This window comes from Canis lupus, chromosome 15 (assembly GCF_011100685.1).
Source record: "Canis lupus familiaris isolate Mischka breed German Shepherd chromosome 15, alternate assembly UU_Cfam_GSD_1.0, whole genome shotgun sequence".
NCBI lineage: Eukaryota > Metazoa > Chordata > Mammalia > Carnivora > Canidae > Canis > Canis lupus.
In genome coordinates this window covers 10,081,930-10,146,228 of record NC_049236.1, presented here as the reverse complement: position 1 = coordinate 10,146,228, position 64,299 = coordinate 10,081,930, and the positions used below count along the sequence as shown (strand labels likewise).

The window sequence follows — 64,299 nt, the reverse complement described above, 5'->3', positions numbered from 1 at the left end:
GGCTCCCTGCGTGGAGCCTGTTTCTCCCTCTGCCTGTGTCTCTGCCTCTCTCTCTCTCTCTCTGTCTCTCATGAATAAATACATAAAATCTTAAAAAAAAAAACTACAATAGATGATTTGGGGGAGATGGCAGAGTAGGAAGCACCATGAATCTGTCTCCCTACTTAGACAACAGCTGCACTGTCAGAATCTGCCTGATATAACTAATTTTGAAACTCTGGAGTCTGTTGAAGGCTTGCAACTTCCAGGATAAGGCCTGGACAGGTAAATTGTGGTTAATTTTAGCCAATTTCGGCTCTTAGCACAGTAGCAGCTACCTTCCCCTCAACCCCCAGACACATGGCAGCCAGCTGTACATGTGTTCCTAAAGCATCTTGCACACAGCTTGTGGGAGCTAGGATGTGTACCTGTCCTCCAAATATTGGTGATTTGTGCTCTGATGACTGATTGCTGCAACTGGTCACAAAAGTACAGAAAAAGAGGCTGGCAGTCATTGTTGTACATCTCCAAGAGTTGTAAGCCCCTCCCCCTCTAGCTGAAGTGACTTTCAGGACGTTTAAAGGGTTTGTGCCCTTTTTTTTTTCTACCCTTCATTTTTTGCTTTTCTCCTTTCAGTAGCCAGACATTAAAGACTAGTATATTCAAAAACAACTGAATATATGGAGAAAACCACAAAGTGACTGTGCATTCCCAGAAAAGAGTTAAGAAAACATTAAATTTATTTGTTAGGCTGATCCTTGAGACAGAAATAGCACAGAAAAAAAAAACAATTAAAAAAGCAGGAAGAAAAGGGACCTGTGGGACACTAATACTCATTGTGGAAGTCCCAGAAGGATAAGAGAAAGAGAAAGGGGCAGAGAGAATATTTGAATAGAAAATGGCTGAAAAGTTCCCAATTTGAGGAAAGACATGAATATTGACATTCAAGAAGCTCAACAAACTCCAAAATAAGATGAACTCAGAGAAACCCATGACACATTATAATCCAACTTGCAAAAGCCAAAGAGTAACCTTGAAATCAGCCAGAGATAAGCATATTAACACACACAAGGGATTGCCAATAAGATTATTAGCAAATTCTCATTAGGAACTTAGGAAACCAGCAGGCAATGGGCCAATATATTCAAAGTGCTAAAAGGAAAAAGTGTCAACCAATAATCCTATATCTGACAAAACTGTTCTTCAAAAGTGAGGGAGAAATCAAGACATTCTCAGATAAACACAAGCTGAGAGATTTCATAACCACTAGACCTGCCTTGCAAAAAATACTCAATGAAATCCTACAAGGTAAAATGAAAGGACACTAGATGGTAACTTGAAGCTATATGGAGAAATAAAGATCTCAATAAAGGTAAACACACAGGTAACTACAAAACCTATTATTACTGTAACAATGATATATAACTTTTTGTTTTCTATGTAATTTAAGAGACTAATGTTTAAAGATTAAAATATTCATGTAACTTGGGTTTGTATCTCTAATCTTGTTTTCTATATAATTTAGAATATTAACACATTTAAAAAATTATTAGTTTATGTTTTGGGGCACACAATGTATAAAGATGAAATTTTGTGACACATCAACCAAAAGGAGTGGAGTTGGAAATGTAAAGGAGCAGAGTTTTTGTATGTGATTAAGCTAGGCTGCTATAAATTCATTTAGAATGTTATAACTTTAGAATGTTAAATGTAATACCCATAGTAACCACAAATAGCTATTGATTATACACAAAAATAAATTAAGAATTTTAATACTTCATTACAAAAAATCAACAACCTAATAAGACAGGAATGCAGGAAATGAGAGCCAAAAACCTATAGGGGCATGCAGAAAACAACACAATGATAGAAGCAAATCCCTTTTTATCAGTAATTACTTTAAATGTAAATGGATTAAATTTCCAATCAAAAGACAGAGAATGGCAGAATGGATTACAAATGCATGACTTCTTTATAAGAGACTCACTTAGGATCCAAAGACACAAACAGGTTGAAAGTGAAAGTATGGAAAAAGATATTCCATGAAAATACTAACCAAAAGAGCAGAAAGAGTTATACTAATATCAGACTAAAAAGACTTTAAATCAAAAATGTTTATGAGACAAAGAACATTATTTATTAATAAAAGTTTCCATTCAGAAAGAAATATAACCATTATAAACATTTATGCACCTAATGATAGACCATCAAATTATATGAAGTAAAAACAGATAGAACTGAAGGGAGAAATATACATGTGCACAATAATAGCTGGAGACTTCAATACCTCTAACAATAATCTGGTTGATAGAGCAGCCAGATAAAAGATAGTAAGGAAATAGAACACATAACCAATGCAATAAACCAACTACATCTAATAGACATATACAGAATACTCCATACATCAATAACAGCATACCCATTCTTCTTCAGCGCACATGGAACATTTTCCAGCATAGACCATATATTAGGCTACATATTAAGTATCAATAGATTTTAAAAGATAGATATCCCACAAAGTACCTTCTCTGACCAATAGCATAAAAAATCAATAACATAAAGAAAACTAAAAATGCACAAAATTGTGGAAATTAAACAACACACTTTTAAACAACCAATAGATCAATGAGAAATCACAGGGAAATTAGAAAATACTTAGAAATGAATGATTATGAAAATATAATATACAGAAACTTATGAGACCCAGAAAAAGCAACGATAAGCAGGAAATTTATAACTATGAATACCTACTTTAAAAGCAAGAAAGAGCCGAAATCAACAACCTAATATTAAAACTTAAGAAACTAGAATAAGAACTAACTAAACCCAAAGCTAGCAGAAGGAAGGAAATATTAAGATGAGAACAGAGAGAAACAAAATAGAGGGTAGAAAAACAATAGAAAAATCAATGAAACCAAAAGCTGGTTCTTCAAAAAAGATGAAAAAAATGGACAAACCTTTAGGTAGACAGACTAAGAAAAAAGAGAGAAAACTCAAATTACTAAAATCTGAAATGATAGTGAGGGCATTAATGCTGATTTTCTACAGAAATGAAAAGGATTATAACAGAGTACAATGCATAATCGCCAAAAATTTATTTATTTATTTATTTATTTATTTATTTATTTATTTATAATAATTGTTTATGGTTTATTTTTTTAATTTTTTAATTTATTTTATTTTTTTATAATAAATTTATTTTTTATTGGTGTTCAATTTACCAACATACAGAATAACACCCAGTGCTCATCCCGTCAAGTGCCCCCCTCAGTGCCTGTCACCCATTCACCCCCACCTCCCGCCCTCCTCCCCTTCCACCACCCCTATTTCGTTTCCCAGAGTTAGGAGTCTTTATGTTCTGTCTCCCTTTCTGATACTTCCCACACATTTCTTCTCCCTTCCCTTATATTCCCTTTCCCTATTATTTATATTCCCCAAATGAATGAGAACATACACTGTTTGTCCTTCTCCGATTGACTTACTTCACTCAGCATAATACCCTCCAGTTCCATCCACATTGAAGCAAATGGTGGGTATTTGTCATTTCTAATGGCTGAGTAATATTCCATTGTATACATAGACCACATCTTCTTTATCCATTCATCTTTTGATGGACACCGAGGCTCCTTCCACAGTTTGGCTATTGTGGCCATTGCTGCTAGAAACATCTGGGTGCAGGTGTCCCAGCATTTCATTGCATCTGAATCTTTGGGGTAAATCCCCATCAGTGCAATTGCTGGGTCATAGGGCAGGTCTATTTTTAACTCTTTGAGGAACCTCCACACAGTTTTCCAGAGTGGCTGCACCAGTTCACATTCCCACCAACAGTGTAAGAGGGTTCCCTTTTCTCCACATCCTCTCCAACATTGGTGGTTTCCTGCCTTGTTAATTTTCCCCATTCTCACTAGTGTGAGGTGGTATCTCATTGTGGTTTTGATTTGTATTTCCCTGATGTAATTGCCAAAAATTTAGATAGCCTAGATGAAATGAAATCAGGGTCTCAAAGAGATAACTGTACACCCTTGTTCATGGCAGCATTAGTCAAAAGAGCCAAGTTATAGAAACAGTCTAAATGCCAATCAACAGATGAATAAAGAAAATGTGGTATATACATAAAATGGAGTATTATTCAGCCTTAATAAAGGAAGGAAATTCTACAATATGTTGCAACATGGATGAACCTTGGAGACATTATGCTAAGTGAAATAAGCCAGTCACAAAAAGAAAAATATTGTATGATTCTACTTACCAGAGGTACTTGAATCTATCATGAAGATAGAAGAATAATGGTGGTTGCCAGGGGCTAGGTGGACGGGAGAAAGACAAGTCAGTGTTTAAGTCAGTGTTCAATTTTACAAGATGAAAAAGAGTTATGGAGATGGATGGTGGTAATAGCTGCATAACAGGGTAAATATACTTAACACTACTGAACTTTACACTTTAAAATGGTTAAGATGATACGTTTTATATCATGCATGTTTTACCACAACTTTTAAAAAATGGCAGATCAGGTTATTTGTCAGTTCAATATCCTTCAATTTTTATCTCATTCAGAATTAAAGTCAAAGTCTATTAAAACCCACAAGGCCTTTCATGATCTGAACCCCCTCTTACCATCTTACCATCTACCTCCCGCATATTCTGTTCCTACCACATAGACCTCAGCACCTCTGGATCCATCTATTGGAATGCAAGCTCCACAGATATCAACTTGTCTCTTCTTTCCTATTTCCTTCAAGTCCTCCTTGGCCATCTGACCTAAAATTGCAATAATCACTACCATATACTTCCTATGCCCAAGCTCCGCTTTACTTTTCTGTTTAGCATTTGTCATCTAAATATGCAACACACTTTGTTGACATTTATTTATCTTGTTTACTGCCTTAATCTCCAACCAGAATGTAACTCCTTGAAGACAAGGACTTGTGTCTGATTAATCATATGTCTCACACATATAAGAGATCAACAAATATCTGTTGGATTAACGAATGAAAAAATATGGTTCAAAAAGTAATAAAGTTAACCTACATTTTATGTACATTAAAAAAACGATTAATGTATTTTCACCAGTCTGTATAATGTTTTCCTGAACTATTCACAGTTACTAAATGCTAGCTTTGGCTTGCTTAATGATAACTTAGAACTCTGCCTATTTCACTAGATGCTCTCTTCTTTTCCTCCACTCTATAGATGGGGCTAAATGAACTTGGAGACAAAGGCCAAAAATAGGTAGAAGTACACAGGCATAGGCCTTGGAATCAGATAAACCTGGATTTACATCCCAGACACTCCACCTGATAATGTAGGGTTTTCAAACCTCTATGTGCTTTCATTGTCACCAAGACAGTATGAAATAGGGAAAAGTATATTGGCTTAAGAATCTGAGAGTCTTGGATTCCAATGCAGTTGCATCTTTGGGCAGCTATTTAATATATAACTGAATTTCCTCATCTATAAAGCGAAGATAATATCTCTTTCATAGGGTTCTTGTAAAAATATACCATAAAGCACCTGACACAGAAGGTAACCAGTAAATGTTCATTTCTGTTGCTAATATAGGGTAGTCATTAATTTTCAAAGATAATTTTGTTCATTAGTGAGAGGCATGTACCCTGGAGGGTTTTTTTTTTAAATGATTGCTACCCTCCAAACGAGTCTAGGATGGATGTGTTTCAATATTGCTAATAATCCACTTAGAAATTAAAGCCAGAGGTATATTCCTCTTAGCAAGATTTTACCCACAAATACCATTTTGAAAGGCATGGAAGGCAGAAAGCGAGCACTGCCAGCTTACAACATTCCTCTTGCATCCACTTTCTGTTTTCTATTACAGGTGGAATCTCATTTTAATGAATACCATTTCAAACATCTGTTTCTACATACTGAGGCTATTTTTGTGTTCTAGCAGATGGGCCACAGGAACTGTGCTCTGTTGACTTGGCTAAAACAAATTCTTAAAAAATGAAAATTCTTTCTTTACAAGAGCTGTTTATGCAGAAGTATCTTCATAAGAGGCAATTATCATTTGTAAGTGATATACCCTGGCCAAAGCTACTTCCAAGAAAATAGACCTGGGTTGTGGGTGTGTGGAAGGCAAAGTGGGCTGGAAAGCAAGAGAAAATTAAGGAAAAATGGAGCAAAAACCTCAAGTTAGCTCTGTTGGAAAGTACAAACCTTAAGCCAGAACTCCACTTGTAAACAGCCTCTCTTTTCCAGGGCTTACTACACATGCTGCTCCTCCACCAAGACTTTCCTCGTCCCTCCAGATGTGTCACTCACTTCTCGGCCTCCTGTACCCGTCCTCAACCTGTTGTAGTAGCATTTACCAGGGGTTTCTCTTACACTATACAAAATAATTATTTTGCATGTCTCTTCCTTCTAGGAGCTCGGATCTCTAGGACAAAGGTTGATTCGACTTGCTATGACCAATTCCTAGGACAGCTTAATTTAGAAGAGATGTTGAATAAATTCTCATTGAATTTAGTATATATATTAAGTATTGATATGCTCCAATCGAGTATTTTTTACTTATATTGGATGCTTCTTGAGAGCAAAAAATGTTTCCACAGGATCTGACACCCAAATGCTCAGTGCTGTGTTGGTTGGAAAAATTACTGATATCAATATATCAAACTTGGTAAAAACCACAATCAGACTTTTAACGTTTTTCTCAGCTCTTTGGTGCCCAAATAAATCTGCTACATGACACTGAATTAACGCCGAGGGCAAGTGACGCAAACACAGCGTGCGCCCTGGGGAGGCGGCCAGGCTTGGTGCGCGGCGGGAGAGGCAGACAGTGAGGACCAGAGAAGTGGCCTGCAAGGGGCCCCCGGGAGCGCCGGGGGGGGGGGGGGGGGGCTCGGTCCTCCTCCCTCTGATTACACCACCCGGGGCTCAGGGACAACGTGAGCCGGCCATTCGGAGAGAGGCTCCAACTCCCGAAGCCGCCGCGCCTCGTCTGCCGTCCCCGGGGTGTCGCTTCACGTGGCCCAGCTTCCCGCCCGTGAGGCTCTCACTTCCGGCGGCGAGGCCCCAACTTCCGGGGAAGGCACCGCCCAGTCCCGGAAACGCTGGGCGGGCGCCGCAGGTCCCGGCTGCGGGCGGACCAGGGCGGAGGCCGTTGGCCTTGCTTGTGCGGCGCCGACTTGCTCCGGGCCGTCCAAGAGCGTCTTCCTCCGTTCGTGCTGCCTCAGAAGCTTCAGAACCTCGGAGGACGTGCCCTGCTCCTCCTGCTTCCGCGGATGGGCTCAGCGGAGTCTCCCACTGCCCGTCCGAGCGGTGGCTCCTCCTTTGGCCCTCGGTGTCTCTGCTCCGTTTCCGACACCCGCTGGGCTTTGGGACTCCGTAGTCGAGGACCGTTTCCGGCCCAGAGCCCTGGACGCTCTGGACTTCAGCTAACTCTTGGGGATTGCAATGAGGAGCCTCTTGCCCTGCGTGTAAGGGAAAGGCCAAAATCTTTGTAACAGGGTGATGAGAGTGCGAAAATCTAAAAATGTTGCCCGATTCTGGCCCTTCCGGAACAGCCTTTGGGATAATAAGATAATCCTGTTTACTCTTCCTTACATCTGAACACTTTCCTCAAAGAGACCAGCTTCCAACCGCGCAAATTAAGGTAAACTCCGGGAACCTCCCCTCGCATAGGACTTACTTCTGCAGGGGCTTTATGGTAACAAGGTGAAGCGCTGTCCATGTACCCCTCAGTGTCTCGCTAACTCACTCCAAGATTAAGGTGTACTGAATCCTATGAACAAAGAAGGCATAGAACATGACAAAAGTAACCATTTCTACCTGAATATATTTTCCATTATTATAATCCATCAAATATGTTTTAACTAATGCAATTCATTTTATCCACTGTCAAGAATATATATTCAAAGTTTCTTTTTTTTCTTTTTAAACTTTTTTTTTTTAATTTTTATTTATTTATGATAGAGAGAGAGAGAGAGAGGCAGAGGGAGAAGCAGGCTCCATGCACCGGGAGCCCAGTGTGGGATTCGATCCGGGGTCTCCAGGATCTTGCCCTGGGCCAAAGGCAGGCACCAAACCGCTGCGCCACCCAGGGACCCCTCAAAGTTTCTATTTCTACTCTTGAACCTCTGTATTCCCACTCAGTTTATGCTACCTGTGAATTTAATTGTGAGCCTCCTTAATGCCTAGTGAATAGGAAAAAGAAAATTCAAAACAAGTTAGAAGTTGGTATAAATATAATAGACTCACTATTTATTAGTTATATGACTTTAACCAACTTCTTTATCTTAAATTGGGTTTCCCCACAACTAAGACTCTGAGGCGAGGATAGGGATACAAAGAAATTTGGGAAGCCTAGTGAGGAAGTGAGACAATGAATGAAAGAAAGCCAATGAAGTGTGTTAATGAGCAGGTTACTACTGAGAGCAGTTGGAATTCAATCCACTGGTGATCCCCTAAGAGGCTGTATAGGGGGATACCCGGGTGGCTCAGCGGTCTAGCGCCGCCTTCCGCCCAGGCCGTGACCCCGGGGTCCCGGGATCGAGTCCCGGGTTGGGCTCCCTGTGTGGAGCCTGCTTCTGTCTCTGCCTCTCTCTCTCATGAATAAATAAATAAAATCTTTTTTTTTTAAATTTAAAAAAAAATAAGAGGCTGTATAGAATAAAACTCAGAACTGGTTCACTGAGGGACAAGAAAACTGGGATATTTACCTCCCTTCTCACTTAAAGGTTATTCTTCGGAGTATTAACTGGCTGGTACTTCCCTCAAGTAGCATGCTCCTGTTGGTAGAGAAAACCTTCAGGCAGAAAGATGGTTGAGATAGGAAACTCTTGGTATGACACTGTGAATTGCCACTGAAGCTGCAGGTATCCTCCATGGTGGGCAAGGCAGATATGGGCAGGCCACTGATGGTGCCTCATATATTCATTAAGCCTTAATTTGTTTCTCTGCAAATGAGATAATAATTAAAGATTATGGCTAGAGTGATACTAAGTTCCTAGCCCATAAAAGAACTTTAAAAAATCTTTGTATATGTTAATATAATAATGTGTAATAATAGTTCAGCACCTTTTTTTATATTTATTTTTTTTATTGTAGTTGACACACTATGTTACCTTAGTTTCAGGTGTTCAACTTAGTGATTCTACAACTATACATTATGCTATGTTCGCAAGTGTAGCTACCATCTGTCACCATACAACGCTATTACAATATCATTGACTGTGTTCCCTGTTGCTGTGCCTTTCATCCCTGTGACTTATTCATTCCATAACTGGAAACCTGTACCTCTCACTCCACTTCATCCATTTTACTGGTCCCACACTGCCTCCTACTTTCCCAACCACCAGTTTGTTCTCTTTTTAGAATTTTTAGCATACATTGACATTTACTTGTGGTGCCACTCTGTGGGGTACAGTTCTGTGTCCTCTAGTCTACGTATATTCACACTTATTTGGATGCTTAGTTGTCATGTTACCTAGAAGTCCTTTAGGTAACTCTTTGATTCTTTAATACCCTGTTTCTTCCCCTGAATTATTTATGTCTCTCCACTAGGCCATAATGAGAACAAAGACAGTGTAATTTTTCCTTCAACAAAAATGTGTGAAGCAGTGTGACAAATGAGGGATCTTAAATATTAAAAAGAAGGCCTCACTTTCAGGATTTTACAGTTCAAGTTAAATAATGAAAATATATTATGATATTCTGATAAAGGTAAACCCAAAGTTTTATAGAAGCAAATAGAAGGAATTAATTCCAGAATTTAGTCTGGAAGGATACAATGACTGTTAATAGTAGTTATCTGGGGAGAGGAAAGTGTATGTGTGCGTATGTGTGATATTTGGAGGAGAGAGGTCAAGATAAGGAATAGTTGACTTCTATATTTTGCTGTGTTGTGTGAATCCTTTAAAAGAATATGTATTTATCACTTGCTTATGCAATTAAAGAAAAAAAAAAGTTCACATAATGAAGGAGTTGAAGGGGTACCAGAGAGAGGAAACAGCAAAGGCACGGAGACTTTAGGTCCAGAGAATGCATTATATTCGGGGAGGTAACAAGACACATTGTATAGGTGTCTCATAATGAGCCTAAAGAGAAGGGTCATGAAATCAAATTAGTTAGATCTGGTCCAACCCAATTTTGTAGGCTTTTATAGTACGAAACAAGAAAAGCCTGAGACCATTACCCAGCAAAAGTGAGAGAGGAAGGAATGGAGGATACCAGATATAAGAGGTAACTTAATGCATAGATATGGAAGGTAAATGAGGGCCTGTCTCAACTGAGTTCTGCAAGAGAACTAAACCCGGGTTTTGTTTATTATAAACAAGGGTTTATATGTAATATAAACCTTGAGGCATCTATTATATGTAATAGATTAATTTCCTATGCATCTGGAATAGTATTAATTATGTACTGATCCTTGGAAAAATTGAGAAATAATTATTTTTTGTGTTCAAATAAAGGTCCTAGATTGAGAAAGGCCTAGATGATTGTATGGAAGATAGTTGTTTATTATTGGCTAAAATATGTCCAATCTGTGTAGAAGCAAATTTGAATTTAGTTTTCAGTATATTGAATTTGAGGTATTTATGGCACATTTAGGAGAAGAGATGGGATAGCTAGTTGAGTTATGGTGCTTATGGTGGAGATCTAGACTGGAAATAAAATTTAATGAGTCATCAGCATATAGGTGTTGTAATTAAAGTCATAGGTTCAGGTGGATCACCCAATTAGTATAAAGGAAAAAAACCTAAAGATTTAAAATAGAGTCTAAGGGAACTATGACATTTGGGAGATGGGCATTAGAAGATGAACCTGCTAAGACTCTAAAGCAAGAAATGGAAACCTGGAGAAACTTATGGCATAGAAGGCAATGAAAAAAAGAATTATAAGAATGAAGGAGGGATCAACTGTGTCATTATTATAGAAAAGTGTCCATTGGCCATAATAATATGAAGATCAATGTGGACCTTAGTAAGACCAGCTTTGGAAGAATGTATGGGCATAAGTAATATTAGAATGAGCTGAAAGTGAATAGGAGGTGAGAAAGCAGAGATAGAGTGAACAGCATTTCCAAGAGGCCTGGCCATGAGGAATAATAAAGGGTTTATTTGTCTTAAAGAAGGAAGAGGCTTTGAATGTTTATATGTGAATAGAAAAGATTAATAGGGAGAAAGGAGGAAGAAATAGTTCTGAAGGAAGAGAGAAGTGATGATTAATGGTTTCTGAGCTCAGGTGGAAAATTAAACTATAGATAGAAGGGAGATTCTTCAACCAAAACTGGAAAGAAATACTTATGCAGATTAAATTACAAGTAGTGTGGAGTAAATTAAAGGAGTCTTGGCCTAATGGCTCCAGATTCCTCTATGAAATAGGAAATCAGGGATCCCTGGGTGGCGCAGCGGTTTGGCGCCTGCCTTGGGCCCAGGGCGCGATCCTGGAGACCCAGGATCGAATCCCACGTTGGGCTCCCGGTGCATGGAGCCTGCTTCTCCCTCTGCCTATGTCTCTGCCTCTCTCTCTGTGTGTGTGACTATCATAAATAAATAAAAATTTTAAAAAAAGGAAATCAGGTCATCTGCTGAGCTAGTGGGAGAAAGAGATTAAATGAGAGTTTGAATAAAAAGATGAAATCTTGAAATAGTTAATGAAGGGAATGAGAGGAACAGAAAGAACTAAGAGTTATTGAAGGTCTAATAAATGGTAGCCTATATGGTGAAAGCTGTATATACATTACTGCGTTTAATTCTAACAGTTGTCGTTTTATATGTATCCAAAAAAGGATAAATATCTGCTCATTTTTCACAGCTAGTAAGTAACAGAGCCCAAATTTGAACCCAGAGTTTTTCTGGCCTCAGATCCTATGACTGATATACCTCTAGGGTTTAACAAAACCCAAGAGAGTATAATTAAATTTGTGGACTACAAGATTTTGTGCTGGATAGGGAAAAAAAACAGGGCTGGAAGTAAAGCTAGAGAGTAATAATAAATTAGGAGGAAGTGAGAGGGTCAAGGGCTTAGGAATATCAAGGTGTGCATTATCTGTTTAACCCTCACAATCCTTAATAAAGTAGATACTACCACTATTTGCATTTGCCAGATGAGGTGGTTTTGACTTACTTTCTTAAACTAAACTAATGGGATCAGATTTTCATCAGACACCTTTTATGGTTAATTTTATGATTAATTTTCTTACTAAAAATTTTATGATTTTTTTAAATGGTTAATTTTCTTAATACATTTTCACCCTCCACCATTTCCTCCATTCCCCTATACTCCCTCTGGGAACTATAAGTTTATTCTCTATAGTTAAGAGTCTGTTTCTTGGTTGGTTTCTTTTTTCCCTTTACTCATTTGTTTGTTTATTAAATATTACATATGAGTGAGATCATACGGTATTTGTCATTCTCTGATTGACTTTTGCTTTGCATTATACTCTCTAGCTCTATCTATGTTGTTGCAAATGGCAAGATTTCATTCTTTTTTATGACTGAATGGTATTCTGTTATTTATTTATTATTTATTAGTTATTTATTTATTTATTTATTTATTTATTTATTTATTTATTATTCATTCAATGATCGATAGACACTTGGGCTGCTTCCATAGTTTGGCTACTGTAAATAATACTGTAAATAATTTACTACTATTTTGTAATATAACTTGAATCTGGAATTGTGACACCTCCATTTTTTATTACATTCTTTTTTAAAATTTTTTTATAAATTTATTTTTTATTGGTGTTCAATTTGACAACATATAGAATAACACCCAGTGCTCATTCCATCAAGTGCCCCCCTCAGTGCCCCCCGCCCACCTCCCCTTCCACCACCCCTAGTTCGTTTCCCAGAGTTAGGAGTCTCTCATGTTCTGTCTCCCTTTCTGATATTTCCCACTCATTTTTTCTCCTTTCCCCTTTATTCCCTGTCACTATTTTTTATATTCCCCAAATGAATGAGACCATAAAATGTTTGTCCTCTTATTGACTTACTTCACTCAGCATAATACCCTCCAGTTCCATCCACGTTGAAGCAAATGGTGGGTATTTGTCATTTCTAATGGCTGAGTAATATTCCATTGTATACTCTTATTACATTCTTTAGCATGTACCAAGAGATGCATTTTTTTCCAATGGCATTTCTAATTCTAAAATTTTATGAAATAATTTTAATTGTAATAATTAATGATTTTTTAAAAGATTTTATTTATTTATTCATGAGAGACAGAGAAAGAGAGGCAGAGACACAGGCAGAGGGAGAAGCAGGCTCCACGCGGGGAGGGACTCGATCCCGGGACTCCAGGATCACACCCTGAGCCCAAGGCAGGTGCTAAACAGCTGAGCCACCCAGGGTTGAGGACCCAACTCCCCTGCCATCTGGCCCCACCCCTAGCACAATAACCTTTAGGTCCATCCATGTTGTCTCAGGTGGCATAATCTCATCCCCTTTATGGCTGTGTAACATTCCATTGTGTGCATGTACACCACATTTTACTTATCCATTCATTTACTCACGGGTACTTAGATTGCTTCCATGTAAATCATGCTGAAATAAACCTAGGGGTACACACATATTCTGGAATTAGTGTTTTCATTTTCTCTGGGTAAACAGCCAATAGTGGAAGTATGGGAATGTATGGTCATTCTATTTGTAATTTTTTGAGGATCCACCATTCTGTTTTCTACAGTGGTTTTACCAATTTACTTTCCCACCAGCGGTTCACCAGCGTTCCTTTCTCTCCATATCTTTGCCAACATTTGTTGTTTCTTTTTAATGTTAGTGATTATAACAGGTATGAGGTGATGTCTCATTGTGGCTTTGATACACATTTCCCTGATGATGATTGATATTGAGCATGTTTTCATGTTTCTGTTGGTATACCACATCTTGTTCATTCACGCAGCTATCGATGAACATTTGACTGCTTCCATAGTTTGTCTACTGAAACTACTGCTGCAATAAACATGGGGATGCATCTTTCTGTTTTAATTAGTGTTTTTGTGTTTTGGGAGTAAATAATAACCAGTAGTACAACACTGGATCAAAGGGTAGTTCTATTTTTAACTTTTTGAGGAAACTGCATACAGTTTTCCACAGTGGCTGCACCAGTTTGCATTACTATCAACAGTACAAGAGGGTTCCTTTTTCTCCACATCCTTGCCAATATTTATTTCTTGTGTTTTATGTTTAGCCATTCTGACAAGTGTGAGGTGATATCTCATTGTGGTTTTGATTTGCATTTCCCTGAGGATCAGTAGTGTGGAGCATCTTTTCATGTGTCTGATGGCCATCTGGATGTCTTCTTTGGAGAAATGTCTGTTCATGTCTTCTACACATTTTTAATTGGATTATTTGGTTTTAGGGTATTGAGTTGTTATAGTTCTTTATATATTTTAGACACTAACCCTTTATCAGATATATCATTTGCAAGTGATCTTTTCCCATTCCCTAGGTTGCCTTTTAGTTTTGTTGATTGTTTCCTTCACTGTGCAGAAACTTTTTATTTTGATATAATCACAATAGTTTGTTTTTTCTTTTATTTCCCTTGCCTCAGGAGACATATCTAGAAAAATACTGCTTAGATCCAATGTCAGAGAGCCTGTGCTCTCTTCTAGAATTTTTATGGTTTCAGGTCTCACATATAGGTCTTTAATCCATTTTGAATCTATTTTTGTATCTGTCAAAGGAAGTGATCCAGCTTCATTCTTTTGCATGTGGCTGTCCAGTTTTTCCAGCACCATTTGTTGTGAGATTGTCCCTTTTGTTTGTTGTATATTCATTCCTTCTTTGTTAAAGATTAATTGATCATATAATTGTGAGTTTATTTCTGGGTTTTCTACTCTGGGTTTTCTAGTCTCTTTCTATTGACCAGTGTGTCTGTTTTTATGCTAGTACCATACTGTTCAAATCACTATGGCTTTATAATATAATTGTGATGCCTCTAGTCTTGCTTTTTTTTCTCGAAATTGCTTTTGTTATTTGAGGTCTTCTGTGACTCCATACAAATTTTAGGATAGTTTGTTCTGGGTCTGTGAAAAATGTTGTTGGTATTTTGATAGGGATTGCATTAAATGTGTTCACAGGGATGCACCGTGATATTTATAGCAGCTATCTACAACAGCCAAATTATGGAAACAGCTCAAGTGTCCATTGACTGATTAATGGATAAAGAAAAACTAGTATGTATGTGTATATATATGTATATATGTATGTATGTATACATATGCACATATAATGAAATATTATTCAGCCATAAAAAAGAATGAACTCTTGTCATTTGTAATGACATAAATGGAGCTAGAGAGCATTATAATAAGTGAAATAGGTCAAATAAAGATAAAAACCAAATGATTTCACAAATGTGTGGAATTTAAGAGACAAATCAACCAAGGGAAGGGAAAGAGAGAGAGACAAACTAAGAAATAGACTGTTAACTATAAAGAACAAAGTGATGGTTACCGGAATGGAGGTGGGTAGGAGGGAGGGTTAAATAGATGATGGGGATTAAGGAGTGCACTTGTTGTAAGGAGCACCGGTTATTATATGGAAGTGTTGAAACACTATGTTGTACACCTGAAACTAATATTAAACTGTATGTTAACTAACTGAAATACAAATAAAAACTTAACAAAGAAATGATCCTGTTTTTTTGTCCTTTCTCTTATTTTTTTAATAAATTTATTTTTTATTGGTGTTCAATTTACCAACATACAGAATAACACCCAGTGCTCATCCCGTCAAGTGCCCCCCTCAGTGCCCGTCACCCATTCACCCCCACCCCTCGCCCTCCTCCCCTTCCACCACCCCTAGTTCGTTTCCCAGAGTTAGGAGTCTTTATGTTCTGTCTCCCTTTCTGATATTTCCCACACATTTCTTCTCCCTTCCCTTCTATTCCCTTTCACTATTATTTATATTCCCCAAATGAATGAGAACATATAATGTTTGTCCTTCTCCAATTGACTTACTTCACTCAGCATAATACCCTCCAGTTCCATCCACATTGAAGCAAATGGTGGGTATTTGTTGTTTCTAATATTCCATTGTATACATAAACCACATCTTCTTTATCCATTCATCTGTCGATGGGCACCGAGGATCCTTCCACAGTTTGGCTATTGTGGACATGTTCTTTCTCTTATTGATGTGGCATATTACATTGATTGTTTTATCAATATTGTACCACCATTGCATTGCCAGAGTAAATTCCACTTGATTATTATAAATGATTTTTTAAATGTATTGTTGGATTCTGTTTACTAATATTTTGTTGAGATTTTTGCATCTGTGTTCACTGCTCTTTATTTTGTGGTGTCTTTATCTGGTTTTGGTATTAGGTAATGCTGGCCTCATAGAATTTGGAAGTTTTCCTTCCTTTTTACTTGTTGGAAGAGTTTGAAAAGAATAGGTATTAGCTCTCTTTAAATGTTTGGCAACATTCACCTGTGAAGCTGTCCAATCCTGGTCCTTTATTTTTTGGGAATATTTTGATTATGGATTCAATTTCATTGTTGGTAATAGATCTATTTACATTTTCTATTTCATCCTGCTTAGTTTTGATAGGTTGTATGCTTCTAAGAATTTATCCATTTTGTCTGAGTTGTTCAGTTTCTTGGCATATAGGTTTTCATAATATTCTATTATAATTGTATTTCTGTGATGTTGGTTATTATTTCTCCTTTTGTTAGTGATTTTATTTGGGTTCTCTCATGCTTTCTCTCTCTCTCTCTCTCTCTCTCTCTCTCTCTCTCCCTCTCTTTTTTGATAAGCCTGGCTAAAGGTTTATCAATTTTGTTGATCTTTTCAAAGAACCAATTCCTGGTTTTATTGATCTGTTCTATTGATTTTTTAGTTTCTATATCACTAATTTCTGCCTAATATTATTATATCTTTCTTTTTCCTGGGTTTGAGTTTTGTTTGTTTGTTTGTTTGTTTGTTTGTTTTTTAGATCCTTTAGACATAAAGTTAGGTTGTTTATTTGAAAATTTTCTTTCCTGTTGAGGTAGGCCTGTATTGCTATTAACTTCCCCCTTAGAACTGCTTTTGCTGCATCCCAAAGATTTTGGATTGCTGTGTTTTCATTTTAACTTGTTTCCATGTAATTTTTTATTTCTTTTTTTATGTTGTGGTTGACACATTCATTGTTTAGTAGCATGTTATTTAACCTCCATGTGTTTGTGGTCTTCCTAGATTTCTCCATGGTTTTCCTAGTTTCATAGCATTGCGGTAAAAAAAAAAATACATGGTATGACTTTGATTTTTTTCAGTTTTGAGACTTATTTAGTCGCCTAATATGTGATCTCATCTGGGGAATGTTCCATGTGTACTTGAAAATAATGTGTATTCTGCTTTAGGATGGAATGTTCTGAATATATCTGTTAACTCCATCAGGTCCAGTGTGTCATTCAAAGTCACTGTCTCCTTGTTTATTTTGTTTGAATAATTTGTCTATCAATGTAAGTGGGGTGTTAAAGTTCCCTACTATTATTGTATTACTGTTGATTCTTTATGTTTGCTATTAACTATTTTATGTATTTGGGTACTCCCATATTGGATATGTAAATATTTACAATTGTTATATCTTCTTAATTGATTGTTCTGTTTATTATTATATACCGTTCTTTGTCTCTTGTTATAGTTTTTGTTTTAAAGTCTATTTTGTCCAGTATAAGTCTTGCTACTCTTTCTTTTGACTCCTTTGTATGATGAATGTTTCTTCATCTCTGCACTTTCAATCTTCAGGTGTCTTTCGGTCTCAAATGAGTCTCTTGTAGGCAGCATTTGGGGGGGGGGTATCTTGTTTCTTTAATCTACTCTTTTACCCCGTGTCTTTTGATTGGAACAGTTAGTCCATTTGCATTCAAAGTAACTATTGATAGATATGTATTTATTGCCATTTTTTAATTATTTTATGGTTTCTCTAGATTTCCTAGATCCTTTATTCTCCTCTCTTCCATGGTTTGCTGACTTTCTTTAGTGATGTACTTGGATTCCTTTCTCTTTATCTTTTGCATATCTATTACTAGTTCTTTACCATCTGGATTGTTTTCTGTTTTCTACTCCATTGGTTTTCACTTTAGTTTTTAATACTCTTTCTTCTGTTTACTTTGGGCTTAATCTGCTTTACTTTAGTTTTTAAGGTTTTTCACATGTTTTCCCCCTAATATTGCAGTTTTTTTGGTGTAAGTTTTCCTCTAAATTGTGCTTTAGAGGTATCCCACAAATCCTGATAGGTTGTGTTTTCATTTTATTTGTGTTGAGTGCTCTATAAATGTTAATTAGATCCATGAGGACTTATGGCTCCAAAGTTCCCTGGGGATAATTTCCATCCCAGTCAAGCCTAAAGGGAGAAAGAACATGGAGAGGGGTTCTCAAGAGGTTTTTATGACATCACTTCCATTCAAATTCCATTGGTTAGAACTCTGTCATATGGCTTCACCTAATGGTATGGGAAGCTGGGACATGTAGTCTAGCTTTTGCCTGGGAAGAAGAGGAAAATGTATTTGGACAAACAACGAGCAATCTCTTTCTATTTTTTGGAAGAGCTTGTATAAGATAAGAAATACTTGCATCATGGGTATACAGTAGAAATTGTAAAGTTATTGGGGCCTGCTGTTTTCTTTGGGGGAAATTTTGTAACTGCTGATTCAGTTTAATGGATACATGTTCATTTAGGTTTTCTGTTACTTCTTGAGTCACTTTTTGTAAGTCACTTTTTAGGTACATATAACTTTGTGTAAGTTTTAAAATGTATTAGAAAATTTTTCAAAGTATGTTCTTATTTTAATCTCTGATGTAATTGTAATTATGTTCTCTTTCTTCATTTTAAATATTGTTTACTATACCTTTTTTTACTTGGTTATTAATCTAACTAGAGATTTGTCAATCTTATTAGTCTTTACCAAAAATCTTAGTTTTATCCCATTAACTTCTGTTCATTATTTTCATTATATTACTTGGGCTTATTTTGCTGGTCTTTTTCAACTTATAATTTGGATAATAAGCTTGTTATCTTTCAGCTTCCTTTTCTAATATATGTGATTAGAGCCATACATTTTCCTTGAATCTAGCTCCAGCTCTGTTGCTACAAGTATTTGTACATATATCATTATTATTACCTCTATGTATTTTCAACTTCCACTGATTTCTTCATTAATGCATGAGTTATTTATAATGTGAGTTTAAATTGCCACAAGTATGGGAGCTTTTCTCAGGGTATATATTGTTATTAATTTCAAAATTAATTGTATTATTCTTAGAGAATGTGGTATGTGTAATAATGATTCTACAAAACTTGTTGAATCTTGCTTTATGGCCTGGTATATGCATGTTAAGTTTGAGATGTATTCCTGTTTTTTTGTTGTTGTTATTAAATCCTTCCAATATTATCTCATTTATTTCTAATCCTAATTGTGTAAGATAGATAGTATGACTCCCATTTTTCAAATAAGAACATTAAAGTCCCATTAGCACAGTAACTTTTCCATATTCACAGGACAGGTCTAGTTATTCTTTTAACCACTTAGAACAAATACCAAATAAAAATGAGTGGGAAAAATTAGGATGACAAAACATGAGACTCTCCTAACTCTGGGAAATGAACAAGGGATAGTGGAAGGGGAGGTGGGCGGGGGGGTGAGGTGACTGGGTGATGGGCACTGAGGAGAGCACTTGATGGGATGAGCACTGGGTGTTATACTATATGTTGGCAAATTGAACTTTAATAAAAAATAATACATATATATATATATATATAAAACAAAAACAAAAAATGTATGGTCAACTTTTTATACTGGTTGCATATGAGCCTTATTTATATCAAATTATAGATTTTTACGCCTTCAAGGCAAGGATTCATTCTTATTTAAATAGCTCTTTATCCCTCACTTGGTGTCTGAAACAGTATTCTACACATATTTGGTGCTCAAAAGATTTTTTTCTTGATGGGGTACCTGGATGGCACAGTCAGTTGTGACCAACTTGGTATTCACTTACATCATGATCTCAGGATCATGAGATTATGTCCCACATGGGGCTTCACAAGCACAGAGTCTGCTTGAGACTATTTTTCCTCCTTCTCCCTCCCCCTCTGTTCTTCCCCAACTTGCTCACCTCTCTCAAATAAATAAATAAATAAATAAAATATTTAAAAAGAAAGATTTTTGTTGAATTGGAGTAAACTTGAGACTGAAATCTGTCAAAACTTAAAAAGTATAATAAACAGGTAATTTGCGAATACTCAAAGAATAAAACAGAACTTGTAGTGCTGGAATAATTGCAAAAAATAATCTGAAAACACTCCTGGTATAAGTACCTAGTAATTAAAAAAAAAGTACCTAGTAATTCTGGGAAAAAATATAGATATAGGTGTTTATAGGTAACATTAATATCTATCTATATCCTCTAAATACCTCTATGTATCTGCCTGCATACCTGTCTAGATTTAGATATGTTAAAGGATATATATATATATGTAAATATATGCAGTTATAGCTATATAAACATATATCCTTTATATTAATATGAAGAATATATTAGATATAGAGACCTGTTAAAGGATAGATGAACTAACAAAGAGAGACCTACAAAGTCAATAAAGGTATAGATATATAAATGGAAGAAAAACTAAGTGAATATAGTTTACTGATGCCAAGGCAAAAGAGTGGCCAATAGTGACCTTTTAATTTTTATGTTAATGAAGTTATTAATGACCTTGGAAATAGACATGAAGAAGTTGAAATTCTCATTTTAAAAGTTTAGGCTGCAAATGGTAAAAACAAAACAAAAGATCAACTGAACTATAAGCTGGAGGGTGCCACCGTTATTTATTTTAAGATTGAAGAATCATAACCTGATTTAAGACTTAATGTTCTTGCCTAGCTTCTCTTACTCATTCTGTAAGATTCAGCTCAGGTATTATCTCTAGGACTCTACCTGCAGTTGATCAAACTGCCTCTGTTATCTTAGCACTGTCAAAGGTCATTATTATAGCACTTGGAATATTTTAATGAATATATCCAATTAAATGTCTTGTTTACTACAGATTATAAACTCCATGATCATGTGTTTCATCTTTCAATCACCAGTTTTTTGTATATTTTTTATTGGAGTTCTATTTGCCAACATATAGCATAACATCCAATGCTCATCCTGTCAAGTGCCCCCCACAGTGACCCAGTCACCCTGTCACCCCAACACCCCACCCACCTCCCCTTCCACTACCCCTTGTTCGTTTCCCAGAGTTAGGAGTCTCTCATGTTTTGTCACCCTCACTGATATTTCCCACTCATTTTCTCTCCTTTCCCCTTTATTCCCTTTCACTATTTTTTATATTCCCCAAATGAATGAGACCATATAATGTTTGTCCTTCTCCAATTGACTTACTTCACTCAGCATAATACCCTCCAGTTCTATCCAAGTCGAAGCAAATGGTGGGTATTTGTCGTTTCTAATGGCTGAGTAATATTCCATTGTGTATATAGACCACATCTTCTTTATCCATTCATCTGTCGATGGACACCGAGGATCCTTCCACAGTTTGGCTATTGTGGACATTGCTGCTATAAAATTGGGGAGCAGGTGTCCTACCATTTCACTGCATCCGTATCTTTGGGGTAAATCCCCAGTAGTGCAATTGCTGGGTCATAGGATAGTTCTATTTTTAACTCCATGCAGTTTTCCAGAATGGCTGGACCAGTTCACATTCCCACCAACAGTCAATCACCAATTCTTGACAAAGATTTGGCAATAGAAAGTTCTCAGGCAGTGTTTAACTAAATTATGGAGCTTTTTAAAATTTACCCTTTCTATAGATGTACTTGTGTCCACATTTTGTACTTATTTCTTCCATTAAAACACCTATATATATAAAAAAACACCTATATACTTTTTAATTGCATTTATTCCTTTTTACATGTATAACGTTCCTATATACATACTTATACTATTACATGCTTATAAACAACATACTTATTTTATTAATTTTTGTAATACTAGCATTTAGCACAGTGCCCGTCATTCATTTATTGAATATTCAATCACTTCTCAAGTAAGCAGTCATTATTCTAAACTCTAAGAATACCATAATGAAAAAGACTTATCTTCTGGTAGAGGAAGACAGAATAGACAACCAGTAAAGAAAATTATTTACAAAAAAAAAAAAAAAAATTATTTACAGTAGTAATTATTAAAGACAAAGAAACAGGTGATATGATAGAGTACCTGCTGAAAGTGAAGAATCATTTATTTATTTATTTAGAGAGAGGGCACACATGAGCAGGGGGAGAGGGAGAGAGAGAGAAAGAATCCTCAAGCAGACTCCCCACTGAGCAGGGCTCAATCTCAGGACTCTGAGATCTTGACCAGAGCTGAAATCAAGAGCCTACTGCCCAGCCAACTGAGTCACCCCAATGGACTCATTACTTTAGACAAAACACTTAAAAGCAGAATCAAGAAAGTAAAAATACTATTTTTGCATATAATGTTTTTTAAAAATATGTATATTGACTAAAACTTTAAGGAGGGGATCTTAATGATTACAAAGTCCAGTCTTTTCATTTTACAGAGAACATGTGACTTGTTAAAGGTATTAACAAATATATAATTTGTCTTTCTTTTGGTAAATTGGTTTGGAAACTTTTAGATTCTTTATACCTCATCGGGACTTCCCTGAGATGTAAATGACCTATTTGAACCAGGGACTATGATGCTGTCCTAATCACACCCATTTTCTTCCCTAATGGAGATTTGAAAAGAAAAAAAAAAAAAGATAAAGAGGAGGGCAGAGATCTTTAGTAAGAGAAAGTTAAGTGGGCTATAGTCATAGGGATAACAATAAAGAAAGTTCTAGAAAGAGACTTCTAGCATCTAAGTAAAGTATCATTATATAGGAAGCTTCAAAAAAATTTTTTTTGGTTTTTCTAAGACACTCATGGTAGAAAATACACACACACACACACACACACACACAATGGTTTAGAGTAGAGAATTGTAACTATAAGCCCTTACCCTAGGGATAACCACTGTTGATTATTTTCCTTATACAAATATTTCTCTCCTTCCTTCCTTCCTCCTTTCTTCACAAAAGTGAATTTGTATTATTTATATATATATTTAAAATTTTTTGGAAAACAGAATAGTGAAAAAAAGGAAAAGGACAAAGGATAACAAACACTAAATACATATTTTTTGGTCATATAAGCTTCAGATATTTAATATTTTAAAGAAATAAAACATTACAGATAAAGTCTAAGTTTATGTTCCATCCAGAGTCTCATTCCTCTCATCCCTTCTCCAGACACAACAAATATCATGAATTTAATGTATTTTAATACTTGTATTAATGTTTTTTAAAAATAGTATTATTTTGTGTTTTCTTTTAATGTGCATACATGGACAGTACATAATTGGAATAATTGAATACAGATTTATGGGAATTGCTTTTTGCACTGAACATTACATTTTCAGTTCTCTTCATGCTGATATATATATAGTTTATTCATAAATCATATTCATTATTCATAACCTTGATGAATTTTCACTGAACACATCTATGTGACTAACACTCTGCTCAAGAAACAGAACATTATCAGCATTCCTAAATTCCCCAGATAACTGTGTTTGAATTTTATTTTGGCCTTCTTTTGCCCACCATTATTTATGAAATTTATCTATTTTGTTGTGCATAATTGTATATAATTGTAGCCTATTCTTTCCCATTTATAGGATATTTTGTTTTCTTAATTCAGTTTTTAAAATTTATCCATTCAAAAATTGATGGGTATTAGTGCAGTTTCCAATTTGTGGCTCTTTCAAATAATGGTACTATAAACACTCTAATACATATTTTTCTGAATGTATATATGTGTGTGTGTGTTTCATTTTGGTATATGTCTAAAAATTGTTGGGTCATGCATATGTTCAGGTTTAATAATAGAGCCAAACAATTTTCCAAAGTATTGTACAAAACCATATTCACACCAACAGTGAATGAGAATTCAGGTTGGTTTTTCTGCCTCCTTGGCAACACTTGACATTTTCTGTCCTTTTCATTTTAGGCTCATATAGAGTAGTTGTTATTATCTCATTATGGTTTAATTGGTAATTCCCTGATTGTTAATGAAATTTTCATATGTTTATTGGCCATTTAGATATTCTTCTTTATGATATCCTTAAATACTTAACTGACTTTTTTCTAACAAATCTAAAGATATTAGGGTCTCTATTCTCCACCCAATCTAGATAACGCAGGACCTTAGCAATATTTAGATTACTATCTTTCCCTCACTTAGCGGTTGTGTGCCTTCAAGCAAGTTCCTTAACCTTATTTTGCCTCATCTGTTTCTGCATCTGTAAAATGAGGAAATTTTAAGTACTTAACTCCCAAGTTGTTGTGAGAATTAAATGAGTTTAAATATATAATACATTGAACAGTGCCTGGCATGTAGTATTTACAACATGAATTTAGTTGTTGTTGTTGTTGTTGGCAAAAGGATAGACAATATATATCAAGGGGACAGAATAGAGATTCCAGAAATAGATGGACACAAATATAGCTACTTGATTTTTGACAAGGGTGCAAAGGCAACTCAGTGTAGAAAGGATAATCTTTTCAACATATGGTATTGGAACCACTGGGTATACATATCCACAGAGAAAAAAAAGGACCTATGCCTTATACCTTATGTAAAAAAATAATTCTAAATGAATCATAAATTAAATGTAAAACATGAAACTATAAATCATTTATAGGAAAACATAGGAGAAAACTTCTGGCTTGGGTTAGGCAAAGAGTTCTTCTCAGATAGGACCATAGCATAATCTCTATAAGCAAAAAGTTAATAAATTAGACATCACCAAAATTTGAAAGTTTTGCTCTATGAAAGACACTCTTAAGATAATTGAAAAGACAAGCCATAGATGTGATGAGAATATTTCCAAATCACGTATCTGACCGAGGACTTGAAGTCTAAAAGATCAGCAAAGATTTAAACAAATACTTCACTAAAGAAGATATATGGGTGGCAAATAAGCACATGCAAAGATGCTCAAAATCATTATTCATTAAGGAAATACAAATTAAAACCACAGTGAGATAACATTGTACATGTTAGAATGGCTGAAATAAAACTAACAGTAACCAAGTGGTGGCAGTGATACAGAGCAAGTGGCACTGTCATATAATGCTGGTGGGAAAGCAAGATGGTACAGACACTTTGGAAAGCAATTTGGCAGGTTCTTACACATTTAAATATGCATTTGCTATATGACCCTACTGAAATAAAAATTTATGTTCAAACAAACACCTTTATGCAAATGTATAGCAGCTTTAATCTAACAGCCCCAAACTGGAAACAACCAAATGGTACATCTGTAAAATGGAATGTTACTCAGCAATAAAAAGAAACAAATTATTGGGCAGCCCCGGTGGCGCAGCGGTTTAGTGCTGCCTGCAGCCCGGTGTGTGATCCTGGAGACACGGGATCAAGTCCCATGTCAGGCTTCCTGCATGGAGCCTGCTTCTCCCTCTGCCTGTGTCTCTGCCTCTCTCCCTCTCTCTCTCTGAATAAATAAATTTAAAAATCTTAAAAAAAAATTATTGATACATGCTACAATGTGGGTGAATGTCAGATGCATTACACTGAGTGAAAAAAGCCAGATTCAAAAGGCCATATGCTGTATGATTCCATTTATATATGAAATCCTGGAAGAGGCAAAAGTATAAGGATGGAGAATAGGGATGGAAAATAAACAATGGTTGCCAGTAATTAGAACTTGACCACTAAGAGGCAATTTTGAGGGAATTTTGGGAGGCGATGGAAGTGTCACATAACTTGGTTATGGTGCTGTGACAAATATTTTTTGTATTTGTCAAAACTTAACAGAATTGCACACAAATACACACACATGAATTTTACTATATAAATTTTTTTAAAATTAAAGTAAAATCCTTCTTAGATTATTTCTCTGAATATTGCTTCTCTGCTACTATTTTTTCTTTTGGAATCTCTGTTACTTTTACATTATATACTCTTAATTTTCTCTAAGTCTCACAATTTCCTTATATTTTTCATTTCTTTATGTAATTGTTGTGCCCAAGATCGCGAATTGGAGAAACCGCCAAGGAGCCGACACCGATGCAATCACACGAGGGTTTATTTACAAGCTCGAGCCTGGGTCCAACTATACCCGACACAGCGAAGCAGGGACTTGGACCCTGAGACTAAGAGGCTTAGCAACTTTATAGGGGCCAGTGGCCAATGGGATACGCAGAAAGTTTCACAGTCATGCTGGTCCTCTGAGCCGGATTTCCGGTTAGGGTATGTCCTGGTCTTTGACTAGGGCGGGGCAGTGCCCTAAGTAATGAGCAGGTCAGCACAAGGCGGGTAGAGCCCGAAATAGAGCCAGTACTGCTCTGCTTGTCCAGGGGTAGGGGATTTTGTTCAGTTTCCTGGGTCCCACAGTAATTAGATGAGTTTCTCAGTGTTATCTTTCATCTCATTAATTGTGTTCGATGAATTTATCTTAAAATTTTTGAATTTTTAATTTTCCAAGATTCTGTCTTAGTCTCCTATTAGTGGTTCTGGAACCCCTTCCCTCAGAGCTTTTGTTAATGTAGTAGAGTCATTCACAGCACCAGAGGATGATTCGGTCAAGGTCTTGTCTCAGTGATATTCTCTGCTTCTAGCTAATTCTCGCTTCCAGATCTCAGTGCTTCATATGCCTGTGGTTTTAGCCTCTACTTATTTATCTGTTGCTTTTATTTTATTTTATTTTTTTGTCCATAGAAATCTTTCTCTTTTTTCGCCCAAAGTTTTATTTAAGTAATTGTTGCACCCTATGTGAGGGCTCAGATTTATGACCCTGAGATCAAGAGTCACATGCTCTTCCAACTGAGCTGGCCAGGTGCCCCTAGAAATTTTTATCTTATATTTGAGTAGAACTATGTCTTTTTAAACTTTTAAGAATACATATTTTATGTATCTTGCTTGCTTGATGTATTTGAGAGAGAGAGCAAAAGAGAGCACACAAGCCCAGGGTGGGGCAAAAGGGAGAGGAAAGGCAGACTCCTTGCTAGGCAGGGAGCTCCTTGTGGGGCTTGATCCCAGGACCCTGGGATCATGACCTGAGCCAAAGGCAGATGCTTAACTGACTAAGCCACCCAGGTGCCCTACTTATCTTGCTTTTATCAATGAACACTATCTGATATTTCATTATACAACGATGCCAGTGATTCTCAACTGGGGGCATTTTGCCCCTCAAAATACATTTGCCTGGAGACATCTTTGGTACAATGCACAAGACAGTTCCTACAACAAATTATCTGATCCAGAAGATCAATGATATTGAAGTTGAGAAACTCTGCACTAAATAATTAAAGAATATGATATTTTTCATATGTGACATCATCATTACCTATTTAGTTGCCTTTCTAATGTGCACTTAGAGGGTTTTTTTTTTTTTTGTATTATAAGTATCACTTTGATTAATAGCCTTCTATACCTTTTTGTATAATTCCCAAATGTAGACATTTTCTGAACCCAAAGAAAACTAAGATTTGAGAGGCACCATCTTGGAAGCTGGAAATTACTTAGGAAACAACAAAAGTATGGGAACAACAAAGTTTTTATCGTTATATTTTTAGTGGAACTTATAATATGTTCATATATAAAAATCTCCCATTAGTTTTATTTTTTAACATTTTATTTAAATTCATTAGTTAACATATAGTGTAATATTAGTTTCAAGTGTACAATTTAGGATTCAGCATTTCTATGCAACACCTGGTGCTCATCACAAGCCCCCTCTTTAATCCCTATTATCTATTTAACCCATCCCCCCCCCACCTCCCCTGTGGTAATCATTTTAAACCCTTTTTTTCCAGGTAATATGCAATTGACCCTTAAATAACATGGGTTTGAACTGTGCAGGTCCACTTATATGTGGATGATTTTCAATATAGTACAGGACTATTAATGTATTTTCTCCTTCCTATGATTTTCTTAATAACATTTTCTTTTCTCTAGCTTATTTATTGTAAGACTGCAAAATATGTGTTACTCGACTATTTATGTTATTGGTAAGGCTTCCAGTCAACAGTAGGCTACTGTTTATATATGTATATATGTAAGTAGTTAAGTTTTGAGGGAGTCAAAAGTTCTATGTGGATATATAGCTGCACAGGTTGGCACCCCTAATCCTCATATTGTTTAAGGGTCAGCTGTACTCCTAAATTGTTTCAAGGCCCTTCATGTTCTATACAGCTTTCTTTGAAAGCTTCCTACAGCCTGCTTAATGGTTAGGTATCACATTTCAGAATCTTATGGAGTACTTGACCAATTTGACTATAACTACCTCTTGCATCCTTTATTTTTTTTAAAGATTTTAATTCTTTTCAATACATACAAGTATTAATGATGATTGGTAGTAGGGAAAAGATAATAGAAAAAAAAGAGGACTGGCTTTAATCTGCTGCCTAATCTTAGTTCAAGTGCTTCTCTTACCTAGACCTCAATTTTATTATCTGTAAAATGAAGAAGTTATACCATATAGTTCCTATAGGCTTTTCTAATTATAAACCTGTGATGTGATATGCTGTTATTTTATACTACTTCTATTTAGCTTTTGGCCATGATTATCTATTGTTCCTGGGATAAAATAGAGATAAAACAAAGATGTCTAAAATATTTTAAAGTTCCTTATATTCTTTATTACCTTCCATCTGCCTTCTTATAGTGATTGACAATACAAATTTTAAAATGAAAAGTGTCTTCTGTTGAAGGACTGTGAAGAATGATACTGGAAAAATAAGAATTTAGAGGTAGACTGGGAAAGGAGAAAGCTAGATAAGAAAAAAAGAGGTGACAGCTGTACAAAAATAAACAAAAGCTAGGTATCAAATCTAGGCAGGGTCAGATCCCTAATCTCCATGAGGCCCTGTGTAATTCTCAAATTCAGAGTCTTAAAATTTGTTAGAATTGCACAGGACCCTAGAATTCGGGTCTCCCAACTTTCTAGTCTTAACACTACGCTATGTAATATCATTTAAATTATTATGTCACTTAATTTTACCTTGAGAGTGAAGATACATGCATGAAATAATCTTTTATAATTTATTTGTATAGGTTTTTTTAACCACTTAACTTATTTTCTGGCTGCTGGTGCTGTTACTTTGGGAATTGGTTTCTTTGCTTTGGCATCAGCTTTGTGGTTTCTGATTTGCAAACGAAGGTAAGGTTTGTTAGAATGTTTAACTTTTTTTTCCTTTTTAAAATTCAAATGAAAGCCTTTTTCACTTGGTATTAAATAACTATAACAGCATTGTTTCTATAATTTGAGGTTTGGTTATAGACCCTTTGATTGAGGAGGAAAAGCTTTACATGTTTAAAATAGCCTGGAAAGATAACTCCTACTAGTATAATAGTCTACTTGAGTAGTGTAATAGCAATATTCATGCATTACAATTTTAAGGATTAATGAGATATATTTTATTCTCTGGAAGACATGAATTCAAATTATAAGGCTAGAAATTTTTAAATTTTTTTATTTTTAATTTAGAGGTTAAAAACATTACAGAGATAGACTCTCTTTCTTTAGGAGATACTCAAGAGAAGAGCTGACAAAATGCTCTGGTATAGTCTAAATATAGTCTTTTGCCAGGGACAGAAAACCCTAAATTTGGTGGTTTTGATTATTTAGTTCAGTATTGTTTTGTTTGGTGTTTAAAAATGTAAATTGTAACATGTTCTTGCACACACTCCTCCAGTATTCCCTTATCTCAGCAAATGAATACATAATATCTGTTCACTTGCACAAGTCCGAAAACTGGAAGTTATTCACTTATTCATTCTTTTTAACAAATATTTATTGGTGCCTGCCATTGTTCTAGGTACCAAGGATACAACTGTGAACAAGTCAGACAGGGTTTCTGTTCATAGACTGGCAGTGCCACTGGGAGGAGACAGATAATGAAAAATAAAGTGGTCGAAGAATGTCTCTTCAAGCGGGCAGTATTTAATCCAAGATCAGAGTTAAAAGAAGGAGCAAAACATGTGAAGACTTTGTCAAAGAGCTCTCTAAGCTGAAGGGGATAGCAAAGATCCCCACATGGGAATGTTCGTGGTATTGTTCAGTAAAAAGAAAGAAAGCTAGTGTATATAGAGTGTAGTGAGTGAGGGAAATAATGAAGAGATTGAAGATGTAGATAGGGCCAGATCACATAGGATGTTGTAGGCTAGAATGTAGACTTTGGATTTCATTATTTATGCCATTATAAAGTTTAAAGTAGGGTAATCATTATCCTAATATTATGATAATTATATTAATTATCAATTAATATTGAGTACTTACTACTACATACTAGGCACTATTCTAAGTGCTTTATATATGATCTCATTTAGACTTCATAACCACCCCATGAGGTAGCAGTAATATTATCTCCCTTTTAAGGATACTATATCATCACCCATTGGGGATTTGCATTTTTATAACACTTTAAAATTTGATATATAATTAATATGCAATAAAGTACATAGATTTTAAATGTACGATGATGAATTTCAGCAAATATATTCCCATGTAATCACAACCCCAGTCAAGGTATACAATTTTCCATCACCCTGGAAAGTTTCCTCATGCTCCTTTCCAGGCATCACTCCCTACCTCCCACTCAGAGGCAATCTTTATTCTGATTTTTATTACGATAGATTAATTTTGCGTAGTCTTGAATTTCATGTAAATGGAACCATATGGACTTTTTTATGTCTGCTTTTTTGACTTAACATAATATTTTTAGATTCATTCATGTCATTGTATTTATCTCTATTTCATTCTTTTTATTGATTTTTATTCATTGTATAAATATACCTCAGTTTATTCTTTTAAAGGACAGTTGGGTCATTTTCAGTTTTTAGTTATTAGGAGTAAGGCTGCTATGAATGTTCTTATATAAATCTTTTTGTACATGTGCTTTCACTTCTCTTGGGTAAATACCTAAGAGTAGAATTGCTGATCATATGGTTAACTTTGTAGCAAATTGCTAAACAGTTTTCCAACATGGGTACTCCCAACGTACTCCCACCAGCAATCTATGAGAGTTCTAATTCATATTTTTTAAAAGATTTTCCCCACTTCTCTGTGAAGCCTGAATTTTAGTTGAGCAAGAGTGAAAGCAGGGAATGTTAGGAGGCTGTTACATAGTCCAGGTCAGAGATGATAGTGTCTTGGACTAATATGGAAGTAAAAGAGATGAAAAGAAGAGATTGGATTTAGGGTGTGTTTTGCAGGTAAAGTTAGCAGGGCTTGTTGATGGATTGGATTCAGTAAGGAAAGATAAGTGAAATGGCAGAATTAATACTAACACCTCCATTTCTACCATGAGCAGCTGAGTAGTTGATCTTGCCATTTGCTGAGATGAGAAGATGATTAGAGAGGGGAGCATGTGGAGGAAATAGTGATAAACTAGGAGTTGCATTTTAGATGTAAGCTTGAAAGTCTGTTGAAATCCATTAGAAATGTCAAATACTCGGATGTACATGTAGGAACTTCAGGAGAGAATTCAAGCCTGAAGATTTCGGATATCAATGTGTAGAGGGTATCTACGGCCATAGAACTAGGTGAGACTAATGAAGGAGTTAGAACCTAAGACTATGTCCTTCCAACATGAAAAATCTAGCAAATGAATAGGAAGAATCAATGCTGAGAAGAAAAAGCAGAAAGGTACACTGTCAAGGGTGGCAAGATTAGAAAATGTTTCCGGGGGTAATGGGAAGATGGTGGAGTAGGAGGACCCTAAGCTCACCCTGTCCCATGTTTACAACTGGATATCACTCACATCCAAGTCAATAAACCAGAGAGTTACCCGAAGACTAGCAGAACAAACTCCACAATTAAACGTGAAGAAGCTGCATGGCAAGAGGTTAGAAAGAGCAGAAACTGTGGTCAGGAGCTGCCCATAGGAGGGAGAGAGCTGCAGTCTTAAGAGAGGGTAAAACACCAGGAATCCCACACGGAGAAAACAAATTCTCCATAACCTCTGGCCCTGAAAACCAAAGCAGCTGAATTCTGTGAGTTGTATAACCAGCAGGAAGTGGAGCCTAGAGTTTTGAAAGAGGGCTAGTGGGAGCCCTTAAAGAGTCCTTACCCTTAAAGAGCCCAAGGAAAGGCAACATAGAAGTGACAGTTTGCAGAACTGAGGGAGATCTGTTTATACTGATTTCAGAGAGTGTTGGAAGATTTCTCTGGAAACAAAGGAGCTGGCAGGTGCCATTTTCCTCTCCTGGCCCCCAGCATAAACGTGAAATCACCTGCAGGAGGTGTACTGTGGCTTGCCCACGAGTTCTCCTGAGGACTCAACAACTCCAAGCCTGCTGGACTTAGCCCTGGGCTCAGTGCAATTTTTGTTGACACTGTCAATGCTGTACCTACCCAGTGCTTCTACATGCTGTGCCCTCACAGCCACCACACTTTGGGAGGTCCAGCCTAGGACTAGTGGGTCAATGCAAATTTTACTAACACTTCATGTGTCCAGCCCAGACACCAAGTGCCCCTGATGGCCACCACCACCCTCATATGCTGTACCCTGGCCGCCACTTGGCTTTGGGAGATCTGGTATAGGACTAGGGGTTCAGTGCAAATTTTGCTAACACCACTGCCCCACCCCCAAGCCCTTCTTTTGTCACACCCCCTCAGAGCTGGCCTACCTGGATCTCACTAACATAGAAAGCAAACATAGCCCACAACAGGCAAAGAGTCAGTGCAGATGTCTGGACTGAAATGAAAAGTGACTCAGACACCATAGCAGGATGCAAGCAACACACATAGGAGACTCCTCTGAAGAGCCAGGTTCTAGTGAATAGGGGACACTGCACTGCAGAGCACTACAGGACCTCTTCTTTGTAAAGCCACTACTTTCAAGAACAGAACATACAGCTGACTTTCATAACACACAGAAATGGCCATAGAGAGGTAGACAAATGAGACAGAGTCCCAAATGAAGGAACAAGACAAAATCACAGCAGGATATCTAAGAGAAAAAGAAATAAGTAAGATGCCTGATACAGAATTTAAAGTAATGATCATAAAGATACTCACTGGACTTCAGAAAAGGGTGGAGGACATCGGTAAGAATCTTGACAAAAACATAAAAAAATTACATATCAGAGATGAACTCAATAAATGAAACTAAAAATATAATGGATGTAATAAATAGTACACTACAGGAAGCAGAGGAATGTATCGGTGACCTGGAGGATAGAATAATGGAAAACGATCAAGCTGAGCAAGTAAGAGACAAATACTACATAATGAGAATAGACTTCTTTCTTTTTTATTTTTAAGATTTTATTTATCTGTGAGAGACGCAGAGAAATGCAGAGAGAGAGGCAGAGGCACTAGCAGAAGGAGAAGCAGGCTCCACGCAAGAAGCGTGGGACTCGATCCCGGGTCTCCAGGATCATGACCTGGGCTGAAGGCAGAGCTAAACAGCTGAGCCACCTGGGATGCCCCAAGAATAGACTTATAGAACTCAGTGGGTCCTTCAAGCATAATAACATGTTAGAGGGATACCAGAAAGAGAAGAGAGAGAAAGGGAGGCAGAAAATGTCTTTTCAGAAATAATAGCTAAAAACTTCCCAAATCTGGGGAAACAGAGATCCAAATACAGGAGGCACAGAGACTCCCCCAAAACTTCAATCAAGAAGGTCCACACCAAAACACTAAGTAATTAAAATGACAAAAAAAATGATAAAGAATTTTAAAGATATCAAGAGAAAAGAAGACAGTTACATATACAGGAAACCTTATAAAGATATCAGCTGATTTTTCAGCAGAAATTTTGCAGGCCATAAGAGAATAGTGTGATGTATTCAAAGTGCAGAAAGGGAAAATTCTGCAGCCAAGAACACTTTACCCAGCAAGGCTATCATTCAGAATAGAAGGAGAGATAAAGAGTTTCCCAGACAAAAGTTAAAAGAACTCATGGCCACTAAACCAACTACAAGGAAGGTTAAGGATTTAACGGACTCTGCGATGGAAAACAAAAGCCATAAGTAAGAATAAGAAAAATAAGAATCACAAAATAAAAGAGTATAAAAATGATTCCAAATATCTAAATTGTAGAGAGGAGAGAAGTAAAGAATGACTTTAAAAATAAGTGACCATCAGCTTAATATGGACTACTATATGTAAAAGATGTTACATATTAACCGAATGGTAACCACAAATCAAAAAACAGTAATAGATATGCAAAAAATACAGAGTAAGGAACCCAAGTATATCACTGAAAATCCCCCAGCCAGCCATGAAGGAGAGAAAGAAAAGAATCAGAGAAAAACTATAAAAACAACCATTAAAGTAACAAAACGACAATAAATATGTATCTACCTATCAATAACTACTTTGAATGTAAATGGACTAAACACTCTAGCCAAAAAACATAGGGTGCAAGAGTGGATAAAAAACACAAGACCCAACTATAGGCTTCTTACACAAGACTCATTACAGACTTAAAGACACCTGCAGATTGAAAATAAGGAGATGGAGAAATATTAATCGTACAAATGGTTGTCAAAAGAAAGCCAGAATAGCAATACTTTTATTGGACAAAATAGATATTAAAATAAAGTCTCTAAAAAGAAACAAAGGACACTATATAATAATAAACAGAACAACCCAACAAGATATAATGATTGCAAATATTATTTACACATCCAATAGTGGAGCACCCAAATACATAAAACAGTTAATAACAAGCATAAAGGAAATATTCAATAGTAATACAATAATAGTAGGGGACTTTAACACTCCCCTTACATCAATGGACAGATATTCCAAACAGAAAATCAGCAAGGAAACAATGACTTTGAATAACACACTGGACCAGATGGATTTAATGGATATATTCAAAATGTTCCATCCTAAAGCAGCAGAATACACATTCTTTTCAAGTACACATGGAACACTCTCCAGAAGAGATCACATATTAAGGCACAAAATAAACCTCAAGAAATTAAAAAAAGATCAAAGTCCTACCATGCATCTTTTCTCACCACAATGTTATGAAATTAGAAATCAACCACAAGAAAAAATCTGGAAAGACCACAAATACATGGAGGCTAAATAACATGCTACTAAACAATGGGTGGGTCAACCGTGAAATAAATGAAATTAAAAAGTACATGGAAACAAACAAAAATGAAAATACAATAGTCCAAAATCTTTGGGATCCAGCAAAAGAATTATTTTTAAATTTATTTTTATTTTTTAGAGCTAGAGAGAGAAAATGAGAGCAGGGGAAGAGGGAGAGGGAAAATTTTTTTTGTATATTTTTATATTGGAGTTCAATTTGCCAACATATAGCATAACACCCAGAGCTCATCCTATCAAGTGCCCCTCTCAGTGCCTGCCACCCAGTCACCCCATCCCCTTGCCCACCTCCCTTTCCACCACCCCTTGTTCGTTTCCCAGAGTTAGGAGTCTCTTATGTTCTGTCACCCTCACTGATATTTCCCACTCATTTTCTCTCCTTTTCCCTTTATTCCCTTTCACTATTTTTTATATTCCCCAAATGAATGAGACCATATAACGTTTGTCCTTCTCTGATTGACTTCACTCAGCGTAATACCCACCAGTTCTATCCACATTGAAGCAAATGGTGGGTATTCATCGTTTCTAATGGTTGAGTAATATTCCATTGTGTATATAGACCATATCTTCTTTACCCATTCATCTTTTGATGGACACTGAGGTTCCTTCCACAGTTTGGCTATTGTGGACATTGCTGCTATAAACATTGAGGTGCAGGTGTCCTGCCTATTCACTGCATCTGTATCTTTGGGGTAAATCCCCAGTAGTGCAATTGCTGGGTCATAGGGCAGTTCTATTTTTAAGAGACAGAAAATCTTAAGTAGGCTCCACACCTAGCACAGAGTCTGATGTGGACTCAATCTTATGACCCTGAGATCATGACCTGAGCCAAAGCCCAAAGTTGGATACCTAACAGACTGGGCCACCCAGGCAACCTCCCCACCCCCCACCAACAAAAGCAATTCTAAGAGGGAAATTTATAGCAGTATAGGCCTACCTCATGAGTAGAAAAATCTTAAATCAAACCCTAGACCTAAAGAAGCTAGAGAAAGAACAACAAACAAAACCTAAAAGGTTTTACAGAATAAAGGAAATAATAAAGATTAGACCAGAAACAAATTATATAGAAACTTAAAAAAAATAGAACAGCAGATCAATGAAGCCAATGAAGCCAATGAAGCCAGGAGCTGATTCTTTGAAAAGATCAACAAATTTGATAAACCTCTAGCCAGACTCATCTGAGAGAGAGAGAGAGCGTGAAAGGACTCCAATGAACAAAATCACCAATGAAAGGAGAAATAACAACTAACATCCTAGAAATACAAATAATTTTAAGAGAATATTATGAAAAACTGTATGCCAAAAATTAGACAACCTAAAAGAAATGGATAAATTCAGAGAAATATAATCTATGAAAACAGAAATAGGAAGAAACAGAAAATTTGAACAGACCTATTACCAGCAAGACGATTGAATCAGTCATCAAAAAACTCCCAAAAAACAGCAGTCCAGGGCCAGATGGTTCACAGGTGAATGCTACCAAACGAAGAAGAGTTAATACCTCTTCTACTAAAGCCATTCTAAAACATAGAAGAAGAAAAACTTCTAAATTTATTCTGTGAGGCCAGAATTATCCTGATATCAAAACCACATCAGAGATGAACATTGATGCAAAAATCTCAAAAAAATACTAGCAAACAGAATCCAACAATACATTAAAAAAATCATTCACCACAACCAAGTGGGATTTATTCCTGGGATGCAAGTGTGGTTCAATATTCACAAAATAATCAATGTGATACATCCCATCAATAAAAGAAAGGATAAACAGAAAAATCTCAACAAAATACTAGCAAACAGAATCCAACAATACATTAAAAAAATCACTCACCACAACCAAGTGGGATTTATTCCTGGGATGCAAGTGTGGTTCAATATTCACAAAATAATCAATGTGATACATCCCATCAATAAAAGAAAGAATAAACAATAAAAGAAAGAATAAAAAGAAAGAATAAACATCAATAAAAGAAAGAATAAACAGTTGACACAGTACAACATTCATTCATGATAAAAACCCTAAAAAAATAGGTTTAGAGGGGACATACCTCAGTCTAATATAATAAAGGCTATACATGAACAGCCCACAGCTATTATGATCCTCAGTGGAAACACAGAGCTTTCCCCTAAGGTCAGAAACAATACAAGAATGTCCACTCTTACTACTTTTATTCAACATAGTACCAGAAGTCCTAGCCAAAGCAATCAGACAACAAAAATAAATAAAAGACATCTAAATTGGAAAGAAGTAAAACTCACTCTTATTTGCAGTTGATATGATACTATATATAGAAAATCCTAAAGACTCCACCAAAAAACTACCAGAACTGATAAATGAATTTAATAAAATCACAGGATACAAAATCAATATGCAGAAATCTGTTGAATTTTTATACACTAATAATGAAACAACAGAAAGAGAAATTAATAAAAGAGTCCCATTTACAATCTCACCAAAAATAATAAGATACCTAGGAATAAAGAGGTGAAAGACTTCTACTCTGGAAACTATAAAATATTGATGAAAGAAATTAAAGATACAAATGAAAAACATTCCATGTTCATTGCTTAGAAGAACAATTACTGTTGAAATGTCCATACAACCCAAAGTAATCAGATTTAATGCAATTCCTATCAAAACACCAACAATATCTTTCACAGAACTAGAACAAAAAATCATAAAATTTATATGGGACCACAAAAGACCCTGAGTAACCAAAGCAATTTTGAAAAAGAGAAAGCTGGAGGTATCACAATTCCAGATTTCAAGTTATATCACAAAGCTATAGTAATCAAAACAGTATGGTACTGGCACAGAAATAGACACATAGATTAATGCAACAGAATAGAAAACACAGAAACCCATAATTTTTTGTCAGTTAATCTTCGACAAACCAGGAAAAAAATATCCAATGAGAAAAAGAAAGTCTCTTCAACAAATGGTATTGGGAAAACTGGACAGCCACGTGCTAAAAAATGAAACTGCACCACTTGAAGAGAGCAAAGGCAGTAATTTCTGACATTGGATCTAGCAACATTTTTCTAGGTATGTGTCTCCTGTAGCAAGCGAAATAAAAGAAAAAAATAAGCTATTGGGACTACATCAGAATAAAAACCGTCTGCACAACAAAGGAAATAGTCCAATTAAAAAATGGGCAGAAGACATGGATATTTCCCCAAAGAAGACATCCAGATGGCCAACAGACACATGAAAGGATGCTCAACACCACTGATCATGAGGAAAATGCAAATCAAAACCACAATGAGAGATCACCTCACACCTGTCATAATGGCTAAAATCAAAAGCACAAGAAGCATCAAGTGTTGTTGAGATGTGGAGAGAAGGGATCCCTCTTCCACTGTTGGTGGGAATGCAATGTAGAGCAGCCAGTGTGAAGACAGTATGGTGGTTCCTCAAGAAATTAAAAATAGGGTCACCTGGGTGGCTCAGTAGTTGAGCATCTGCCTTTGACTCAGGGCATGATTCCAGGGTCTGGGATCGAGTTTTGCATCAGGCTCCTTGCAGGTAGTCTGCTTCTCCTTCTGCCTATATCTCTGCCTCTCTCTCTGCATCTCTCATGAATAAATAAAATATTTAATTTAAAAAAGAAAGAATTTAAAAATAGAGCTATCCTATGATCTAGTAATCGCACTACTGGGTATTTACTCAAAAATAATCCAAAAACATGAATTTAGAGGGATACATGCACCCCATGTTCATTGCATTATGTACAGTAGCCAAACTATGGAAGCAGCCCAAGTTTTGATTGACATATGGATAAAGAGGATGTGGTATAATAGACAATGGAATATTATTCAGCCATAAAAAATAAAATCTTGCCATTTGCAGTGACATAGATGGAGCTAGAGAGTATAATGTTAAGCAAGATAAGTCAGAGAAAGACAAATACCATATGATTTCACTCATATGTGGAATTTAAGTAAAAAACAATGAGCAAAGCAAAAAAAAAAAAAAAAAAAGAGAGAGAGAGAGAGAGAAACCAAGAAGCAGATATAGTGAACAAACTGATGATTATCAGCAGGGAGGTGAGGGGGAGATGGGTGAAAAGGTGATGGGGATTTTTTTAAAGATTTATTTATTCTTGAGAGACATGGAGAGAGAGGCAGAGACACAGGCAGAGGGAGAAGCAGACTCCCCAGAGGGAGCCCAATGCAGAACTCATGCCCTGAGCCAAAGACAGATGCTCAACCACTAAGCCACTCAGGCATCCCAGTGATGGGGATTAAGGAGTGCACTTGTCATGATAAGTACTGGGTGATGTATGGAATTGTTGAATCACTATATTTGCACCTGAAACTAAGATAACACTGTGTGTTTACTGGAATTTAAAGTTAAAAAAAAAAAAGAAAGAAAAAAATAGAAAATGTTTCAAGAAGGAGGAGAAGATGATGTTGATAGTGCTTAAATTGAGAAAGATGAGGATAGATAATTTTTGAATTTGGCAAATGGAAGTTATTGCTGATCTCTGACAGTTTTGGTGGAATGATGGGCTCAAAAGTTCACATTTGAATAAAAGGATGTAAGATAATTGAATCAAGTATAGACCTCTCTTTAAAGAAGATGGGTTGTTTTGTTTTTTTGGTGAAGGCGACTTGATAAATGGAGAAGTAGCTGGAGGAGAAGGGTTGTTTTTCTCTAAAGATTGAAGATATGCTAGATACCTTCCTCTCTCTTTCACACTTCCCCCAAATTTGAACCATCACAAAGTTCTTTTTATTTTACCTCATAAATCACTCAAATCTGTCCTTTTCTTTCAGTTACCAGTGCCCCCATCTCATTTATCATTATTCCTCATATAGATTACTGCAGTATAACTGACCCTCTACCTTCACTATTGTCCTCATTATATCTCTTCACATTTCTAATCAAGTCACCCAACCATTTCATCCCATCCTCATTATATTATAAAGGACTTCCCATTGCTTTTAGGATAAAGACAAATGATACGACTTTTAAGGCCTTACATGGTCTGCCCATTTCATCTCCCACTTTCTCTTGCTTTCACTGCTTCTGCTTCACTATCCTAATCTGGCCCCTAGGTCTTTATACTGATATTTTTTCTGACTGGAATATTCTTTCTTCTGCACCTCCCTTCCTTCACAATACTCTACCTAATAGCTTATTATTACTTCAGATGCTCAATTCAAGCATCTTTTTCCTCAGAAAAGCCTTCCCTAACCTCTCTAACCAGATTTATTCTCTTTGCTACATATTCCCACAGTACACCAGGCACCCTTCCTTGACAACGTTTTCCAAAATCATAATTTTTCATTTTCTTGTCAGTGTTTTATTAATATCTGTCTTCCTTAATAGTGTTTAACCTCCACGAGAGCGTCTGCCTTTGGCTTACATTGTGATCCTGGGGTCCTAGGATCAAGTCCCACATCAGGCTTCCTGCATGGAGCCTACTTCTCCCTCTGCCTATGTCTCTGCCTCTGTGTGTGTGTGTGTCTCATGAATAAATAAATAAAATATTTTTTAAAAATTTGTATTCTATGAATAAAATAGGTGTAATGAATCAGTAACATGAAAAGAGAATATATATTTTGGTTTGTGTTATAAAAATAAGAATATAGTAATATTTTTTATTTTGAACCTTTGTGTATAACTATTGGAAATAATAGTTTAAGTGGTTTATAATGGAACTCATGTTTAATAATATTCTCTACCATATATTTTTCAGAGAAATATTTCAAAATTCCAAATTTAAAGCAACTGATGAGAGATGCAGGCAAAGATCATCAAAGGCAAATATTAAAGCTCATTCTCAATGTGTCTTTATTTCTCGAAATTTTCACACTGGAGGATTCCAATTACAGGTAGTGTATAATATTTTATAGAAATCTTTTCAAATAATTTATATGATACTATGTCATTAACATTGTTGTCTTTAAATTTGAAGGACAGAGTATCCACTGTTATTTTTAAATTTGAGAGATAGTAACATGGAGCTAAATTTAAATTACCTAAGCTAGTTAGTTTTTATATTATAGGAAACTGAAAAGCTAATTGAAAATGTCTGCTTTTATAATTGCTTCTGTATATCTCTAGCCTGAGAACCTATACTCCTTTTATTGAGATTGCTATAGGAATTAAGATAAATGGTGTAAGAAAAGCAAAGCAAAATTACCAGGCCTATTTTAGGAAAGTGATTTGGAAGTAAGAGGATACTCAGATAACCAAATAATTTAACAAAACCAACTAATTGAAATTAAGTACAATTTAACAAGGATTTATTAAGACTTCGTTGCATTCTAAACTCTGGGAACCCCCTATTAAGGATGATAAGATATGCTAGAATAATAAAAGTGGGAAAGCCAGACACATAGTTAACTTCCTGTTATGTGGTGTCAAAACAGTGTTACATGGACAAAGTAAAATAAGGGAGATACCAACAGAAATTTAAAACTGTGATATAACTAAACAAAACTAATATTAGTGGTTTATGGTATCATTATTATTATGATAGCATTAGTAAATAGCAACAAATTGATAGGATATCAAAGTTTCATAGTACATATTGAATATTGAACTCAAGTTGAACTCAGCGTTCACTTGCTTAACAAATATTTTTCAAGTGTCTTAAATATGACTAGTTTTGGCACTGAGGCTACATAAACAAAAAAGATATGAGTTCAGACCTAGATGAGCCCAAAGTTAGTAGAGAAGAAAAACATAAACTAAAAATTACAACATAATGTGGTAAGAGCCACAAAATTGAAGAAATACAGACAAGGAAGCATAAATTCAGGAAAGCTTCACAGAGAAATTTTTAGCTGGATTTTGAGAAACCAATAGAAGTTTGCCAGGAGGAAAGAGAGTGAAGGACATCCATTCTGTGTTCAAAGGCTTGCAGCTATGAAAGTAACATGTTCAGTAAAAATGTTACAATGTTTGGGGCCTAGAGTTCACAGAGGGAAGTGGTGGGGGATGATCCTGGAGATAAGGTTATGAGAAAACTCATTTATAGCCTGGGGTTTGGGATTTTACTCCATAGGCTTTACAGATCCACTGGAGGCATTATGGGATTATGGTCAAGAGCATAGACTGTAAAGCCAGTTAATGCAGGTTAGAATCCTGGCTCTACCACTACTAGCTGTGTAATCTTAGGCAAATCACTTAACTTCAGTGTGTCTGTTTCCTCATCTGTAAATGAGGATGATTTCATCTCTAAAGAATCGTTATGGGAAGTAAATTAATTAGTATGTAAAAAAAACACTCAGAATTATGCTCACATAGTGAGCACATTACAAATTTACCATTATGACTACTGAAGGGTTTTAAGCAGGTGGATTTAATGATCAAATCAATTCTAAAGATTAATAGCTCTGACTTTGAAATAAAAGATTGTTTGAAAAAAAAAAAAAAAAAAAAAAGATTGTTTGAAATTGAGATTTCATTCAGAGAAAAATGTTTCTATGCAGGATTTAATAATAATTGAATTTACTGAGTATCCATCACATGCTAGGCATTTTGCTAGGTACTTCAGTATAATGATGTCTTCATACCTAATGATAGATACAGACAAACAGACAATTACAAAAATGTCATGAGTGCTATGATGGAAGAAGTGCACATATAGTAGTACTGTTTATTTTTCATTCAACAAATACCTAATAAAGGCATATATGCTAGGTACTGTTCTAGGCAAATGGAAATTTGGTAGTGAACAGGAAAGATAAGAGTCCCTGTTCCCATGAAATTTATAGTCTAATGGGAGAGATAAATAATATACAATTAAAATATTATTCAGGACTCTTGATAGTCACTGATAGGAACCTAATTCAGAAAAAAAGAACAAAACGTAGTATGAAAATATGGTAGGAAAAGAATAAGGTAGTGCTGACTTCATCCACAATCAATTTAAGTACCAAAGGATTCTTTTTCATATCATCCCTCTTTTTCTCATCTCAGTTTCTGCCTGTGTATCAGCCTCTTCGTCACCTCCTAGAAGTAGTCAGGATAATGAAAATTGTAACAAAAGATATGGCTTAATATATAGAATTAAAGCTTAATTTCCAAAAAAGCATTTATTGTGAAATACAGTATACAAACAAAAGAATACCCACAAACAACTTAAAGACTAATAAATGTAATTATTTATACCCACCACCCAAAATAAGAAATAGAATATTACCATTACCTTTGAGGTGTCCTGAGTCTTCATTTATCTCTTAGAGTCAATATCCCCACCCTTCGACCCATTATCCTATAATTGCAGTTAATCATTTCTTTGCTTTTCTTTATGGCTTTACCACAAATACTGTAGATCCTTGAACAATGTATTATTAAGTTTTACATATTTTTAGACTACATGTCTAGTATACTCTTACTTTTTTGTACTGTTCCTGAGATTCATGTAGGTTATGTACTGTTTCTGAGATTCATGTAAACATATATATACTCATAGTTTATTATAGACTTTTTTTACAGTATTCTATTTTATGAGCAAATCAATTTTTACATTTCGCAAATAAGCCTAAAATTAAAAGACCTCAAATAGCCAAAGGAAAGAACAAAACTGGAGGTATCACAATCCCAGATATCAAGATATGCTACAAAGCTGTAGTAATCAAAATAATATGGTACTGGCACAAAACCAGACACATAGATCAATGGAACAGAATAGAAAACCCAGAAATGGACACACAACTAATATGGTCAACTAATCTTTGACAAAGCAGGAAAGAATATCCAATGCGAAAAAAAGACAGTCTCTTCATCAAATGGTGTTGGGAAAACTGGACAGCAAAAGAATGAAACCGGACCACTTTCTTATACCACACATACAAATACATTCCAAATGGATGAAAGATGTAAATGTGAGACAGAAAACCATCAAAATCCTAGAGGAGAACACAGGCAGCGACCTCTCTGACATCGGCTCTAGCAACTTCTTACTTAGACATGGAGGCAAGGGAAACAAAAGCAAAAATGAACTATTGGGACTTCATCAAGATTAAAAGCTTCAGTGTCATGTCTAAAACCTTTCTCTAAGGTGGTAAAGATTTATGCCTATATTTTCTTCTAAAAGTTTTAATAGTTATATTTAAGTGTCTGATCTATTTTGAGTTAGTTTTTGTATATGGTGTGAGGTATGGGCCCAACTTCATTCATTTGCACGTACATATCTGGTTGTCCCAACACCATTTGTTGAAAAGACTATTCTTTCCCCAATGATTGTCTTGGAACACTTGTCGAAAATCAATTGACTATAAATGTGAACGTTTATTTTTGAAATATCAGTTCTATTTCATTGATCTATATATCTGTCCTTATATCAGTACTACATCTTAATCATTGCAGCTTTGAAGTAAGTTTTAATTTCAGGAAGTTCTCCAACTTTGTCCTTTCTCAATATTATTTTGCTGTAAGTTTTATATTTTATATTTCTTTGATCGACTTTTAGTTAATTTTTAAAATAAAGTGTGAGGTTTAAGTCAAAATTCATTTTTTTGGCTACTGATGTCTAATTGTTCCAGCACTATTTATTGGAAAGGCTATCCTTTTTACACTGAATTGATTTTGCAGCTTTTGTCAAAAATCTGTTAGGCAAATATGTGTAGGTCTATTTCTGGATTCTCTGTCTGTACTGTTGACCTCTGTCTATTTCTACCAGTACCATACTCAAGCTACATGGTAACTCATAAAATTGAGCAGGATGGTTCCTCTAATTTCATTCTTCTTTTTCAATATTTGGGTTTTCTTTCTTTCTTTCTTTTTTTTTTTTTTTTGGTTTTCTTGTTTGTTTTTTGTTTTTTTTTTTGTTTTTCTTTTTTGCCTATTCATATACATTTTAAGATAAATTAATCTCTAGCTACAAAAAATCTTGTTGAGATTGTGATGGAAATTATATTCAGTTTATAGATCAGTTTGGAGCAAATTGCAATCTTTATTAAAATTGATATTTATGTTGACCTGTGTTCTGTGACCTTTATAAATAAATTTACTTATTACTTTTAGCAGCTTTTTTTTTTTTTGTGGACTCCATAGGATTTTCTTCAACACAATCATATCATCTATGAAAAACATCAATTTTACTTATTGTCCAAACTTTATGCTTTTATTTTATTTTCTCATCTTGTTATACTGGATAAGACCTCCAATATAATGATGAATTAGAAGTGTTGAGAACAGTTAGCCTTTTTGAATCCCTGATGTCAGAGAGAAAACATTCAACTCTTCATCAGTGAGTAGAAGGTTAGCTATGGAATTTTTGTAGATGCATATTATCAGGTCAAGGAAATTCCCTTCTATTCTTAGTCTAATGAGAGATTTTTTTGTTTTGTTTTTTAAGTCATGAAGTTTGCTGAATTTTGCCAAATGGTTTTTCCACATCTTTTGACATTGTTTACATGGATTTTCTCTTTTGTTAATGTGAATTACAATGTATTTCAAATGTTAAACCAAGCTTGTATTCCTGGAATAAACCCCATTGGATTTGATTTACTGATATATTTTAAATCACTATTACATCTATGATCATGAGGGACATTATTCTACAATTTTATCTTGTAATAGCTTTGTTAGATTTTTAAAAAGATTTTATTTATTTGTTTGAGAGAGAGAGAGAAAGAAAGAAAGAACATGAAAGAAAGAACAGGGGGAGTGGCAGAGGGAGAAGCAGACTCCCCACTGAGCAGGGAGACTGATGCTGGGCTCAATCCCAGGACCCGGGGATCATGACTTGAGCTGAAGGCAGATGCTTAACTGACTGAGCCCCTCTTTGTTAGATTTTAAAATCACAGTTATTCTGGTCACAAAACAACTGTGAAATGTCTTCTGTTTTTAATAGTATCCACTTATTATCCTTCTGATGTCTGTAGAATCTTTAATAATGGCACTCGTTTTATTCCTCATTATATCTCTCTTTTCCTAAATCAGTCTTGCTAGGAATATGCAATTTTATTATTCTTAGAGTTTTCCTCTTTTATAATATAAACATTTAATGTTTAAATTTTCCTCTAAGTACTGCTTTTGCTGCATCCCACCAATTTTTATGTTTTGTTTTCATCATTATTCAGTTCAAAATATTTTAAAATTTCCTTTTGTTGTTTTTCTGATATTGACATTTTTGAAGAATACAGTCAGTTATTTTATAAATCATAGACTCATTTTGACTTTCCTTGTGATCAGATTCATTTTATCACTTCTGAAGACATACAATGTTCATCTGCTTCCTCTAATGATTTTAGTTGATCACACAATCAGGATGATATCTGTTCTTCACCCATTGTATTATTCCTATTTTTACCCTAACAATTAAATAATCTGTGTGATGACACTTTGTAACCATGTAAATATCTTTTCTTCATCAAACTCTACTTACCAGCTTAATAGCTGGTAAATAAATAAAACCATTCTACTACTTCCATCTATATTTGTCATTTGGCTTTCTACTATAAGAAAAAAGCTCTCTTTATTTTATTTTTTAATTTGTGTAGACTTATGGGTTTGTATGTTATTCAGCAGATGATAATCCATTGTTATACTTATTTTGATGTTCAAATTTTTCCAAATTTAACCAATGGGAACTCCTTTCAAGGTTGTTTCTCTTTTTTATATGTATCTGTCATTTTTCGAGCTCTTACTTCTGAAACTATAGCATTATTTTTAATAGGTGGAAGAATATTTATTGTATTAGTATCTATGAATCAATACATTTAAGTATTTCTTTGCATTAAGAATTTTAAAATGAAGATTTTAAAAAAGCTTAGCAATGTTGTAAAAGACTTTCTGGCAACTGAATATTTACACAAATCCAAAATTATTAACTTGGAATAATACATTTCTAGAAGTAGATTTGTTATATTTCCCTCAAGAAAAATTCTTCCTAATAATGGGCAGCAATATGTAAGAATGTTCATTTTGCTATTCCCTTAAGTTTGGGTGGAATTTCAATCATCTAGGGCCTTATTCTGTGGTCCTCAGACCAGTGAGATTGTCATTACCTGGTCACATCTATTAGAGATGCACAATCTCAGACCCCACTTGAGACCTGCATTTGAACAAACTCCCCAGGTAAGACATAGGCACATTAAAGTCTGAGGGGCAGCGTTCTAATATAATTTATATAGGAGTCACAAATTGAATTGATCCAGGTAAGGTAAGTCAGGAGCCTATACTGGCATTTATATTTATAAAAGATTAAAGTGACAAATAAGAAAGTTGATTCTGAAAAAAAGTGTTTATATGTTATTCTATATACATATGTGTGTGTGTGTGTATACACGTGACATATATACACACACATGCCCTCACACACACACCCTATATATATGTATATCCGAAACAAACCATTTTGGGGGACAAGACAAATCAGATCAGCATGGAGTATTAACACTGTTCCCCCAAAACACAAGAAGATAATGTCATTATCTCTCCCCCCACACACACTCCATCCCAAACACCCTATGCAGTAGCCCACTGTTTATCTAGTGGTCTAAGGAAAGACTGAATCAGAACTGCTTGTATGTTACAATGCATACCCCAAAACCCCTGCCAGAGAATCTGTTAAATAGTAGAGTCTGATATTATGTCCAAGTATCAGCATTTTAATAAGCACACCAGGTGATTCTGATGCCCTGGAGTTTGAGAACTACTACACCATGACAGTTCCTAGAACACATCTGGAATGTATTGTTTGAGCAACTGTTTTATTTGCTTCAAAAGAATAGTTGCATTTTAGTAAAAGTCTTCAGCCTGAATTCACTTTTTTGTTGTTGGTGGTTAATGGAATGAGTAAGTCTAGGAATTCTAATTACTTTTTTAGCCCTTTCTAGTTCTAACAAATGACTCTGAGTTAGTTGGGAGGGAGAGAAATAATCCTGATGAACTCTATTTCACCCTTCCATTCCCTATCCTGAGACTGCCTTCTTGAACCAATTCACATTCTTTCCAGATGATACCTAAACACTTTTTTTTTTCTGTAAATATATTTTGGTGAAATAAACTCATATCATGGAAAAAAAACATTCCATCAAAAATGTATTATGATGTTAAAATAAATTATTATTATATAAATATGTTAAATATATTAAAGAAATTACCTAGAAACCAGTTTTTAAATACAAATAACTTTTTTTATGTAGGAGGAACAAAGAAAAAAGGAAACAGCACGTATAAAAGGTAATTTTTCTCAACAATTTATTAGAAGAAATCATAATCAACTTAGAGCAATTTGTATCTTAAAGAATGAAGAGGCCTACCTAAATGTTATCTAAATATTCTTTTAATATCATGGAAATTGAAGGGAAGCATTAATGTGTTAGTATGTGGGTGGGCATTTATTTCTTAAAAAACAAAAACTTGGGGCACCTGGGTAGCTCAGTGGTTGAGCATCTGCCTTTGGTGTAGGTCGTGATCCTGGGATTGAGTCCCGCATTGGGCTCCCCACTGGGGGGAGCCTGCCTCTCCCTCTGCCTATGTCTCTGCTTCACTCTCTGTATTTCTCATGAATAAATAAATAAAATCTTAAAAACAACAACAACAAAAAGTTGCAATGTCACATCTTAAATTAAAATGTGAAACAAATTTTTGTTCCTTATTTATACACAAAAGTATCATAGTCAGGGGCACCTAGGTGGTTCAGTTGGTTAAGTGTCCAATTCTTAATTTCAGCTCAGGTCATATCTCAGGGTTGTGAGACTGAGCCTGGCATAGGGCTCCACACTGGGCATGTAGCCTCTTTAAGATTCTCTCTCTCTCTCTCTCTTTCCTTCCACCTCTCCCCTCCTTCTCTCTCTCTCCTCCTCTTAAAAAGAAAAAAAAAGTATCATCGTCAATGCCATATAATAATCCTGGAGGGTCAAAAGACATAAGGATTTTATAATCCTCCAGATGTTGCATATTATGTCTTAGTACCTCAAAACATTACCCTCCTACATAATATTTCTGTTATACATTAATATCAAAGGCCAATATATATAACATATCATAAAAGATACTTAGGATACTATATAGTGTGATATTTTCTAAAACTTAACATTTTTAAATACCAACTGTGCAGCATAATTAATGTAATAGGAGAAGCATGAGTCTTAGAGTACTAGAAGTCTAGATGAAGTCTATTGTGTATCTGATTTGTGATGAGTCATCAGTCTCTAAATCTCGATCTTCTCCTTTGTGAATAATAACTACCTTGAAAAGTTATTGAGAAGGTAAATGAGATATGGCAATATATCAAACTGCTTTGCATATTTTAAGGCACTCTAACAATGTTAGTTGTTACTTTAAGTGGTGTAAAGCCAACCCATAGGTCCTTCCTACTATTGACCAAACAATCTGTAATCTGCCTTCTTACAGAGGCATGTGTTTTTAAATTTATTTTTAAAAATAAGGCAATACTTATCTATAAATATTTAAGAAACTATGTTTTCTGATATTAAGGGACATTCCAGAACTGAGCTTTCTAGCCTGCTTAGAATCTTCTCCTATTAAAACAGGTTGATTTTAGACTAGCCTTTTCTACTCTTGATTATTATGAAATTATTAATCCCCAATTGCATATTTAACATTGTACAGATGATGATAGCAACTCAGAATTTTCACTATTGCATCCTCCTAACCATTTTAACCCTAAAACGAGTCTGAATTTTAAAAAGAAACATTGTCCTTATAAGTAAGATTTGGCTCATGAATATGTAATATTAATAGCAAATCTATTTTTCTTTTACAGCGATTAAAGATCACACTAAAGATGAATTCTGCTTTGCAACAAAAAAGGTCATTTGTGACCCCTCAGAGACTAGCTCGGCAACACATCCCAGCAGTGTTACCTTAAGTTTATCAACACTACCATCTGATTCTTATTACAGCCAAAGTATAGAAGCAGCTGATGACTGGTTTTCTGATGATACTCTAGCAAAAAAGAGCTCTACAATGCCTTTTCTCAGGGAACCTCTAATGGAAAAAGTATTTTCATACCTGTCAACAATTTCATTAGAAGACTGTACTGAAAATGAACTGAATATGACACTTTATGATGATCAGAAAGATGACAGCATTAAGGAAATATTTTCACGAAGACATACAGAGGTTGAAATACAAAACCTTCAACACAATATTGAATGACTTTTTTCTTTTGAAACTTTGTTACACTGAAATCATGGAAAGTTAAAACTAAATTACCAGCTTCTGAGTTTCTTAACATGCTCATACTATTACTTTTCTTGTCCTTTACCGTTGAGTGGTCCTACTTCCCTCACCAATTCTTATTTCTAGAAACAAAATTATAGGAAGAATAGAGTGACATCATGAACATTAAGCTTAACTCCTTGTATCTCATCAAAGGACATAATATATAACATGAATGTACTTCAACATACAAGAGAAATACTTTAAGAAATCTTCAGCACAAATAGATTTTGGAATAAAACATTCATAGCATTTCCTTATACTTTTAACATTTTCAATTTTATTTCAATCTGGGTGGGCCGAGCAGAACACTTCCATCAGCATTTCTGATTTTTAAGTACATAAATCTCCTACCATTCAAATTTATTTTGTCATGATTTTGGTGAACAATATAATTTTGCTCTTTAAGGGGAGCCTGGAACACTGAAAAATCCAGAAAATAATTTTCTTTGCCCTTTCCTATATGTGCTTCTTAGAATGGTTTCCCAATCCTTATTCCACTATGATGGACATGTGGGCAGCTATGTTCTTAAGCAGTTGATTCAAGCTAGATGAATCAGAGTTCCTCCCTAATCTGAGAGATCCCCCCTTCTTTTTTTTACATATTTTTATCATTTTATTAGGAATAATTCCAAATGAGTTATGAAGGAAATTTACTGAGTTTGATGAGTTTTCTAAAAACTCTTAATGAAGATAATCTGAGAGCCCCTTGGTTGGATGTCTATGTTTGGCCCTAAAGGATTTCTGATACACACCATGAAATTAGTCTTTTTCCCCCCTTTCTCCTAAATACTCCCCATGTAATTAGTCTCTTTTGGGGGAAAATGATTAATTATAATAACTTTTTTTTTAATTATAATGACTTTTGTGCTTAAGTCACTCATACCAACACCTGGACATATCTTCCCAATAGATAAATCATACCTATTACAATAAATGAAAAGAAACTTGTCTCGATTAAGAAAGAAGTATTGCCCAGGCCTATCATTTCTGTTCCATGGGAAATATTAAAAAGGATTAGAACACCTCTCTCTTCTGAAGCACCTCATCATTTCTGCTAGTTATCAGTTGTGAGAACATCTCTCTAATATCCACCTCCTATGTCTAAATAAGCTATTTCAGCTCAGCGTCTGTAAGGAACAGAATATACGTAAATTGTTCTCTGTCTCTTGGTGTCCTACCATCTTATGTCTTACTACCTATCCTAGAAAAGTCCTCTCTAATTTTGGTAAAATGCTAAAACATTCCTGGGAATTTGGGGTTGGAGATAAGAGATTCTGGCTTTGATCTGACTAGTCTTTGGGATAGAGGAAACAAACTGGGGAGCTATGGGGTGCCATGTCCCACCTTGCAGTTTGTGAAGGAAAAGTAATAAATCTGCAGTAAGAGAGCAGTAAATCACTTGGAAAGTAAAAAACGGAGATGAGAGAATGTGATTCTTGGCTTTCTAATAGTCCTCCATTTCCTTCTTCCAGTCCTTTATGAAGACTGCCCTTGGCTTGGTATGGCACCCTTGTATCCTAATAATAAATTCCCCTGTTTGCTTAAGCTAGCAAGATTTGACATTTTTTAGTGTCCTGTTTTTAACTCTTATTCTGGGCTTTGGTAAGGTACCCTTGTAATTTTGTAATAAATTATCCTTTTTTGCATAAAGTAGAAAGAGTTTTGTTTGTTATTACAACCAAAGCATCCTAACCCAGTTCTTGTCATTACAAATGAGAAAGAGATCTGTGCATATAAATTAATAGTTATATTATGATAGAATAGATGGAATTAACTTCTCAAACTTAATACATTTACTTGTTTATTAAAATGTTATTCTATATCATAGGTATATACATTGTTCTCTTTGAAAAGACTAATGAGGGATCCCTGGGTGGCTCAATGGTTGAGCACCTGCCTTCAGCTCAGGTCGTGATCCTGGGGTCCTGGGATTGAATACCACATCAAGCTCCCCAGGGGGAGCCTGCTTCTCCCTCTGCCTGTGTCTCTGCCTCTCTCTCTGTGTTTCTCATGAAAAGACTGATGAATAGTACATATGAAATTACACCAGTCTTCCAGCAGCCCGGGTGGCTCAGCGGTTTAGCGCCACCTTCAGCTCAGGGCGTGATCCTGGAGACCAAGGATTGAGTTCCCTGTCAGGCTCCCTGCATGGAGCCTGCTTCTCCCTCTGCCTGTGTCTCTGCCTCTCTCTCTCTGTCTCTCATGAATAAGATTTTTAAAAAATTATTTAAAAAAGAAATTACACCAGTCTTAAACAATCTTATTTTCCAGAACGGTGAAAGATATGAGATTTTACCATTCATGCCCTCTGACAAGTTAGCCTTAAATAGTTTCATGTCTCTTGAGTCAGTGACAAATGACAGTTTATAGCAGTAGCAAGGAGGCTTTTGAAAGAGACCGACACCCATGGAATAGATCATCTTGTAACCACTTAATAACATTTCTTCTGATATTGCTCTTTGGGGAGCATTTGCATGAGACTCATTTATATTCATATTCTGTGTCCATTCAGAGAAACTTACCTACATATATCTTTCCTAGACTTCTTGTCACTGATTTTCCAATTGTATTCCTTACAAGTCCCCAACCATTCAGCCAAACCATTACCCACTGCCAGTGAATCAGGAAAAATCTACACCTCTAAACATTTTCCTTCCAGGCTATACAACTAGTTGACTGCTCAAAGTTATGCCTACTGAGACTTTCACCACTGCCTATCAAGGCCATGCATGAGCAGGGCTCTAGACTCCAGCTGTGAACTTTGAGATGATGCTGGAATACCATGTAGAACTATCGGAAAAGCAGGATCAAGTATATTCTTTCTCAGTCAACCAGTGATAAATAACTATACTTGATGCCATTAGATATGTGTTGAGAGGGAGAAGACCATGTGGCAGTAGTAGGAGCCACAGGTATCTTAACTATTTTCTCATATAGTTTCTTTGTGCCTTAAGAATCTGCTCAAATTCAATTTTATACATCCTAAGGCCATTTGTAATTGAGTGTAGATCTGTATGCCTAACTTTGTGGCTTAGCAAATCAGACAACACCAGTTCATGGTGAACAGTTGAACTCAAAACTAAGTTGGTGGCCACGGTCGCATGTTAAGTCCCTACTAGTCTAATAGTAAGCCAGAGGATGTTTCCAAAAGAATAATTATTGGCAGGTGATAACAGTTTTGTTTAGAATCCTATAGACTCTCCTTAACCTAGAGTTGCCTACTAGCGTCTCCAGAGAGTATATCTATTTGCTCCAAACACTTCACATAGCACGGATCTCCTGGGCCAGATGGCCCAAGTGGTAGGACAACTAACTTAGCAGCCTGGATCTGTTGCAGAGCTTTCTACCAGGCCTTACTCAGAACTGGAACTTCTTTCAGGTTACCCAGTAAGTGGGTCCAAGTAGCACATCCAAATGAAGTATATGTTACCTCCCTTATCCAAAGGAGCCCAATACGCATTGTGCCTCTTTTTTAGTGGTTAAAAGTATCAGATGCAACAACTAGTCCTTCACCTTGGGATATCCAGACATGCTCCAGACCACTGGATGCTTAGTAATTTTATTGAGGCAACAGGCCCATGAGTTTCATGGAATTTATTTCCACCCTCTGGCATGCATATATCTTACCAAATTATCTAGCGTAGTTACTAATGCTTGCCCACCATGTCCAGTCAGCATGATGTCACAGATGTCCTGTGGTGTCCATTTGTGTGGGATGAAGATTAAAGCCCATTTATACTAGATATTATGACAGAGAGTTAGATAATGTAGCCCGGCAGTAGAACAGTGAAGGTAGTGCTGACCCTTAGAGATGAAATAAAACTACATCTTGTGGTCCATGCTAACAGGAATAAAGAAAAAAAGTATTTGCCAGAGGAATAGGTGGATAGCAGATACACTAAAAAGTATTGATTTGCTCCATCAATGAAACAACATCAGAAACAGTAGCTATAATTAGAAGGACTACCTGATTAAGTAATTTAAAACAATCCATTTCATTTTCTAAGATTTATCTGTCTTCTGCACAAGACAAATAGACAACTTGAGAAGAGATATAACAAGAATCATGACTCCTGAATCCTTCAAGTGGCATTAACCTCTAATCTCTCTATGTGTATTGCTTTTGGTTTATTATTTTGGGAAGGAGAAACAGTTCTAGTGGGTCCCACTTGATTTTTGCTACCATAATCACCTTCATCCCATGGATTAGGGAACCAATGTGGAGATTTTGCCACTTGCTAAGTATGCCTATTCCAAGTATGCTTTCTAGGACTGGAGTTGATAAGCATGGGTTGGGCTTGGAATCCACTGGGCTCACTAAGATGGACCAAACTAAAACTACATTGATGACTTCACCTCCATAGGCTCCTATTTTGACCAGTGGATCACTGTGACATTTAAAGTCTCCAGGAATTAGTGTCAGTTCACAACCAGTATCTGGTAATCTACTTTTTATCTGGTTATTTCCCTTAGCCCAATGCACTCTCACACTGGCAAATGGATACAAATATTTGGAGAAAAGCCTGAAAGGAAGATTTACAGTGTAATAAAATTTGCAGTGTAATTTTCAGCAGAGCAGCTGGGCCCTTCCTCAAAGGCCATCTTTTATCTAAAAGATTCACTAGCTCAAATCTGGGAAGTAGTTGAGAAACCATATACTTCATACAGCGATGATTCAAGTTAATACAACTATCAGACTTAGAGCTTTTCCTCTTATTTAAATCAAGTAAGCTTTTATAGGTTAAATCTGTCTCCACTGTGATAGAGAATAACTGAAGTGCCTGCTTAGCTCTTTCAGCTCTCCAGCTGTTGTTTTGCCCCTAGATACCTTGGATTTCCACATATACACAAAACAGTTCAAGAATGAACCATGGCAGAGGAACTGAAGAGAAATTTTTCCAAAGAAGACATACAAATAGCTAACAGGTACATAAAAAGGTGCTCAAAATCACTAATCATCAAGGAAATGCAAATCAAAGCCACAAGATGTCACAGATGTCACCTCACACCTGTTAGAATGGCTAAAATAAAAAACACAAGAAATAACAAGTGTTGGCAAGGACATGGACAAAAGGGAATCCTTGGTGGGAATGTAAATTATTACAGCCATCCTGGAAAATAGTATGGATGTTCCTCAAAAGATTAAAAGAACTGGGATGCCTGGGTGAGTCAGCAGGTAAGCATCTGCCTTCGGCTCAGGGCATGATCCTGGAGTACGGGATTGAGTCCCACATCGGGCTCCCTGCATGGAGCCTGCTTCTCTGCCTCTCTCTCTCTGTGTCTCTCATGAACAAATAAATAAAATATTTTTTAAAAAGGTTAAAAGAGCTACCATATTTTCTAGCAGTTCTACTTCTGGACATATTCTGAGAGAAACAAAATCAATATCTTGAAGAGATTTCTGTACCTCTATGTTCCTTGCAGCATATTTTACAATAGCCAAAATTTGGAAACAACCTATTCATCAATGAATGAATGGATAAACACACACACACACACACACACACACACACACACACACACTGGAATGTTGAAGGCATTACGCTAAGTGAGATAAGCCAAAGACAAATACTATGTGGTATCACTTATAGTGAAATCTTTTTTTAAAAATTGCATTTACAGAAACAGAGAGTAGAATGACCATTGCCAGGAGCTAGAAATTGGGGGAAATGGGGAGATATTAGTCAATGGGTACATATTTTCAAGCATAAGATGAGTAAGTCCTGAGGATCTGATGTACAAGGTATTGACTAGAGTTAACAATACTGTATTGTATACTTGGAATTTGCTAAGAGAGTAGATCTTAAGCTTTTGTCACACACTCAAAAAAAGTAACTATGTAAGGTGATGGAAGTGTTGATTGACTTAATTGTAAAGTTTTACAATGTGTGCATATATCATCATGTTGTATACGTTAAACATATACAGTTTTATTTTTCAGTTTTACTGCCACAAAGTTGGAAATAAACTAGACAAAACAAAAGCATCTCTCAAAGCTACTTCATTAAGTTTTATGGCTTCAAGAAACAGTCAAATGCTCTTAAAGATCATGATGGGGGTGCCTGGGTGGCTCAGTGGTTGAGCGTCCGCCTTCGACTCAGGTCGTGATCCTCGGGTTCTGGGATCGAGTCCCACGTCAGGCTCCATGCAGGGAGCCTGCTTCTCCCTCTGCCATTGTCTTTGCCTCTCTCTCTGTGTGTCTCTCATGAATGAATAAATAAAATCTTAAAAAAAAAAAGATCATGATAATATCTTCATCAGCAGCCTAGAGATTTAAAAAAAAAAAAAAAAAAAAAAACCCAAAACTGGAAAGCAATAAAACTTGTGTTCTTTGGGGGAAAATATCTGCTTTGCATGTGTTTGTATGTTAAAATCCACAGAAGTACCATGAAAAACCTAAAAAGGCATATGTGAACTCCCAGGATAAACAAATATTGATATTTTCTAAAAAAAATTTTTTTAAGGTGTGTTAGGTTACATACGGATCAGCCTTTAGTATATGTAGGCCTAATATAGTATTAGGTTCTCTTCTGAGAACTCTGATTCCTTGTGTATTATGATGTCTTCTCACTCTGGCTTTGCACACAAAATATTCCCAGCCCTGGGTGAGCTCTGGGAATTATATGGCCTACTGCTTTCTAACATTCTTTCCCAGCCTCAGGTGGTTTCCTCATTTGCATGCACAGATCAATACTCAACCAAAGATTCCGGGATCTGCAAACCTCCAAAGCTTGTTCTTTGTGCATTTCCTCCTCCCTGGCATCCTGCCTTACTAATAGTAGCTCCTGCCACCTCCTGAAACTACACTATCTGTCTCCTCACCTCAACAAGATCACCAGGATGCAAGGGTGGTTCAATATTCACAAATCAATCAACATAATACATCATATCAACAAAAGGATAAAAACCATAAGATCATTTCAACATATGCATAAAAAGCATTTGACAAAGTACAAAATTGTTTCATGATAAAACCCCTCGGGATCCCTGGGTGGCGCAGCGGTTTGGCGCCTGCCTTTGGCCCAGGGCGCAATCGTGGAGACCCGGGATCGAATCCCACGTCCGGCTCCCGGTGCATGGAGCCTGCTTCTCCCTCTGCCTGTGTCTCTGCCTCTCTCTCTCTCTCTCTCTCTCTCTGTGTGTGTGACTATCATAAATAAATAAAAAAATTTTTAAAAACCCTCAACAAAGCAGAAGGAACATACCTCAATGTAATAAAGGCCATATATGAAAACCCCACAGCTAACATCATCCTCAGTGGTAAAAACAAACAAAAAAGTGAGAGATTTTCCTCTCAGATCAGGAACAAAACAAAGATGTCCACCCTTACCACATTTATTCAACATAGTACTGGAAATCCTAGCCAAATAAATCAGACAACAAAAAGAAATGTGTCCAAATTGCTAAGGAAGAAGTAAAACTCTCATTATTTGCAAATGACATGATACTATATATTTTATTTATTTATTTATTTATTTATTTAATACTATATATTCTTAAAACCCTAAAGACTCTATTTTAAAAAACACTACTAAAACCAATTAATGAATTCAGTACGGTCACAGAGTACAAAATCAAATATACAGAAATCTGTTGCATTTCCATACACTAATAATGAAGTTACAGAAAGAGTAATTAAGAAAACAATCCCATTTACAATTGCACCAAAAATAGTAAGATACCTGAAAATCAATTTAACCAGGAGATGAAAGACCTGTACTCTAAAAACTATAAAACATTGATGAAAGAAATTGAAGATGACACAAACAAATGGAAAGAGTCCATGCTCATGGATGGAAAGAAGAAATATTGTTAAAATGTCTCTACTACCCAAAGCAATGTACAAATTTAATGCAATCCCTATCAAAATACCAACAGCATTTTTCACAGAACTAGAACAAAATAATCCTAAAATTTGTATGAAACCACAGAAGACCCCAAATAGCCAATGCAAGCTTGGAAAAGAAAAACAAACTGGAAATATAACAATCCCAGATATTAAGATATACTACAAATCTGTGGTAATCAAAACAGTATATTATTGGCACAAAAATAGACACATAGATCAATAAAACAGAATAGAGAGCCCAGAAATAAACCCATGATTATAGTGCCAATTAATCTTCAACAAAGTAGGAAAGAATATGCAATGGGAAAAAGGCAGTTCTTCAGAAACCGGTGTTGGGAAAACTGGACAGCCATACGCAAAAGAATGAAACTGGACCACTTTCTTACACCATTCACCAGATCAAACTCAATATGGATTAAAGACTTAAATGTGAAGCCTGAAATAATAAAAATCCAGAGACAGGCAGTAATCTCTCTGACATTGGCTGTAGCAATGTCAGATATGTCTCCTGAGGCAAGTTAAATAAAAGCAAAAATAAACTATTGAGACTACATCAAAGTAAAAAGCTTCTGCACAGCAAAATAAACAACCAATAAAACTAAAGTAACCTGCTGAATGGGAGAAGATATTTGCAAATGAGATAGCTGATAAACGGTTAGTGACAAGGATATATAATACAATTAAATAACAATACAATTAAAAATGGGCAGAAGACATGAACAGACATTTCTCCAAAGAAGACATCCAGATGGCCAACAGACATATGAAAAGATGCTTCACACCACTGATCGTCAGGGAAATGCAAATCAAAACCACAATGAGATACCACCTCACACCTGTCAGAATGGCTGAACCCAAAAGCACAAGAAGCACCAAGAGTTGGTGAAGATGTGGAGAAAAAGGAACCCTCTTGCACTGTTGATGGGAATGCAAACTGGTTCAGTGAGTTTGGAAGACAGTATGGAGGTTTCTCAAGAAATTATAAATAGAGCTAGCCTATGATCCAGTAATTGCTCTACTGGGTATTTACCCAAAGAATACGAAAACACTAATTTGAAGGGAATTATGCATCCCTCTGTTTATTGCAGCATTATTTCCATTAGCCAAACTATGGAAACAGCCCAAGTGCCCATCAGTAGATGAATGGATAAAGAAGAAGTGATACATATACATATATATACACACATACAATGGAATATTATTCAGTCATAAAAATAATGAAATCTTGCCATTTACAACAACATGAATGGATCTAGAGAGCATAATGCTAAGTGAAATAAGCCATTCAGAGAAAGACAAATACCATATGATTTCACTCCTATGTAGAATGTAAGAAACAAAACAGCAAACAAAGGAGGGGAGAAAAGAGATAAACTAAAAAACACACTGGTAACTATAGAGAACAAACAGATGGTTACCACTGGGGAGGTGAGGGTGGGTGGAGGAAATAGGTGAAGGGAATTAAAAATACACTAATCTTGATGAGCACTGAGTAATATATGGAACTGTCAAATCACTGTATTGTACATCTGAAACTAATATATTACTGTACATTAATTATACTGGAATTAAAAAAAAATCACCAAATCGAATTTCCCTTCCCACCTCTATAGTATGGAAACTTCTTCCAAAAAGTGAGGAAATCAACTTATTTCTCAAATCTATCTTCTTTCCAATAAAACCAGAGTGATATTTCATAAATGCAAATCTAATATTATCTCATCTCACTTAAAACCCCTCAACTGCTTCCATCTGACATTAAGCCCATTCTTAAATTCTAGATCTAGTCGTCTTAAGCATTTCTAGAATTCATCAGGCTGTTTCATTTACCTATGTCTATTTTATCCTGCACTCTTTTATCTTTAAAAGACAGTTCTTCACGGTCAAAAGGTTCAAACTTCTAATTATAAGAATAAGTTCTGAGGATGTAATGTACAGCATGGTGATTGTAGTTAATCATGCTGCATTATATATTTGGAAGTTGCTAAGAGAGTAGATTTTAAATATCATCACAAAAAAGATGGTAATATGGGACGTGGTTGAGGTATTAGCTAACACTATGGTGGTAATCATTTTGCAATATATATGTGTATCAAATCAACATGTTGTATACCTTAAACTTACACAGTGTCAATTATATCTCAACAAACTGGAAAAAAAGACAGTTCTCTACGTCATCTATAAAGTCTTCCATAACCACTTTCAGCATTCAGGCACAGTGAATTCCCTCTTCCTCTGTACTTGACAGTTTGTCTAGTACTGAATTCAATTGATGTTATTGTTAACTCTGTTATTGTTAACTCTATGGCTACGTGTTCATCACACTACATTAAGATTATTCATATATCTGTCCCCTTCACCACTAGATTATGAGCTCCTTACAAATAGGGCTTGTCTCTTCTTAATGTCTTTATCCCCAGGACTTACCACAATGCATAGCACATAGTAGATGTATAATAACCATTTGAGAATTCAGAAATATTCCTAGTAGCTCATCCTTCAAAATATCCCTCGGATTTATTCTCTTATACTTTATCTGTAGCTACACTTAGTCTTCATATTATCTTGCTTACATTGTCACAAGTGTCACAATTTTCTCCCTGCTTTTTTTCTCTTGACCTTGAACAATTCATTCTCTATACAATGTCCAGTAAAATTTTGAAATATAAATCAGATTACTGTAATCCCCTTTTCAAAAACTGTCGATGTCCTTCTGCTGTGCTAAAATACATTCCAAACTCCTTACTGTACCGTATACAGCTTTGTGTGAGGCAACTGCTTCTTGCCTCATTGACTTGGTTTGAAACAGTACGTTCTAGCCAACCTGGCCATTCCATTTCTCCAACACACCACACTTATTTCTGCTGTAGGCCTTTGTACTTGTTCTCTCTACTTGTAATGATCTGATTCTAGAATTTATATGTCTGGCTCTTAAATATTATTCTGATTTCATCTCAAATAGCACTTCCATAGAGGAGACTTAGCTGAATTTCATGCAGAGTAGAACTGCAGAAGAAAAGAAAAACCCCTGTGATGTGATATTGGGTTGCAATTAGAGGTATTAGTATGTATGTATATGCATGGTGTGTTTGTGTGTGTATCTATTTATTTACACTGATACCTCTAAAACTATTATTAGCATTAGTATTTTTATATTATATGTCCTCATGTTACATTTACTAATACATATACCTCATCTCAGGTATCAACACAGTTAATGCCCAGCCTTGGTTTCTAAAAACTGATCCACATCTCATTATTCTTAAGATAAAGATCAAAGTTCTTTCGGTGATTTGCAAGGCTCTTGGTGATATTACCACTCCCATTCCAGCCCCATTCCTACTTCCACTGCTGTGTCACTTGGCTCCTTTTAGCCCCTCAACTGAGCCTCATCCCTCATGACCTTGATCTTTCTGTGTGTTATCCCCCTCTATCTGGAATGGGACACACCCATTTTGCTCATCCTTCAGATCTCCTTTCAAATGCCACAGGGTGTTCCTCCTTCTCATTTGGGCACATCTCCTTGTTACTATCACAGCGGTTTACACTTGACCTTGATAACACTCACCAGCTGCATAAAAATGCCTTAAGTTGTACCTTCATTGCATTCTCAATGCCACATGATAGGGAGTCAATAAATATTGGCTGAATCAATGAAATAATGTAGGAGAACATAAGACTCTGTGAGCTCAGCATAGTAGCAAAATTATCAGATACCACCCAAGCAAATATCCCCCTTTCACTTCTGGGAAACTGAGGCCTAGCAAGGAGCAGGAATTTTCCAACTGTTACACAGGGCAAACCTGAGGATTCTGACTCCTGGTCACTTGCATGGTTCCCAGTGTGATGTTCCTAACTTTGCTTCAATGTCCACCTGTCCAAGTCTGATTCATCCTTCAGGATACAACTGATTCTTAAACATCTCAAGGATGCCTTTCTCATTGCACTTCAATCCCATCCCAACCCATGTTAGAATTGACTACTCTTTTTTCTTTGTTCACCAAACAGCCTCTAGCTTTGATCTTGTCCTTCAGTGCTATGCTATAGTTGAGCTCTTCAAGTAAGACTATGTCTGACTCTATCCCCAGGGAGGCTTGCATGCAGCAGTACAAATGCAGTATGTGAAGTGTGCTGCAATACCAGAAGAGAGGAATGTGGGATTGTTGAGTAATCCCTAACTCAGCCTGGAGGTCAGAGAAGGTTCCCAAAAGGCAGTGAATCATGACCTGAACAAGTAGGATTGTATTCACAGATGGTGCATCTGTGTTTGTGTATGCTTTGAGTGACACAGGAGCTGATAGGAGATGGGTTGTTTTTGTTTTACGTACCATAGATTTCTGGATATATAATTCATATAGAATATAAATCACCCATTTAAGTATGTAACTCAACTCTCCAACCATAACCACAAACTATTTTAGAATATTTTCGTAACTCTAAAAGAAATCCCATTCCTATTAGTAGTCACTTGCATTTCTCCCCCTACCATCACTAGACCCAGGCAAAAATAAATAAATAAAAATAAAAAAATATGTGTATACGAATGTATTTTAAGATTTTATTTATTTATTTGAGACAGAGTAAGAACATGACAGAGGGAGAGCACAAGAGGGGTAGGAGCAGAGGGAGAGGGAGAAGGAGAAGCAGACTCCTTGCTGAGCAGGGATCCCAATGCAGGGCACCATCCCAGGACCCTGGGCTCATGACCTGGGCTGAAGGCAGACATTTAACCAACTGAGTCACCCGGCGCCCCATTGTCTCTCTACATTGGCTTATTCTGGACATTTTATGTTAATGTAATCAAACAATATGTGATCTCCTGTGATTAGCTTTTTCCACTTAGATTAACGTTTACAAGGTTCATCCATGTTAGAGTGTATAACAGTCCTTCATTCCTTTTTATTGCTGAATAGTATCCTATTATGTACATATACCACATTTTTGTTTATTCAGTCATCAGTTTATAGACATTTGGGTTGAGATAAAAAAAAATTTTTTTAAGTAATCTCTATACCCAACATAGGACTCAAGAGTCCCAATAGTCGAAATGAACAAGGGGTGGTGGAAGGGGAGGTGGGCAGGGGGTGGGATGACTGGGTGACGGGCACTGAGGGGGGCACTTGATGGGATTAGCACTGGATGTTATTCTATAGGTTGGCAAATTGAACATCAATAAAAAATAAGTTTATATATATAAAAAAAAGAGTCCCAAGAGTCCCAAGCTTTACCAACAGAGCCAACCAGGCGCCCATAGACAAATTTTTAATGCAAATTGTTAGTAGGTTGATGTGAGTACAAGCTAGCAAACTAAGTAATTAGTTCCCTTGTATGTAACTGTCTTCTTTTCTCTTTTTGCTTTTAAAATTCTCTATCACTACTTTCTGCCATTTTAATTACTATATGTCTTGATGTGGAACTCCTTGGGTAGATTTTGCTGGGGGCTCTCTGCTCTCTGTGCTCTCTGTATTTGTTTCCTTCCCCAGATTAGAGAAATTTTCAGCCATTATGCCCTCCTGCTGGGATTCCTATAATACAAATGTAATTATGCTTGATAGATTCACTGAGTTCCCTAGGTCCGTTCTCATTTTGCGTAATTATTTTCTCTCACATGCTCAGCTTGATTACTTTCTATTACTCTATCCTCCAGGTCACTAATTCATTTCTCTACTTCTTCTAGCTTGCTATTTATTCTATGTATTTTTAATTTCATTTATTTTGTTCTTCATCTCTGATGGGTTCTTTTTTATGTTTTCTATCTCTTTTTTAAGGATCTCATTGATGTGCTGTGCTCTTTTGTCGAGTCTGGTGAATATCTTTTCTTATTTTAATTTTTTTAAATGTGAGCCTTGAACTCAAGTCCAGTGAGTATCTTTATGTTGAGTCCTGGCCACTTTTAACTTCAGTCCAGTCATCCTTCTCCAGTCCAGCCTTTTGTGGCTGGTAGGGGGAGTGTTTGATCCACAGCCAGAGTGGAATGTGCCATTTTTAACAAGGTACACTCAGAGAGAGAGAGAGAGAGAGAGAGAGGCAGAGACACAGGCAGAGGGAGAAGCAGGCTCCTCACAGGGAGCCCGATCTGGGACTCGATCCCAGGACTCCAGGATCATGCCCCAGGCCAAAGGCAGGCACTAAACCGCTGAGCAACCCAGGGATTGCCCAGGCATATTACTTTTTGTTTTGTTTTGCTTTTTTGTTTTTAAGATTGT

At 35.9% G+C, this 64,299-nt stretch overlaps 1 protein-coding gene across 3 annotated transcripts; it reads left to right on the top strand.

Moving 5' to 3' along the window:
* The first annotated feature begins 17,309 nt into the window (after nucleotides 1–17,309).
* Nucleotides 17,310–50,503, top strand: C15H1orf185 (chromosome 15 C1orf185 homolog). 3 transcript variants are annotated; one of them, XR_005370233.1, is made up of 5 exons: nucleotides 17,310–17,398; nucleotides 29,066–29,171; nucleotides 40,790–40,925; nucleotides 48,198–48,234; nucleotides 49,784–49,966. XR_005370233.1 is itself a non-coding variant. In XM_038558072.1 (5 exons), exons 1-5 carry the CDS (start codon nucleotides 18,300–18,302, stop codon nucleotides 50,176–50,178), a joined length of 762 nt encoding a protein of 253 aa, XP_038414000.1. In that variant the 5' UTR covers nucleotides 17,572–18,299; the 3' UTR covers nucleotides 50,179–50,503. The 3 variants fall into 3 exon arrangements, 2 of the variants coding, with proteins under 2 accessions (XP_038414000.1, XP_038414001.1); XM_038558072.1 differs by lacking the exon at nucleotides 17,310–17,398 and adding an exon at nucleotides 17,572–18,387 and having other exon boundaries at nucleotides 49,784–50,503; XM_038558073.1 differs by lacking the exon at nucleotides 17,310–17,398 and adding an exon at nucleotides 17,574–18,519 and having other exon boundaries at nucleotides 49,784–50,503.
* The last annotated feature ends 13,796 nt before the right edge of the window (nucleotides 50,504–64,299 follow it).

Bases quoted from the DNA above. Each gene is read 5' to 3' on its own strand.
- C15H1orf185 (XM_038558072.1), top strand. From the start codon at position 18,300: ATGGAGAGGGGTTCTCAAGAGGTTTTTATGACATCACTTCCATTCAAA. The intron at 18,388-29,065 runs GTATGGGAAGCT...TTATTTGTATAG, and splicing joins TCATATGGCTTCACCTAATG to GTTTTTTTAACCACTTAACT. The intron at 29,172-40,789 runs GTAAGGTTTGTT...TATATTTTTCAG, and splicing joins TTTCTGATTTGCAAACGAAG to AGAAATATTTCAAAATTCCA.